Source organism: Castor canadensis, chromosome 13 (genome assembly GCF_047511655.1).
Source record: "Castor canadensis chromosome 13, mCasCan1.hap1v2, whole genome shotgun sequence".
In the NCBI taxonomy this organism is placed as follows: Eukaryota; Metazoa; Chordata; class Mammalia; order Rodentia; family Castoridae; genus Castor; species Castor canadensis.
This window is the reverse complement of record NC_133398.1, coordinates 105,210,349-105,282,437: the sequence shown is the minus strand read 5'-3', so window position 1 is coordinate 105,282,437 and position 72,089 is coordinate 105,210,349. Positions and strand designations below refer to the sequence as shown.

The 72,089-nt window shown below is 41.4% G+C and overlaps 2 protein-coding genes across 2 annotated transcripts; one reads left to right on the top strand and one right to left on the bottom strand.

Moving 5' to 3' along the window:
* Positions 1–6,579: 6,579 nt before the first annotated feature.
* LOC109675959 (cyclin-dependent kinase 20) lies at positions 6,580–19,249 on the top strand. Its single transcript, XM_020152532.2, is given in 8 exon segments — positions 6,580–6,585; positions 13,611–13,712; positions 13,891–13,965; positions 13,967–14,013; positions 14,166–14,228; positions 14,762–14,885; positions 15,304–15,456; positions 16,520–19,249. Coding segments are annotated over 8 exon segments (768 nt in total). The 3' UTR covers positions 16,718–19,249.
* A 10,313-nt stretch (positions 19,250–29,562) lies between these two features.
* On the bottom strand, positions 29,563–71,223 carry LOC141415701 (uncharacterized). Its single transcript, XM_074052669.1, has 6 exons — positions 70,923–71,223; positions 60,740–60,954; positions 58,980–59,155; positions 47,729–47,838; positions 45,819–45,948; positions 29,563–30,079 (listed from the first exon to the last, which is right to left on the bottom strand). The coding sequence occupies exons 5-6, from the start codon at positions 45,833–45,835 to the stop codon at positions 29,809–29,811; spliced, it is 288 nt and encodes a 95-aa protein (XP_073908770.1). The 5' UTR covers positions 45,836–45,948; positions 47,729–47,838; positions 58,980–59,155; positions 60,740–60,954; positions 70,923–71,223; the 3' UTR covers positions 29,563–29,808.
* Positions 71,224–72,089: the final 866 nt, after the last annotated feature.

The following is a 72,089-nucleotide window of genomic DNA, read 5'->3' as shown; positions in this document are numbered from 1 at the left end:
GCAGCATTTCCTTTTATAAGGCCAAACTGTATTCATAATGTGTGTATGGCACGTTTTCAGTGTATTTGTGGAGAAATGCTTAGGTGGCTTCCATGCATTGCCATTGTCCAGAATGTTGCAATGAAACGTGAGTGCCTGCACTTGAGATAGTGATTTTTATTTTCTTTGGTCAAAGACTTGTAAGTGGGATTTCTGGATCATATGGTAGTTCTACTTGTAAGTTTTTTAAAGAAACTGCCTAACAGGTGTTAGGTAATACAGATGGCTATGGTCTTTATTTGCATTTCCTGATAATTGGAAATAGAGTATCTTTTCATGTACTGATTGACCATCCTCATGTCTTTGTGGGGAAATATTTAAACAGGTGTGGTGTGCATGTGTGTGTGCGTGTGTGTGTGTGCATGTGTGTGCGTGTGTGTGTGTGTGTGTGTGCGTGTGTGTGTGTGTTTGTGTGTTGCCAGGGATGCAACCCAGTGCCTTGAGCATGCTAGGCAAGCATTCTACCACTGAGCCACAGCCCCAACCGTTTTCTCGCTGTTAAAACCGCTTTTTTGTTGAATGGGATGTGTGCCTTTTGATATTGCTCCTTCATCAGATACATGGCTTGAAACATTCTTCTTACTCTTTGTTTTGCTTTTTCGCTTTTTTTTTCCTTTGGTGGGGTTCAATTTTGCTTCTGTTGCTTGTGCTTTTGGTGTCACATCCAGACATCACTGCTAAGACCCATGTCATGGAATTTTCCCATTTTTAGGAGATTTATGGGTAAGCCTTTAGTCCATTTTTAATTGATTCCCACGTAATGTGTCAAACAAGGGTCGTGGATTTCCAGTTTTCCTGCCTCAGATGAAATCTCCCTGGTGGAGTGTACTTGGCAGCCCCCAGTGTGTCCAGCTGGCCACGTGTGTCTCCTGCGGAACCCCATGGCCCCGAAACTGCCATATCCTGCCCTCAGCAGAAGCCAGCTGTGCCCTCTCCTGCCATTGTGGGAATCAATTCTCAACTCTGAGCAGTTGTTACTTATATTTTGATCTATTACTATGCTTTATGCTATCTATGTATCTTCTATCTGTGTGGTGGAAATACCATAAAAAAGGAGAGAGACTGTGTGTCTCTTTCCAGCCCTGGGCTTGGTAACATCCCATTGATAGTTTTGATTTTGGTCATAGTGGAAATACTTACACTATGGAAAAATAGAAAATTCTAGAAATCAGGGCTTTTACTCTAAGAGCCTGTTGTCACACATTTAGTAGCACACCTCTGTGAAAACTGAGTTTTGCTACAAGTTCTAGCATTTTCCTGCTTTTTAATAAAAAGAATGGAGAGAAGAAAGAGGAGCTTCTGTCAATGTGCTTAACTACACATGGTGTGATTTTCTCTGCAGACAACTGTGATGCTCCTGGTCTCTGCCTTGCCTTGGGGGTACTTCAGCAGCTACTCAGAGCTGACCAGCAGCCATGGCCCTGGGTTTGCAAGTCTAGATCTGAGAGATGGTGAGTTTGCTGTTGTCCTGATAATCTGTCATGAACTCCTTCAGAGATTTATACTCTTACTTTCCATTCCTATAGCTATATTTTCTTTTTATTAAATCTGTCTTTTATTTTTATGGCTTTCTCCATATTGATTGAGTCATTGCTCATAATGCAAACATAGACTTATTCCAGGTTATCAATTTCCAATTATTCCAACTCTTCATAGTTTTAGACAGATTTATAACACTCACTAGTCTAATGAGCTGATCATGAGTAACTAAAACAAATAAAATACATGAGCCAATGTTAGGGCTACTGGGGGGAAATTAACCAAGTCACTGCATGACAACTATGTGACCTGAAGATGCCATGGCTAATTGTGGGGAAATGACCTTGTCGGAGGACTGTGGTGGGAGGAGACCAGAAGGCTCCTGTTGCAAGTAACATTCCCATCAATCGGGTCACTGAAGAAAGCTAAGGGCTTACTTTTGGGAGATGTATTGATCCATTCATGCTACTTGGGAATCATTGAATGAAATATTTTTTGTATTGTAATAAGTAAGTTAATACATTTGATATGCAAGTTTTTTCTCTATCTTTAAAGGGACAGATTATTTTTTCTATGAAAGGTGAACCAGTTCAGGCAGTACAACTTAAAGGGTATGTTATCCCATTTGAATGGAATGTCATAAATAATGGCATTGTACCTACAAAATTGAATATTTTCCTTTCATTTTCTTATTTTGGCATTACTGTGGTTTGAGCTCAGGACTTCTTCCTTGCTAGATAGGCACTTTTCTGCTTGAGCTATGCCTCCAGCCCTTCTTTGGTTACTTTTGAGATACAGTCTTTATACAATACTGCTCCGAACCATGATCCTTCTCTTTTATGGTTCCTTCTATTGCTGGGATGACCTGTGCACACCACCACAACCAAGCTTTTTTCTGTTGAGATGGAGTCTAAAAATCATTTTTTTCCTCTTTGCAGTTCTGGGGTCCTGATCCTCCTATCCCAGCCTCCAAAGTATCTAGGATTACAAGCTTGATCTACCAGTCTGTCTTTTATCCCGTATTTTAGCACTTCAAAGATCGGGGTTAATTATAGCTTGTGTTCTTGTGTCCCTTCAAAGTCAAATGCAGGCACTTAGCAATAATCAAGTATATCTGTTTGAAGGAGCCAGAGTAGAAGTGAAAATTTCAGTGAGTTCAGGTTGGAGAGCATGCCCACAATCGTGCCCTGCCATGGACTTTTACCATGAAGAAGCATTTTGGTGTGAGATTTATGCTGAAAGCAGTTTCTATCACTGCAGGAGAAAAATGGTTATTAAAATCAGATTTCAACTATAAAAATTACATTATCAAATTAATCATTGTTATTCTGGTAGTTACTCTTCATCTGTGTTTAACAACTCAATGATTTTCAAAAAAAATTATAATAACTAAGTAAATACTGAATTTAATTAGTTTAAAGAGGTATAAGAGTTTAACTGTTGTGTTCTGATTTTCTGAGGCAGAAACCCTCATGATTCTGGGTCCATAACTGTGAGTCCTGAGTACTTCATGGGTTATAAGCATTGGGAGGAAAAATTTCAAAGTAAAAGATCAACTTTTTTTCAATGTGCTTAAGTGAAAGAACTCAGAAGATCATTATAAAATGACAGCACAAAGGTCATCTTCAATTTAGGGGCTACTTTCCTTGCGTAATTTAAATAGGTTAATTACAAGAGTAGCATTCAGCTGTTGAGGTTTAATTTTTATGGATGCAACTGCATCATAATGTGTGTTTCAACAACTATTCCTTGACTCTTGTCAGATTTCACATTCATTTCTTAACATGATCTAGTAATGAAAATTCTGATGGATACATGACACATATGGTTAAAATATCCTTGGTCTATGTTGTGGTATTTGTAGATTTAAAAACATCCTCTCTAACCACATAGTTTCATTCTTTCTGTGACTGAATAAAACTCCATTGTGTGTGTGTGTGTATGTGTGTGTATCACATTTTCTTAGTCCATTCATCAGTTGTAAGGCATCTGGGTTGTTTCTATTACTTGGCTGTCATGAACAGTGCTGCAATAAACATTGGTGTGCAACGTCTTTATTGTATCTTCACTTACATTTCTATGGGTATATTCCTAGGAAGGGTATGATTGGCTCATACAGCAGTTCTGTTTTTAGTTTTAGTTTTTTGAGAAGCCTACCTACTGTTTTCCCTGTTAATTGTACTAATTTACATTCCCACCAACAGTGTATGAGGGTTCATTTTTCCCAATATCCTTGCCAATGTTTGTTGTTTGTGTTCTTGAGGATAGCCATTGTAACAGGAGTGAGGTGGAATCTTAACATGGATTTGATTTGCATTTTTTTTATGGTCAGGGATGTTGTACATTTTGTCATGTGTTTTTTTGGCCATTTGGAATTCTTCCTTTGGGAAACCTTGGGTCAGTTCATTTGCCCATCTCTTTACTATGTCATTGATTTTGGGGGGGGAGGGGCTAGTGTTTTGAACTCCCTGTATATTCTGATTATTAATCTCTTGTCAGATGGATAGCTGGCAATGATTTTCTCTCATTCTGTGAGCTGCCTTTTCCATCTGGTGACCATTTATTTTGTTGTACAGACGTTTTTTCAGTTTCATACATTTCCATTTGTCAATCCTGTCCCTTAATTGCTGAGCCATTTGTGTTCTATTTAGGAAACTCGCGCTTATACCTTGGAGATCAGAAAGCCAAAGGCCTTATGTTTTCTCTCATGTGGAATATAGACTTAATACAAATTACAGTCAATATTATGAGAAACAGATCATGTGAACAGAGGTCACATATGAGAGAGGGGATGAAAGAGGAAGTTATGAAGGTAAATATGGTTGATACACTCTCTGTACAAGAATGAATATAGAATTTTTAAACCTGTTGAAATCACCCTAAGAAGGGGAGTAGAGCAGAAAGGAGAAAAATAGAGGGACTAAACCAATTCAAGTTACAATACATACATAAGTGGAAATGTCACAAGGAAATTCCCTGTAGTGCTATCTTAAACAATCAAAAATGATAGAGAACAGGAAGATAAAACAGGTCCTATCTACGGTTGGTACCAGTTCAAGTGGGGATAATATAAGGAAAGTGTGAAGGAAGCTGAATATAGTGGAAATTCTATGTACTCATGTATGAAATGGAACAATGAGACATGCTGAAACTATTCCAGGAATGGGGGGAGAGAAATAAAGGAGAATGATGGAGGGGTTGAAGTCAACTATTGTAAAAACTTTTGTGAAAGTTACAATGTACCCCTAGCACAACAACAACATAATAAAAATTAGAAGAAAAATGTAGCAGCCTCCCTGATTCCCCTAACTTCTTGTCTTTTAGAAATCATTGAGCTTCCAGAATTTTTATTAAGAATTTGGATTGTCTCAAATTTTATACACAATAGCTGATTGCTGCCTCATACTTCGTGCATGCAGCTGGCAAGAGAGTATTTTCAGTTTCGTGAATTTAGTGACTTTCTAACCACTCTGATGCCCAAATAAAATTTAATGTGTTTTATAAGGTTTTTTACTGTCCTTTCTGCATCTCCTGTCACCCCCCAGTTAGGTCAGTAGAGCAAGAGCTCGAGAAAGCTCTTGCGAGGGCTGGGTAGATTCATCTGGGCAGTTCCGGCATTTCCAGGTAACTGAAGTAGCTGACCATCCTGATCTCTGACCCTACCATGATACTCTTTGTTTCGGAGGGTCTCTCAAGTGAAAGAGCTGGCTATTGCGGAGGTAGTAGTGGGTTAATATTGTAACTCAACATAGAATTAAATGCTCCTAGAGTTTATTTTTGAAATCTCTGCTTATGGTTCTTCTCGATTTCCCCTTTAATGTCTTGGGTTGGCTTCCAGATATGAGTTTAACAAGATGATTATGATATAGTACACCTTACTTTATTTGACAAGAAACAAATTGGTGGAAGGATAGCATTACAAAATGCCCAAACAAAATTTTCACAACTGATAGATTTTAAGAGTTAAAATCTGTAATTACAATCTGCAATTGGATTTGAGTGTTCAAGTAGCCTTTACTGTCATTTCCTACAATTAAAAGATGGTTTATGTTTCTTATAAGAAATCAAGATTGCTGTAATATGCATTCCAAGTAAGAACATAGTGTAATACCAATCTTTACTTTTCTTCTCAGAAATCTAATATTTAAGGAACTTTGTATTCCAGAGAGCAGGTGTGGTGCTGCATGCTTACAACTTCAGTACTGCAAAGCTGAGGTAGGAGGATTATAAATTTGAGGCCAGCCTGGGCTGCACAGTGAGACCCTGTTTCAGATTTTTGATCCCTATGGGACTTTGTTTCTGAGCAAGAAGTGTGGATTTTACTGTGCCACTACCTGATTAAGCCCATTATCATTACACCCACAGGTCAAAGGTGTCATCTACAGCAAAGTCACTAGGATAGGAATAGCATATGGCTCAGCTTTGTGACCTCAGAATTATTGATTTTGTAGTCAACTAAAAGTAGGTAACTGTGAGAAGGAGTGTGGGGTCTCAGAGTCGAAGAAGTAAATAATACAATGGGCAGGTTAGTGAATATGAGATTTGTCCATCAATGTTTATTGTCTGGTAATGATCAAAGTTTCGACTCTGGCCTTCCCTGGGCTCTTGGAGACTGAGGTCTTATTCTCATGATGGTTACCTTCCTGGGAATGGCTCTTGCAGAGTAGCTTCTGCTGCAGGAGATATACTTACTGTAATCCCTTTTAGTGAGTGAGTACCCAGCAGATGGCTTGGTCCATCCAGGAAGGGCTTGGTTTTAAATGTACTTTCTTTCCTCAACATTACTGTCATTTAAAGAGAATATCAGACTGGTCAATATAAATTGATTTGTTTTTTATATTTCATCTTGCAAAGCTACTACAAAGTGTATCAGCATTTCACTAAGGAATTGTCTTAAAGTTAGACCAATGAGGGCAAGTTTTTCTTACGGATGTACTTTTTGAGAAACTGCTTAGACCTCTAGATAGTTGCAGGAGGTATAAAGAAGGCAGTAAGGGAACACCTCCACCAATGCATTTGAGGATTCTGCATTTTCTATACCCTCACAGATAGAAATGCTGCATGGAGGTAACTGGAATTGTTGCTTAATGAATCAGAACTGATCCAAATGCTTAAATTTCCCCCTGTAAAGTAGGCAGGGTGACTGAAAAGCTTTAATGTGTGAAGCACAGACCTCTGAGCAGTTGGTCAGGGAGTACTCACAGAGATGACAACCTCTTCCCTGTGGACACCTGTGGTCAGTCAGAAGAGTCTCCAGCTTCCCTCACCCTCTCACCGGGTGAAGAAGGCCTGTACAGTTTTCCACCTTTAATCTCTGAGTAATGCCCCTCTGCACAAAGTTGATAAATTTTAGAGCAGTGTGTTCATGGGGTACCAGGAGTAGTGGTCATTGCTATTCACCACTGGCCAGAGTAATGAGGGTCCAGCTGTGAGTTTCCTTCAACCTTTCATCTCCTCGGGGACAAATCATGCCTGTGTCTGACACCTGGCAGTGTATCTTCCCTTATAAAAATCTCATTTAGGCAGGTTACTGATAAGCACACAGTACTGAAAATCTGAGCAACCCCAGAGATACAGTATTAGAACGGAAACAAAATGAGAAGTCAGTCAGCCTTTAGTAATAGCCTCAAACAAACTAAAATGATTGTTTTAGGGATTTTTTTTTCTTATCTGGAAATGTGTTTTCTCATTTGTGAAAGAGACTGCTCACAGGCAGACTGTAAGTGGAGAGTTTATTTTGTTTTCTCTTTCATTTCTTATTTTCCTCTCTAAGATACTCAGAAAAAGTTGAGTCACTTCGTGATGATTCTATAGTATAAATTGTCACATGACTACCAAGCAATTCCTTAAATGCCTGCAGATTACAGCACTTGATGTGGACCTGGCTGGAACTGAATTGGCAATAATGTCTTTCCAAGGTGAAAGAGAGTGGAGGAAAGTCACTCCGTGTTTTGTACAACTTCTTCCCGAATCCTCAACCTAGTCAAAAAGCTAACTTATCTGTTTTATGTATGGGAAGAATGTTTCTGTGGTAGGTGCTTTTCTGGCTTTTTAGACTTTGGTTCTGTGCAAATGGGGTCCTCAGAACATGCATTTTTAATTGTATAAATCATAAAATTGTTTTCAGCTCAAGCGTCTTTGGTGTGGCTGAGGTTGGGGCTTGAGAGGAAGTGTGCAGTGGAGAAACAGCCTAAGGGGTCAACAGTGGGGAGCTGGTGTGATGAGCACTTTCTTTGGTGTTAAACAATAGCGACCAAGTAAGAATAATTACAAATGCAGGCTCCGTTGGGTTTTTATTTTATTTTATTTAGTGGGGGGTAGGTTCTCCTTATTTAGCCAACACTGGCCTGGAACTCACCATGCCCCTGCCTCAGCCTCTTAAGTGCTGGAATTGCAGGCATGTTTCTGCACACCCTACGTGGTCTTTACAGATTTGCAGAATTTGACAGTGTGGGCTGATCAGTTTAAGAACTGTTGATCTACACCTTTACTTAGTAGGGGTCTGCCCTGAAGCCTACCCCTGCTAAGTGCATTATTGGTTCTGTTTTGATTTTTGTTAAGTGAGTGTGGTGTCCCTTACTGCCTTGGGCTTTCTAATATTCCTCAGTCGGGTGCTTGTATAGTTTTCCCTCTCTTCCTTTGGCATGTTATTAAATTTTAAGTAAGCCATCACTTAAAATAACATTGCTCCAGCACATGTGAATCCTATGACCCAGTCAGTGCACAGCAGCTCCTCCCTGCCTGCAGTTTATCTGTGACTGCATTTTCCTGCTGACATGGATCACCTCATGGCATAGGGGATTCTGAAATTCCTCACTTTATCAGGGTACCCAGTTAATCAAGTACCTTATATGGGGATAGGACTTACTCCTGTTGGTCAGGGATGTGAAAAGTTTAAGGTTGACTTACTGCAGATGTTACCAGAGGGATTGCAGGATGTACTGTACTTGTGGAGAAGCTGGTCCCAGGGCTACCCACTGGGAATATTCTCGTCCTTTCATTCCATTGCATTTCTCCACAGGTGTCTCATGTTAGGTATATTTCCTGGCTTCCAGAGAGAATGAAAATGACCGCTATATGGTGAAATGCAAGAGAGAGAAGTATGCCATCAATGTGTTCTTTAGACTTACTACAAACAAGTGTGGGCAAGAATACAAGACATTTAACTGTTTCTCAGAATTTCAAACTGAGTGATCAAAATTTCAAATGTACACTTTCCAAGCCTCATTTCTCCTCTTTTTCCTGTGCTGTGGATTGAACCTATAGAGTCAAGAGCAGTACCACTGAGCTATATCTCCAGTCCTAATTTCTGACTGTAAAAACTAGTAATTATAAAATTGCATCAGAAATGTTACTGAGGAACATTACTAACTCTCAGTCAGAACCAGAAGATTTTCCATTAACCAGACATTAGACTGTGTGTTTGGACAGACAATAGGACTAGGCAGGAAGATGATGGATGGTGACCAATCTTGCTGTGTTGACCAGCAGAGACTGAGGACCTGTCACAAAGTGTAGAACACTAAGAAGACCCAATTCCTAAATGTAGTGTGGGCTCCTAGATTTGATTCTGGGCCAGGAAAAGAGTATGTGTGGAAAACTAAATGAAAATAAAAAATGCAGTCTTGTTAATTACATTGTCCCACAGATCTCTAGAAGTTATGCCATCATGGTGACTCTACTTTGTAACAGTATCCTACACTTGGAAGTTGTAAGACAGTAGATTTTAAGTGTCCCCACCAAAAAAGGACAGTTAAGTTTGTAATACATGTGCTAATTAGTTTGATTTATCCTTTTTACTATATGTATATCGCAAAACATAGATTTGTGTAGCATAAATATATAGTTATCACTTGTCAGTTCAAAATAATAACATTGCCCCAATGTTAATATGTAAGTTTTGATCAAAGTACCATGGGGAAGATAGGTAAAAAGCATATGGAAATTCCCTATTACTTCATTGCAATTCTTCTGTCATTCAGAAGTTGTTTCAAAATAAAGTTTTTTTGTTTTGTTTTGTTTTGTTTTTGCTATTTCACAGATATAATTTGGGAGTGAAAGAAGTAAGTTTCACAAAAATACATACAGTGTGGTTAAAATTATTTAAAATTCCAAATAGGTAAAAGTAGAAATAATTTTTTTAGATTATATAGCTATATAGTTAAAAGGAAAGAAAGAAAAATGATGATTGCTCAGAGTTGTAGTTCTTCCCTCTGGGTGGGGTAGGAAGAAGAAGGGGGATGGAGTTGGGGAGAGATCTCCTGGAGCTTCTCGTACTGTTTGAAATGTCATGAGTCATTCATTCAGTCCTTCCTCCAAATGGGATGTGAAGAGTCCCTGTACTGGATACCATGGAACTGCAATCCAGTCTTTATGTGATGTTTCTCTATTTAAAAAGGACAAGAAGCTGGGGGACAGTGGCTAATGCCTATAATCCTAGCTACTCAGGAGGCAGAGATCAGGAGGATCAAGGTTCAGAGCCAGCCTGGGCAAATAACTCATGAGCCCTATCTCGAAAAACCCTCCACAAAAATAGGGCTGCCTGTGTGGCTCAAGGTGCAGGCCCTGAGTTCAAACCCCAGTACTGCAAAAAAAAAAAAAAAGAGAGAGAGAAGAAAACAGAAGTTACAGACCAGGAGAAATATAGCTGCCAGAAAATTAATATCCAGTATGAAAAAAAATTCTCTATAAATCATTAAGAGGCACAAAATGAAACAATAATGAGATACTATCTTACTTCTACCAGATTGGCAAAAATGGAAAAGTCTGGTGAAACCACTGTTGGTGAGACTGTGTAGAGATGTTGCCCGTCAGTGCTTCTGTATGTGCAGATTGGTAGACCTGCTTCAAGAGCACAACCTGGCATCTTTGGGCATGTACTCTCTGGCCCAGCACAAAATAAAGTTTAAAAAAAACCTCAGTAAACAACCACAATAACAGCCTATTTAAGATTCTGGTTTGTTTAAGGCAGCACACTTGGCTGTCAGTTCTCCTGAGTTGCTGGCACTTTAGCCATTCACCAATACACCTGGCCCTATTTAAGATCCGAATCATAGACTAAGGCATTGCACTTAGGAAAATTTCACATATTTAAATAAAAATTTATTGCACCAAATAAGCAAATCTTTCCATCTGGGGTCAAATGGACCTAAAAGCTTTATATTGTACTAAACATCCTGCAGTACATGCATTTAATTCTGTAAATGGAAGAGGTTATCAAGAAAGAGTGTCAGTGCTCCTCACCAACACTGATGTAGGTGCCAGGTAACCATTTCGTTCCTCCCTGTGGGGAAACCTGTTCAAAGTTAAAAGTCTTCTTTTTACTTAGAAAACAGTGAAGTGACATTGGTGCTAACAGTTCACGACAGGATTCCCATCTAAGCTAACACATTACTCAGTAATAGGAGTTGACCAAAATGCCAGGCCTTATTACTTCACTATCAGAAACTCAAGTTAGGTATCAGAACAGTGGGGAAAAGGTTTTAAAAAATGCTGGTTTGTTGTATAAGGAATTATTTTATAGCATACTTGTTTTCTAGCTATTGTTTACTAATGAAATATCAGAGTGGCTTTCAAAGTTACTAGTAAGTTTTTATAATTACTATTAATTTAAAATCAGAAAATTCCACATGAAAAATACAAATTAAATGTATTCAGCCATCAGTATTCATGAGTTTCAGAAGTATAGATTTATCCAAGTTCAAACTGAAAATAATTTGAAAAAGTATATGTACTTGCTCTTCTATTGCCATTATTCTGTCAACAATATAGTATAGCATCTCTTTTTCATGGTACTGGAATTTGATCTCAAATTCTACACAAGCCCAACCACCTGAGTCATGCTCACAGGCCTTTTTCCTTTAGGTATGTTTTGAATAGGGCCTCACCTTTATGCCAGGGCCATCTTGCACCAAATCCTCCTTTATATCCTTCATGAGTAGCTGCAATGACAGGTATGTGCCACCACACCCATCTTTTTATTGGTTGAGATGGGATCTCTTGAAAATTTCTTTTTTGCCAGGACTGGCCTCTGACCACTGTTGTCCTCATCTCTACCTCCTGAGTAACTAAGATTACAGGTTTGAGTCACCATGCTCAGTCCCATAATGTAAACTCTTTATGTGTTGCATTGTATTGGATGTTACAGGTAATCCAGATATGATTTAAAACATACAAGAAGATGTGGGTAATTTATATATGCAAAGACTATGCCACAGATTAAGGAATCAAAGAGGGTCCCAGGAAGAGTTCCCTGAGGATGGTGAGGGACAATTGTACCTAAGTCACATTTCTATTAAACTGGAAGATCGAGTACATCCATAGTACATCCTTGTGCACCCCTAATTCTTCTGCAAACTGGCCCAAGGGGACACAACACAGCACAGTGATTTCTGCTCTGCATCTGTTGTTTTTACTGCCTTTCCTTATCATTCCAGACAGTGAGGCAGCACTCACTGGTTTGGGCTCTCCCTAAGTTCCTAATTGCTGTCTCAGATCTCTCTTTTCCACACAGAAATCATCTCCTTTCTTGCCCCTTCCTCTGTCACACTTCATTGCCTTTGAAATATCTACTCTTCTTCTGAGTTTGTTATTACCTGAGTGTGGACTACGCTGTAACCATCTTACTTATCCCAAACTTCAACACTGTGGCCTCTTAATATTGGGAGTTCATATTCATTGTTTTCTAACTTTTCCATGATGTATTTCTTTTCCATCCAACAAAGGGAAATCATGCACAAAAGCCAGTAAAGACATGGGCTCCAGGTGCAGATGTGCTGGTTAAGTGATATTTCCAAAAGATAGTGAACATTTAAAAATACATGTGATGGAAGATGTCACAGTGGAGGATGAGTGCAGGGACATAGGTACTACCCTGATTTGAACACTTTTACTGTGTGTCCCTTGTCATCCATGCTGTTTAGGTCACATTAAGATTCTTTGCAATCATAACTGCTTCAAATTATTCTAAATTATTGGTGGCTTATTTTCTACTTCTAGGTACCCGTTCATACTACTTTTAGAAGATTTAAATTTTGTTAGCTTAAGTGGTTGAATATTAAAATGCATGGTGGTAGACACAAGGAACCTCATGTGGATGCCTCAAGAGTCTGGTATCAGGGAGGAAAATTTCACTTCTCCCCATCATTTGAGCTGTTCTCTGTAATGACAGAGAACGGAAAACAGAAAGAGGCCCTCTGCTCTGGACTAGAAGAGTTCAAAGTGGCTGGGGGGCAGCTTGGAGTTTTTAAGAGTAAGGTTTATCTCATTGGAGGAATGGGATAAGGGATGAGCCAGGATGGAGCTTCCTGTTTCTGAAAGGTCCTGCATGTCATGTGAGCATTTCTTTTACTTTGTGACCTAAAATGGAGCCATAACAGCCTCTCAGAGTAGATGGGTGGAAAGAAACATCCATCCTGGAGGAGAAGGGGCTAGAATTCTCATAAACCGATAGCAATTAATTTATGTTTACACTCAGCAAATTATGAACTTCAAAAAGCACATCAACAACATTTATAAATTATGAAGTTTTGTTCTGCAGAGCTGGGGATGGAACCCAGTGCCTGCTTAACAGATGCTCTAGTGTAAGCTACACTCACCAACCCCAGATATATACACTTAGAAAATTCTACTAAATACAAAGGGATCAAATACTCAGACTCACTACTTCCTAATTATTTGACTAAGCATTAGAGATCACACAGATCACTGAAATAGTTGACGTTCTCTCATGCTAGAAGGTACCTGCAAGTTGTAGAACCTGGCACCTGGAGTTACAGGTTCACCCAAAGGCCCTGCCTCCGCCCCAGCGTTCCTCATCACTCAACCACTTCTTCCTGCCTTCTATTCACCCACACCCACTCTGCTCATTCATCTGTCTCCTTACCCCTTATTTATGCCTTCCTTTTGTGTGTGTGTGTGGTACTGGGGTTTGGGGTTTGAACTCAGGGCCTCACAGTTGCTAGGCAGGCCATTCTACCTTGAGTAACTCCATCAGCTCCTTTTTGTGGTGGATATTTTTGACAGAAGGCCTTGCTTTTTTGTGCTGGGGCTGACTCTGCAATTCTTCTGATCTTTGCCTTCCAGCTAACTAGAAATGCAGGTGTGAGCCACTGGACCCAGCACAGGTCAAGAGTTACCTGCAGATGCTGCCCAAGGGTGTTGCCTTCTGCCATGCCAACAACATCGTGCATTGGGTCAGTTCCAGCATGGGTCAGGTGGGGGACGGGACGGGACTAGCCCTTGAACAAGGTATGGTGGGGCATTTGAAGAGACAGGTCTGGGCTGCTCTGGGTGGTCAACCTGCCAATCCCTCCTGTCTCAAAGTCCTGTGGGGGGATATTGTGGGACTGATGGCTCCCTTTGTACCCCCAGGACCTGAAACCTGCCAACCTACTTATCAGTGTCTCAGGCCAGCTCAAGACAGCTGACTTTGGCCTGGCCCGGGTCATTTTTTCCAGATGGCAGCCGGCTCTGTACACACCAGGTGGCTACCAGGTAGTGGGGGCTGGATCTCCTCTAACCCTCTCACTGGGAAAGAGATGCTGCTGTGCCTTCTGTCCAGGCACGGCTTGTGGGACTGGAGTGAATTTCTGGGGCAGCTTCTGGCAGATCAGCCTGGCTGTGACAGCAAACTCTCTTCTCCCTAGGTCGTACCGAGCTCCGGGGCTCCTGTATGGTGCCGGCCAGTATGAGCAGGGCGTTGACCTATGGTGAGACTTGGAGTCTTCTAGGGTATTCTGAGTACCTTGGGGTTGGTGTTCCTCATGGTGAAGATTCTGAGCTGAATGGGAACAAGAGGAGAGTGTTGTCTCCAGTGGAAAGCAGCTGGGCTTTTGGGGAAGTTGTCTGAAGCTCAAGACATAGACTGTCCAAGCTGGCTTGTGCGGGGGTCAGACTGAAGGATAAGACATCTCTAAGCTAGTCCCTGGGTGTGAGCTTGTGTTTCTGGGCGTGAAGGCTCAGCCTCTTTTGGGGGGAGGAGTCTGAGATTGGGGGTTGTTTTGTAGCTGTGCCCCAGAAAAAGGAGGTGGAGCTGCATGTCCTAGGTGTGAGGCTCTGAGATGTGTTGGAGCTGTTGGGGGTTTCTCCATGTTCTAGAGCAGAGGTCTTTAATTGCTGGAGGTCTGTATATCTGGACTTAATGATCTGGGCCTTGATCTTGGTGAGAGGTGTTGGTATTGGTATGGGTGGGTCTGTGTCCATGGGGTGAGATCTCAGCCTTTTTGGGGTTTTGTATCCACAGGGCTGTGGGCTGCATCATGGGGGAGCTGCTGAATGGCTCTCCCCTTTTCCCAGGAGAGAATGACATTGAGCAGCTTTGCTGTGTGCTTCGCATCTTGGGCACCCCCAGCCCTCAAGTCTGGCCGGTTTGTAGAGGCCCTTGGTAGGGAGTGTGTGTAGCAGGTTTGCTCATTCCCCAGCAGGAAGTGACTGCCCCTTCTGTGCACCTTCTCTCATGGCCCCAGCCTCTCTTGACCAACAGAGACTACTGTTCTGGCCCAGCAGCAGCTTCCTTCCTCCTGGAGGCTAGGGCCAGGGTCTGTCCCCTGCCTTTCCCTACCCCAGCACACGCACACACACATGTCATCTCCAACTTGGGCACAGAGCAGTCACCGGAGAGGGTGAGGGGTGAATATAGGCACAAAGGAGTGGGTGGGTGAGTGGAGATGGGACGCTTGGATAGAATAACTGTGAATACACTTGGGAGTGTGAGGTGCCGAGAGCTGGTGTCAGGGAGCAGCAAGTGTGGAGCCACCTCTCACATGCCCGTTCTTCTTTGCCCAGGAGATCACAGAGCTGCCTGACTACAAGATCTCCTTTAAGGAACGGGCACCGATACCCCTGGAGGAGGTGCTTCCTGATGCCTCTCCTCAGGCCTTGGACCTGCTGGGTCAGTTCCTCCTCTACCCTTCTCGCCAGCGCATTGCAGCCTCCCAGGTAAGGCAAAAGCCTGTGGTCACTGTCCCTTCAGCACTGCCCTGATGCCCTGCACTCTGTGGCTCTGGGACCCAACAAGTCAGCAACCTTCAGAACCCATGATGGGCCAGGAGCTTGAGAGATGGGGGCCTTGGGGCAGGTGTGCTGTTTCTGAGTGGACCCCACTCGGTATCCTCAGTGTTCCGGGCAGGGGTAGGGGAGGAGTCTTCAGAAGAGCAGACATTGTGATAGACAGAGCAGGGGACTCTCCGGGGACCTCGGCTTCATCCTTTTAGCAGTATATATTCAGCATGCAGTATGTACTGGGCATTGCCCTGGGCCCTGGCACAGACAGTGAACAACAAACTTGCCTCCTGAGGGGAGGCAGCTGTTACCCATAGGGTCACAAGAGTATGGCGGCAGCTCCCAGAGGGTGGGCAGAGCCTCCTGGTGCAGGACAGGTTTAATGAAGCACAAGGTAGCAGAGGAGTTGCCGTTGGAACAGTCAAGTGATGAACAGTGGCCCGGAGGAGAGAGGACCAGGAAGGCTGGTCATGGCTGGAAGGCAGGCAAGGGTCTGTGGACACCAGAGCATGGGCTGGTGGGTGTCAGGGCCTGACTTCCATGGAACCTATCCCTCTACACTGGGCGTCAGCAGCCTGTGTTGGTATCCATTGTCAGTGGTTTCCATGGGCTTTGGCTGGCCTCTTTTGTCCTGCACCACTTCCCAGAACCTGTGTCTTCCCTGTTCTCATCTGATCTCTTCTCCACCTGGTAGTGATTTTGTCCAAATGGAATAGGCCACGTCGAATCTCTGCCAGGGCTCTCCTGTGGCTCCTCACTGAGAGGAAGGCCAGGATCCTCCTGATTCTGCCTGCTCTTGTTCCCCATGCTCACTCTTGTCTAGCCCAGGACCTCCTCTGGGCCTTGTCAACAAAGCAGAGCTTGGTCTGTTTTGTCCAGCACTGTGTCCTCAGCCTCTAGAAAGTGTTTCAGACATGGGAATCAACTTCAGCTAAGTGCATGTGTTTGTCTGAGGCTGTGGAGGGGGTAGTGACTGGGCTTTCTTATTTGCTACCTGCAGGCCCTCTTGCATCAGTACTTCTTCACAGCTCCTCTGCCTGCCCACCCATCTGAGCTGCCAATTCCCCAGCGCCCAGGGGGGCCTGCCCCCAAGGCCCCCCCAGGGCCCCCCCATGTCCATGACTTCCATGTGGACCGGCCTCTTGAGGAGTCACTGTTGAACCCAGAGCTCATTCGGCCCTTCATCCCAGAGGGGTGAGACACTGGCCCACATCCTTCCTGCTTGCCCCCAGGAATAAACACCCTGGCTGTTCGTCTACCTCCTGCCTGACTCAACCCTTCAAGGTCTCCCTGTGGCCCACTCCACACCTCATCCTGCTCCCTCCATGTCCTGCTCCTTAGTGCCCTGGAGGGCTCATCTCGGAAGCAGAGGTCACACTCTAGCCAAAGTGATGAGGATGCCCAGATTGCAGCCTGCACCTGCAGCTTGCTGATTTAGCCATCAGAAATAGGCACTGCCTACCCTGGAGCTGGTTCTCCAAGCACTGCCTGCTGCTCAAGGCCATTCCTGCCAGCACCATCAGGGGGAAGTGCAGAGAGTATGGTGTCCTTGCTTTGGAGGTCAGCTGGGAAGGCGGGTTTGCTTGGGTTTGGTTCTCAGAGATAGGGAGGACTCTAGTTCAGCATTTGGAATTTATTTAAAAGCCCCACGTGGTTCTGCCTGTCTGTGCTCCTCCTGTGTTCCTATCAAGGGAAATGGCATAGGTGGCACTGTCTCATGGCCCTGTTTTAGGGATCACTTAGAAGGTGACTACAGTCATAGCCACGTTTGCCCTGAGAGGTTCCTGTGTACTTCACGTGATGAAGTGTCCACCTGGAATTGATGTGGACAAAAGTCTAGGCCCAGGGATGGGCAGGCTGGAGATCTAGCAGTGGACCCAGTGCCCATTAGGCTGTTACTAACACCACTCTCCAGGGTACCCATACAAATAAGCAAACTGGAATTCCTGGAATTTATTTACTCAATAAATCTCAGTACAACCGCAGCCAGCTTGCTAATTCTTACTTCATAGTAACCTGATGTTTCTTAAAAAAAAAAAAAAGTGGAAATGCAAAGTACGAAAAGGAGGAAGCAGAAGAGATGATGGAAGCCTTATATATCAGACATCAAGGCTTACTCCAAGGTTACATAATGACTAAGACAGTGTAATGGTTCAGAAATAGATCACACTGGAAAAGCTTGACCTTAGCAATCCTTTATTCTTAAAAAAATGCACAAATTGTTGTCATTATTGAAGATATAGATGTGACTAACAACTATGACCTCTGGCCTCCAAATGCTTGCAGGGAAGAGAAGACACAATAAACCCCAGATGTAGCTTTTCAGGAAATTCTGAGGTTTTTCAAGATAGGCTCTGTTTATTTTTCTGGCCACATCTTCTGCAGACTCTAAGCTACAGTCATGCTCAGTTTCTTGTAGCTCTCACATCTGCACAAGATGGAGCTTGGGCCCAGACTCTGTGTTTGGAAACAGTTTAAGATACAGTCAATTGATGAAAAGCTAGCTCATTTGGTGATTATAAACTGGAACCTGAAATTATTTCTCAAAACCTTTTCTAATTGTACTTCATACACTGATGACCAGGCATGTGTGGAGACAAGGATATAAATAAGCCGCACAGACAATAGAACCAGCTATAGAACTTACAGATGGTTTTCCAGACAGAGACTGTACAACTATACTCTGTATGCTCAGGACATTTAGTACTTAACTAATTAGAATAAAGAAGCGTGTACTATCCAAAACTGCAAGGAAAAATGAATAATAAAAAACAAAACAAGTTATGGACATAGCGAAAAAAAATTTTTTTTTTCTGGTAGCAGTGGAGTTTGAACTCAGGGCCTCTCACCTGTTAGGCAGGTACTCTTACCACTTGAGCAACTCTGCCAGCCCTTTTTTGTGATAGTTTTTTTCAAGATAGGGTCTCACAAACTATTAGCTGGGGCTGGCTTCAAACTGCAGTTCTCCTGATCTCTGCCCCCTGAGTAGCTAGGATTATAGGTGTGAGCCACTGGTGCCAGCTTAGTGATAGGTTTAAAACATTTCACTGGCTTCTTAAAAAATTAAACATAGATCTGCCATATGATCCAGCAATCCTACTCCTAGAGATATACCCAAAGGAATGAGACACAGGTTACTGCAGAGGCACCTGCACACCCATGTTTATTGCAGCACTATTCACAATAGCCAAGTTATGGACACAACCAAGATGCCCCACTACTGAAGAAAGGATCAAGAAAATGTGGTATTTATACACAATGGAATTTTCTTTGAGCCACAAAGAAGAATGAAAGTTTGTCACTAGTAAGTAAATGGATGGAACTGGAGAACATCATCTTAAGTGAAGTTAGCCAGGCTCAGAAGGCCAAAAATTGTATGTTCTCCCTCATATGCAGATTATAGACCTAAAACAAATGCAGTAATATTATTGGACATGGGTCACAGGCTAGGAGGAGAACACGTACATGAGGAATAGGGAAAAGTAGGAAATCCCAAAACTTGAAAGTGTTTGAAAGTGTCCACTGTAGAGGAGTTAATATAGTAACCTTAAAACGACAGAGGTCAATATGGGAAGGTGACCAGGAAATAGTGAAGAGGTCTGGTAGAGATGAACCAGTTCGGGTTATAATACACACGTGCATAGAAGCAATGCTGGGAATCTCTCTGTATAGCTATCCTTATCTCAACTAGCAAAAATGCTTTGTCTTTCTTATTATTGCTTATGTCTTCTCTTCAACAAAACTGGAGAAGAGAGCAAGCGAGGGGGGGTGGGGGGAAAGAGGGAGGAGGTGGGGGTCGGGGGAGAAGTGGCACGATATATGGATATATGAATAAATTTTAAAAAACCATTTCACTAAGAAATGTAAAGAGAATAAATGTTCTGGCTGAGACAGATTGTTGCCTCAATTAAAAAGGAAGCAAAACTAGTATTTTATTTTGAAGGGGAGGGGTTGAGACAGGGTTTCACCAGGTGACTCAAACTGGCCTTGAATTCATGCTCCTCCTGCCTAGTCTTCCTAATTGTGGAATTACAGGCCACCACACCCCACCGTGTTTTCAAAAGAGAAATCTAAATTGTAAATTTCAAACATTTGCAAACAAAAGGACAAAAAACAAAATGTGTGGTTACTTGATATCAACAAATTTTAAAGCAAAGAGAATTACTGTGGGTAAATAATTTTAATGGTAAGATATTCAGTTAACTGGCAAATTTGTTTACATTTGTATACAGGTAATATTCTTTTTCCTGGAAGAGGTAACTTTAAAAAAAATATTTACAGTGGGATACAACAAAATGTAGCAAGCATGAAATGTTCATTTCAGTGAGCTTTGACAATTGTATAAATATGTATAACTATAATCCAAACAAGATACAGAACATTTCTACCATTCTAGAAAGTTCCCTGTACTTCCTTCTAGCTAACCCTCCACAGGTAATCCATCCCTCATTTGTATTGTCATCGCTTAGTTTTGACTGTTCTAAATTTTGTACAGGTAGTCATACAATATGTATTTTTGTTTTCTAACCTTCTTTACAAACATGCATTTGAGATTCACCCATGTTGTGTTTTATGAGTGGTTCATTCTTCCTTTTTTTTTTTTAAATTTTTTGAGACAGAGTCTCACCGTGTTGCTCAGGCAGGCCTCAAACTCATGATCTTCCTCCCTTAGCCTGCCTCCCAAGTAAGTGTTATTACAGATACGCACCATTGTGCTTGGCTTTAAATTTTGAAATAAATATGAACTAAATAGTAAAAGAACTAAAAAGTAGACAAATCCACTTCCAAAGTAGTTGGTTTAAATTAGCCATGCAAGAAAAGGACAGGAAGACAAAATAATTCAGAAAGTAGGGAATTTGACCTTCAAGAAGGTGAACAGATTCACCTAATGGTTGTATATTCTTAAAAACAAATGTAGACTTTAGAAACCACTGGAAAAGCCTATTTCAGTAAGGAAAACACTCCAACCTCAGGATCGGTGAGCATCTCAAAATAAGTGGAAAAGGCTTTTTGAGGGGAAAGGTAAGCAGAGCTAGTGGAAAGTTTTTGGAAGGAAGAGGCAAGTGCTAAGAGTGAGCAGACAGCGTGAGCAAGATGGTTTTACGGGAATGTGTATTTCCTGTCTCTAGATCCTTGGGATGAGCTCTAAAGGGAGTACATCTCAGTACTTGCCTAAACTTAGGGGTGGGCCACCATTAGGGGTTTGAGCATGGAGAGAAGACTGACTAAAGTTTGGCCAAATCAGTGAGTGGTTACCAGGCAGTCAGGTAATTGTGAACACTTGGTCAGTGTAGCACACAACCAGATGGTGCAGGATGCATGTGTCAGGCACAGAACAATACATTGACCACCCAGGGCCAATAACAAATCTCAAACAATCCAAAGAATGCGAGATAAATGCTTTTTAAATGTAATTAAAACCAGTAAGAAAATAACATCTTTTCCCCATATGTTTGAAATTTAAGGTCTGCATTTCTAAAACAACAGAACAAACAGGCCCCAAAGAGTTTTGTATGCTGTTGGCCAGACAGCTTCCCACTCGCTCCAGAGTGCTTCTCTCCCATCCCCGCCAGTTTGTGCACCCAGAATAGGAAGTGTCCAAGCCTATGGGTGTTCCTGGAGTACGTCAGAGACTTGGGGAAGCCAACTGCACTTACGTCTCACCGGTGGGGGAGAACCCAGGCACCTGGGACTCTGCCTGCCAGTCTCAGTGCCTTAAGTCCAGCCCAGGAGTAAATAATAAGTAGTGAGATGCAGAAGGCTGGGAAATCCAGCAATCCACCAGGCTCAGACCTCTCAGCCCCACCCAGCAGAAAGTGCTTGCAGCAGGGAGGCAGCCTCAGAAGCTCAGCGATCCTCTGGCTAGGAGCTTCGGCTTAGAGCGCTTAGCCTCTGTGTGATCCACCGGCTGGAGGGCTTGCTCCTCACCACAGAGGGCATGGTTACTGACCTCAGTGTCCTGCATAGCCTGACCTCCCTACCAAGCAAGTTGTGACCCATCCTCTCCTTCTCCACAACTGCTCCTCATGGCCATCTCCCATTCAGATGGGAGGGTGGTTCCCAAGTCCTCACAGTAGTTCTGTCTTAAACAATAGCCTCCCCCGCCACCCACCAAAATGGCACCTGGCTGTAGCTCACTTGGATATGGGGAGCAACAAAATGTGCTTCTTTTCCAGTACTGATCTGCCACAAGAGGTCAGTGTCAGACAAAGTCCCTGGACTGTATTTAGGGCTTTCCAGAACTGTGCGGTTATCCTAGTGCTAGAACTGAAAATCTGGTGTCACCAGGGCTGCCTGGCTTACATTGAGTGTGAGAATCTGGCTTGTCTTTCCCCAGGAGCTGAGTTTGGAGCTGTGAACTGTTTCCTACTTTTCTCTGCATAGCCTTTCTGTTTCTCTGTGCTTTTCAGCTGTCCTGTCACCTTTTTTTTGTGATTCCCAATGCTCTTCCTCTCTCTCTTTGGAATATAGTCTCTCCTTTGTTACCCTGACCCTTCTCATTCACAGGGTCATCTTATTCTGGAATTTTACGAATTTTTATAAAGTTCCCAATTTTAATTTCTTCAGCATCAGTATTTTCATTAAAGCTTAGGGCTACTTATTCATTTTGTACTATATTACAATTTTACATCATTTTTCTCCTAAAATTGAGATGAAATTCATATAAAATAACGTAAGATGAACCACTTTCGTGGCATTTGACATATTTACAGTGTTGTGTCAACCTATCTTTACCTAGTTTTGATTACCCTAAAAGGAAATTCCATATCCACTGATGAGTTACCTTCTGTTCTCCACCCAGCCTCATCCCCCCAGTCCCTGGCAACCACTAAATGTCTTTCTATCTCTATGAATTTGCCAACTCTTGATATTTCTTATAAATGGAACCACACAATATATAATCCTTTGTGTCTAGCTAAAAAGAGGTCCATTTCTATCCAGGCTTCCAAATTCACTTAGATAGGAGAGAGGGAATGTGGCAAACTGAACACAGTTTCCTAAAACTTCTACCTGGAAGTGATACATACCACCTGCATCTGCTTAACTTCTGGTGAGCGCTCATGGTCAGAGGCATAAAGTTACGGGAGTGAGTGCAAGAGTGAGCAGAGTCACCATATGAGAGAGGAGGCGAGAGAGTGAGACGAGGAAGCTGAGCTCTCCTCACTGCAATTTGTTCTCAAGGTAAAAAAAATCTGCCCCATGAGAGCAGCCTAAGACACAGTTCAGCTTCTAAGGGTGGTAACCCCAATGACCTAGGCTCTGCCCCTTAAAGGTTCCCCTGCTTCTCAATACCATTACACTGAGTACCAAACCTCCAGGACATAATCTTTGAGAGACAAACCATATCCAAACTCTATTAAAGTTCTCTAGCAGAACTTCCAATAGTATAATTAATAGAAACATCAAAAGGGAATCCTTGTCTTGTTCCAGTTTTTTGGGGAAAGCTCCCAGTCTGTTACAGAGAGAGAAATATTGCATATTCTCTCTCATATATGGACACTGACCTGAAAGCAGAATAGTGATTCCTAGGAACTAGAAGTGTGCAGGTATAGGGACAAGCATGGGACAAGGATGGTTACACATAGTCAATGTATGAAAATATCACATGGAATCCCATTAATATGTAAATCAATGTTAATTATAAAATTAATGTAAATAACAAGAACATTAAAAAAATGTCCTAGTCCTTGCAGTTACCTCTTGGTCACTCATTACTTAGCCAGGCCTTTTATGACTGGAAAAAGAATTTAAGGAAACCAAGAGCAGACAGGAGGTGTGGCTCAAGTGGTAGAGCACTTGCCTACCAAGTGCAAAGCCCTCAGTTCAAGCCCCTATACTTCTAAAAAAAAAATACTAACAAAGGAAACCAAGAGAGTAACATCTCAGAACTCAGAGATTAAGTTTTGGGGTTTGAGACAGTTGCCTGGTATGGTCAGCCCCCTTGTGTGTTCCCCACTAGGCAGGAAGTGGCCATTGTAAGATCTGTGGGCTTGAACAGAAAAAAAAGGAGTGTATTCCTGTGGAGTGAGCATTGACTATCCATTTACCCCATAACTATATACAACAGGAGGATCTTCCTGTAAAAGGTACTCTGAGATGAGAGGATGTCCTCATCCCTGGGGAATGCCATGGTAGGTAAAGGAGCTGGTAAAATAGAAGGGGCAGGCTGATCCAATCTCCTTAGCATGATTAGAGGAGACCCTTTGCAAGCAGCTAGCATGCCTCTGCTATCATGACAATTGTGCTATTATGGATGTGATCATCCTAGCACTGCCCCAGAAAGATATCCCAGTCCTTGGGTTGGGCTGGCTAAAACATTACTTCAAGTGATTAGAGGCAAGGAAGTTTTTATCCCAGCACTTCCCAGAACCATGAAGAGTGTTTGCATCTTGCTGAACTAGTGCTTCAAACCCCAGGATGCATGCTGGAGCTGCTGCTTCTCACCAAACTTGTGGGGAGAAGGACCCTGGGGAGGCTGACTGGTGCCCTCTAGAGGAAATGACAGCACAGTGTCTTCCTATGTGATAAGGATAATTTACTCACTGTTCTGCTGGTGTTTCGATTGGGATAATTTACCCACGGCTCTGCTGGTAAGCACCAGCAAAGTAATAATACAAAAGACAAGTGAGAAAGGTCAAAGAAGGGCCTTTTCTTATTTGGAAGAAGAGATACGTTCTTTCTCTTGCCATGAGGCCCAGTCTATCCTTAATGCCCAAGAACCAAATGAAAAAGGACTGACTAGCTACCTGGATTGTATCTGATTGGGAGCAGGCACTACTAAACTAAGGCTGCTAGGATATAAAAATGGGATCTCTACTGAAAAATCCAGTAAAATTAGCATGGAAGGTGGGAAAATAACTAAAATAACTAGAGCAAACAGACTGGAGGTGTGGAGGTGTGGCTAAAGTGGTAGAGCACCTGCTTTGCAAGCACAAAGCCCTGAGTTCAAATCCCAGTTCCACCAAAAAGTCACTGTTTTTATCTAATTGAGGTTCTGCTTTATAGCACCATCTTTGCAAAGAAAATGGAGAACAGCTGGGTACCAGCAGCTCACACCTATAATCCTAGATAACTGGGAGGATGAGATCGGGAGGATCTCAGTTTGAGGTGAGTCAAGGTAAATAGCCCACGAGATCCCATCGCCAAAATAACCAGAGAAAAATGGACTTATAGGTATGGCTCAAATGGTAGAATGCCTGCTTTGTAAGGATGAAGATCTGAGTTCAAACCCCAGTCCCAGCAAAAATAAAAAATAATAAAAACCCTAAAGCCCTTACACTGGAGTAGAACCAGTATATTCTATGAACCAAGATTCCTACCATAGTCTGAGTAATGGAAACAGTTGATTGTAAAATTGGATCAGCAAGAGACTTCATTAAAATGGAAATGGTATCTATAGGATCAAAGTACACTCAGTCCTACTGGAGTGTCACACCCATGAGGAAATAGCCACAAACCCTGCTACTTAGTTTAACTTGCCAAACTCCTCCCTCAAATGTCTGCTTCTTGTTTAGTGGGGACTGGGAGGAAGATGGTCAGCACTGAAAACGAGAAAACCAGTGAGTAGTCTTTCTTTACTGGTGGAATTAGTTCAGGGGGTGAGAGGCAAACAATGGACACTTAACAGCCTATTTGTGTGATACTCCTAGCAATAGGGTACGCCATGGCAAACATTTTTTAAGGTTTATATTTTCATGGACTCCTAATAGACGAGTTACTTGGTTGGGACTTAGGCAAAATCAGGGCTGAAAGCTGGGCATAGTGGCGCAGACCTGTAATCCTAACACTTGGGAAGCTGAGGCAGGAGGATCACAAGTTCAAGGCTAGCAAGATCTACATAATGAAACCCTACCTCAAAAAAAGCGGGGCAGGGGGTGCTGAGGATGTAAGCATGATAGTGCTTACCCAGAATGCAAGGCCTGGGGTCTGATCTCTAGAACCACCAAAAAAAAAAAATCAGGACTAGAAGGCTAGCAGAGTGGCTCAAGTGGTAAAACACCTGCCTAGCAAGTGCAAGGCCCTGAGTTCAAACCCTAGCCCTGTAAAAACAAGATTAGGGCTAGAAAATACAAGGCTATGGCATTTGGGGGGAAAATTGCCATAATGGCTTCATCTTGCCCACCACGGGACACCAGAACTCACCTCCTGAGAGAAGACACAATAGAAACATGTACAGCCCCAAAGCTGACGCAGTAACCAAGACATCAAAGCAAGTAGACTTTTTGAAGGAGCAGAGGCTCAGAGTTAACTTCCTGGAGTTGAATCTGTGTTTCAGAGGATAACTCCCCATCTATCACCATTCTTCTTTTGGAGTAACATTCATTTTTGTTCATTGTGCTGTATTTTGTTCTGTTCTGAAACCAACATCGTTAGAACATTGCTTGTCTGACTATGTGTTCAAATCCTAGAAATAGTGTGTTTCACAGGACTGTACCCCAGCTGTCACTGTTATTAATATTGAGAAACTCATTTTTGTTCATTGAGCTAAAATTAATGCTTCACCATAAAAAAATCACGGTGATAGATGGGATAATCTTACAATACACACCCAACACTACAATTTCAAAATATAGGGAGGCATTCAACATTCAAACTGAGTTGATTTTAGAATGTGATTTCCACGCTTTTATAAATTCAGCATCTACAGCATTATGAATTATAATGAATGATTCTCCCAATGAAAAATGGTGACAGAAAGGAGGAAGCCTGTGGAATACAGACGCATTTCCAGGAGGTGAATTTACTACCAAATTGTAACTAAGGTGTTGTTTGAACTGCAGTTACAGGTTTGTATGCAACTGAGAATACAGCAGCTCAACATATGATAAAATGAATGTTTCTGCCAATTAAAAACTGTGACATAGGACATGGTAATCCTGTGAAATATAGACTCAATTTCAGAAGGTGAACTTATGCCAGACACTTAACCTATAGGCAGACATTCAGTGTTTCAACTCAGTTGATTTTAAGATGGGAGTTACTGTTTCTATCAAATAGTAAATCTCCAAGCTGAAATACATGTTTCCCCACATTAAGAACAGAAATAGACCGGGAGTTATGTGAAATATACACTCTATTCTAGCAAGAGAACACATAGGCAGACATTCAATGTTCTAATTATTTTGGTTTCAGAAAGGGAGTCACATGTTTCTATCAAATTCAGAGTAATATAGCATCAGGAGCTAAAATCAATGCCACTCCCAGTGAAACTCAGAGAAGGGTGGAGAGTAATCCTGTGAAATCCAGACTCAACTCCAGGAAGTAAACATGCTGCTGTACAGTCAACCTTACAACTAAGGTGATTTTTAAATTGGAGTTACACATTTCTGTAAAATTGAGCATAATACAGCAGTGTAAGTTAATACGAGTATTTCTCTCAATGAAAAATGGTGATAAATAGGAAATAATCCTGTGAAATCCACTCAATTCCAGGAATGGAATTGAATTTACTGCCAGTCAATCTTTTAAGTTGGTTTTAGAACGGGAGTCACATTTTTCTGTCAGTTTTTGCATAGTACAGCATAAGGAGATGAAATGAATGTTCTCCCAAAGCTTCTCATTTTGTCATCTATTCTCCAGACTTTCCCCCACTAAGTGGGCCAAGAACTAAGAAAAGGCTTTGAAATCCTGGTTTGTGCCCTTGCAGAGTCATAGGTCTTCAGAATGTTTTATGTGCCTGGCTTCAAACTCAGATGTTACAAAGTAACATACAACTCAGATTGTAATACAATGTGGAGCCAGGAGATGGGTTACTATATAAATAAGTCTGTAATGGCCCCTGAGTATTGGCCCTGATGTTGTTTATTTTTATTAGCAGGCTGAGATTCTTAGGCCAAAGCCTTATGAACATCAAACAAAAATGTTCACATCTCCTTAACTGTTCCTTATTTGTATATCCCATGAAACTGCTAGAAATAGGTAAGATAAACCCTAGGGCTATTCATGTCCCAAACTGCTGGGCTGTTCTTCAGAGCTCTCTCACCCACTTCCTGTGCTGGGCTGAACTGGGGCCCCCTAAAATTAATATACTAAAGTTCCCACCCACAGAATCTCAGAATATGTTTGTACTTGAAGATAGGGTCTTTAAAGAGATAATTAAGTTAAAATGAGGTTGTTAAGTGTTAAGTGTTAATACGACTAGTGTCCTTATAAGAGGAAATGAGGACACAGACGCACACAGAGGGCCACCATGTGAGGACACTGGGAAAAGAAGAGCAGTCTCAGGAGAAACCTACTCTGCCAACACCTTGACCTTGGACTCCCACCCTCTGTAACTGCGAAGGAATGTTAGTGTGTAAGTCCCCAGTGTGTGGAACTTTGTTACAGCAGCCTGAGCTAATATACTTGCCAATCTTGCTGCTGAGCTAAGTCACTTAGACATGTAAGTCTCCCCCCTACACATAGGCACACCTGTTTTTTTGGGGGGTTTTGTTTTTGGCAGCACTGGAGTTTGAACTCAGGGCCTCAGACTTGCTAGGCAGGCACTGTACCACTTGGGCTGTTCCACCAGCCCTAAGCCCTCTCTCTTGATACCCTTTTGTCCAGCGTTCTGTTGCCCTGTACCCCATCTGGGAAGTGGTCTCCATTGTGAGGGAATTCCTTTCTCTGCCAACCAATAAAGTGCCACTCTTACAATGCTTGCCTGTGCTACAACCTTTAGTCATATCTGGTCAGCCTGGAAATCCTCACTGACCACATTACATATGTGTCTATATTTATGTAAATTTGTATCTATCTATATCATTTCTGGAGGGATAGACACACATTTTTGTTTAGATCTAGTGCAAAAGGTATTTCTGAAAATCAAAAGTAATGACTAACACTGACTCACTTATTAACCCAGAAGCTCTACCTGTTGTGTTTCCAGAAATAATAACCACAGCAATTGTACACAGTGAGTGCTTAGGGTGTGTGATATATTGTGCTAACAGATTTATGTGTGATATCACAGGAAAACATGGCAGCAATCTTTTAAGTTAAATACTATTGCATGCATTTCATAGTTGGAAGATAAAAGCAACTGGCCAGCCCAGGCAAACAGGTGACGAGACCCTATCAAAAAAAACCCATCACAAAAAAAAAAAAAAAAAGGGTTGGTGGAGCGGCTCAAAAAAGGGTTGGTGGGCCCTATGTTCAAGCCCCAGTACGACAAAAGAAAAGTTAAGTACATAAATGTTAGGTACCTTGCCTAGAATCAAATAGCAATTTCCAGAAGAATGTGATTTGGAATCCAGATCTATTTAACTACAGAGCCTAAACAAGTAATAAAGACATGCAGTTGAATTCTGAGGGCTTTCAAGAAATGCGTTGCTTTTGCTCATCAAGTCCTATCATGAGAAGCTGGCTCAGAATGTAGTTTGCTTGAAAGACAAGTATGTTAAACATGGAAGTAGTCTAGATAAGTCAGGCTACATACAATTGTATATCACAGCCCCTCATCTGAAATTTTTGTACTATTTGGGGAGGGCCCTTGGAGATTGTTTAGTCGAGCTCTCATATTACAGCCTTGGAAAAAACTAATACATGTGATTAAAGAAGGATTCTCCTAGTGATCATGGGATGTTAACAGAAGAGCTAGGAACAGAACCTGGGTTCTGTTACATAGTGATGGAATAATGATGAAAACAGCAGAGATTACAGTTTTTATTGTTTTTATTCAGCACTGTTGTAGATCAAAACCAGGACCTTAAAGCAATCTTTTATTACAGACATTACATATTATTACTATAGATATTATAATATCCATCTTGACAGAGTTTGTAAGCCCAGAATCACCCAGGCAATTCATGAAAAAACTTAAGATTTGAACCGATTCTTTTTATAGATTCAAGATTTTATGCCTTTCCTGACATTAAATAATTTTTGTATTAATTTTAGCATCAAATGTTATTTATTCATACTATTCAAGCTATTGAAAAATAACTGAAATATATACATGAAAAAAGAACAGGATTAAAGTAAACATAAAATGTATTTCATGATCAATATCAGTCATCTTAAAATATTAAGCTTTATTCTTGCCTCAAGGAAAACTTGCAAGAAAATAATGTATGCATATTACTACTTCAACTTGTAAAGAAAGAGGACAATCTGGAGAAAACAATGCTTATTTTCATTTGTAGGAAATATCAGTTGAGTTTTTGGAAGACATTGCATGGTGTCTTCAATTATATAGTCTTTTTTTTTTCTTTTTTTTGACTTGGTCTAGTTGCTTATACTGCTTTCTTATAGAGATAACAGGAGATTCAGATGTTTTCTGAATTGAAACTTAAGAGATCAGTCTCTCACCTATACTGGAATCAGTGACAAGAATTGGGTTCGAGGAAAATAACCAGTTGTTTTGTGAAGCTTTATCAAAAACTTCTTCAGTGCTGCTTTTTCTTTGTCGATCTCCCTCAGTCGGAGACTTAAAGCTTTCTGGAGTTTCTGAATATGAATCTTGGTCCTCTTTTCCTCTCCAATGTTGTTCACCAAGGCCCGTCGCAGGTACATGGGGTCTCCACTTTTTAATCCCGTCTTTTTCAGTATGCAACTCATTCCACCCATCTTCAAACTGTGGCTGAGGAGGTTCAAAACAAGACAATGAAGCTGCCCAAAAGTGTCTCTGGAAAATGATTTTCTGTGGTTTGGAAATCACAGTCACAGCACCATGGGAACAGAGCCTCACAGAATCTCAGACCTGAGAGACATCAGAGAACCTGAAACCCTTGAAACCCTTAAGTTTACTGTCCTGAATTTTTTCCCGAGCCCTGGATTTTAACTTGCTTTTGTTCTCATGCCATCTGTCCCCGTTATCCTGCCTCAGAAGGAGTGACCTGGAAGATCTATGGAATGCCTTAAGGGCCTTTCTCCCATTGTCATGATTATCCCTTCTATCTGTATTAATCACTTCAGCAAACAGTCCCCAGACCACACTTCTTTTTCACTTTTTACATAGCTGGGCTGCAAATTTTCCAGATCACTCACTTCTGCTCACTTTTAAATTATAAATTCTGTCTTTAGGTCATTTCTTTCCTATCATATCTCATCAAATATAGTTCAAAGTAATCACACAGCAGCCTTGCTGCTTTGCTTTTTCTTCTTTTTGTTTTGTGGTACGAAGGATTGAACCCAGAGCCTCATACATGCTAGGTAAGTGTTCTACCACTACTACTGAGCTGCACCCCAGCCCCTGCCTAGCTATTTCTTCCACCACATATCCAAGTCCATCCCTCTTAAATGCTGCATTCCACAAAGTCCTAACACGGACACAATTATGACAAGTTCTCTGTGATAATATAACCGTTTCTAATTGTTTGTTCCTCATTTCTGTCTGAGGCCTCATCAAAATTGCCTTTACTCTCAATATGTCTACTAACATTCTGATCACATTCATGTAAGTAATATCTAAGAAGATTCAGACCTTCCCTATAGTTCTCCTGAGCCCTCACAAGATTCATCCTTAATGTTCTATTCATGGTAATACAGGCTCCTTTTAGCCTGTTCCTCCAAATTCTGCCAGTTTCAAAACCATTTCCACATTGTCGGGCATTTGTTACAGCAACAGCTTCACTCTTGGTACCAATTTACAGCTTTCATAGAATAACACAGACTATTGTAAATAACAGATGTATTTCGCTAACAATTCTGGAGGCTGGGAAGTGCAAGTTGGAGGGGCTATAGCTGGTGAGGGTCTTTTTGCTGTGTCATAGCATGGCAGAAGATATCACATGGAAAAAGAACATAGAGAAGGATGAGGGCCAAACAGCCTTTTATTAGGAGCCCACTCCTACAGTAACCCACTGGTGTGTGATAAGGGCATTAATCCATCCATCAAAAAGGAACTCTCATGACTTCTTAAAGGTCCCAGCTTTTAACAACGTCACAATGGCAATTAAATTTCAACATGAGTTTTGGAAGGGACATTCAAACCACAGCAGCCATTTTTGCCCTGTATTCTCTTGGCCTTTCCTCCATGTGTGCACATCCTCATGTCTCTTTCTCTGTATGTACAAATTTCCTTCTTCTATATGGACACTGGGCATATTATATTAGGGCCCACTTCAACAATTTGATTTTCACTAAATCCCCTCTGTAAAGACCCAATCCTAAAATACAGTCACATGCTGAGTTACTAGGGTTACGGCTTCAACATATGAAATTTTGGGAGGGACACAAACTATCACATAGTAGCTGGATATCCTCACAAGACAAGTGTTGTGTTTCAAGACCACAACCTTACCTCTGGGTTGGAGAGCTAGGTTGAAAGCTTCTCAAGAGAAAAGGTTAGATGAAAAAGAATTAACCTAGAAGGTACCACACACACACAGGAAATTAATGTGAGTCAATGCCCTGTATAGCTATCCTTATCTCAACTAGCAAAAACATTTGTTCCTTTCTATTATTGCTTTTACTCTCTCTTCAACAAAATTAGAGATAAGGGCAAAATAGTTTCTGCCGGGTAGCGAGGGGGTGGGGGGGAGAGGGAGGGGGCGGAGTGGGTGGTAAGGGAGGGGGTGGAGGTAGAGGGGAGAAATGACCCAAGCCTTGTATGCACATATGAATAATGAAACAAACAAACAAAAAAAAAAACAAATGTGCAATCTCCAGTCTCTTAGTCCTTAGGAAATAAAAACCTGACCAGAAAATGGGCCTATGTCATGCATAATATTGATCCTCTCCCACATGACATTTTAGACTATTTGGAGTAGGAAGCTAAAAAGCAACCTGTCCATCTGAAAAGGGATAGATCTCAGTGTTTCAAATTAACTGATGATAAGTACTGTCATTTGGATCCCAAATGAATTAGAAGCCCATGTGTTAAAGCGTGGTCCACAAGGTGGTGCTATTGTGAGATGAAGACTTTATGTGGCAGGGCCTCAGGGGAACATTTAGGTCTCTGAAGGTATAACCTTGGGGAGGGGGGTGGGGGGGCCCTGCCCACTTCCACTTTCTCTCTTTACTTCTTGACCACCATGTAGTGATCAGGCTTCCCCTGCCACAGACTTCTGTCATAATATACTATGCTGCCAAGCAGCAAATCAGAGTTAAGCAACCATACACTGAAACCTCTGCAACCATGAGCCAATGTAAACCTGTCCTCCTTATAAAGTTGATTATCTCAAGTATTTTGTTATAGTAACAGAAAGCTGACTATCACTATCACAATAGGAAATAAGGCCATGCTCTCAATCAAAAGAGGGATATCCTGCCTTTTGCCAGTGGCTGACACCTGTATGATCCTAGCTACTTGGGAGGTTGATAGTTCAAGGCCAGCCCAGGCAAATAGTTCATGAGATCCCTACCTCCAAAAGAGGTGTTGCTCAAATGGTAGAGCACCTGCTTTTGAGAGTGCCTGCTTTGTAAATAAGAAGTCTTGAGTTCAAACCCCAGTTCTGCCAAAAAAAAAAAAAAAAAAAGAGGGATATCCCTAAGAAAGGGAATGAACTACAAAAGAATTGGGTCTTATTTACTATAATCCAGCTCCAACTCAATCCATGGTTCAGATGATCAGCCACTCAGAAATAAATAGCAAAGGAAAAAAAGATGTTTTCCACAATGCGGGTGTATACATATACACAACAAAAACCATACACTCATCTATTCATCTGCACAAAAATAAACAAGAATTATAAACTAAGAACTGGTGAGATTTTAGAAAGAGGAAGAGGCAAGGTAGATAGATTGGGGAATGGACATTGGGTAGAAGGAACAGAAATAACACCTTTTTTGATTTCCAAGCAAGTACTGTAATTAGACTATGATTCATATGTTTAGTAAAATCAGAAAGTGGTAGATAAGACATTTTGAAAGGACAGAGAATTTCAACAGTGGATTGTATTAAAATAATGAAATGAATATTGTAGTTACAAAATTACAATATTCAAATTAAGATATCAATGAATTGATGTAACGGCAGTTTGGAGACAGCACAGCCCAGGACTAATAAATTGGAAGACAGGACAATAGAAAGTATCTATACTGAGGTACAGAGTGGAAAGGCTGGGAAGAAAACAAAGCTTAGGAGAGATGCGAGAGTCTCAAAAGGTTCTCAGAAGGAGGACATAACATAGGAAGAAAAGCAGCATTCAAAAAAATAATGGCCAAGAGTTTTTCAAAGTTGATTAACGGTATCAACCTAAAGATTCAATAATCTTAATGAGTGACAGATAAGGACATTAAAATAGTTATTACACTATATTCCATGTGTTCAACAAGGTAGAAATTAAACATGTTAAATACAGATATCTATAACATAGAAAGACCCAAACTAAATTACTAGAATAAGATTAAAAGGCCTAAAGTGATAAATACACAGAAGGGAATTACCAAATGAGACATGTTGAAGACATAAATTTGACAACAAAGCAATAGAAACTGTTCAAAGTAAAACAACAACAAAATGACTAAAAATAAAGAGTAGAGCATAAGTAACCTGTGGTAAACTTCAAGCGGCCTCAATACAAGTAATGAAAGTTCCTAAAGAAGAGAGGAGGGTGGGAAGTGAAAAATATTTGAGGAAATGAGTTGGCACCCAGTGCATGAATTTTTAACATGATTAGCATCATGTGCAAATGAGCATACCATGGTATTGCCAGTAGTATTAACCCTTCAAACATAGACATGGGAGTTTGTGCATATAGCATTAATAAGTGCATTCTTGTCAGAAAAAACTACTTTTTTGTTTTTGTTTTTGAAAAACTACTTTTTTGATGAGACAGAGAGAAGAACCAAATAATACAGCTTACACATTTACATATATGGTGATCTGATTTTTTGATAAATTTTCCCCAAATTTTTGGCCTCTTAGATTTCAAACAACTTTTGCCTTTACACCAATACCTTTTCAGTGCCTGAAAAAAGTTTTCATTGTTCTATTTCTTATATATATACATATATATATATATACATATATATATATATATATGTATATATATATATGTATGAAGCCCATAAGCCATACTCCCTTTCATTCATCTCCTCCATTCACCTACCCCCGTCCTTCAAGTATCCCCATTGTACATATTTTATAGTACTGTCTTTTGTTATTGATTTCAAAGTCAATGTATCCCCACTATCTGTTGCTCTCCCTTACCCTCCATTACTCAACAACTATCAACATATACCATTATATCCTCTACCTGCACCCTGCACAGATGTTATTTCTTCAATACTGTTGATTCTCTATCATTGAGAGGTCGAAAGTTTTTTTTGCGGGGGGGGGGTGGCACTAGGGTTTGAACTCAAGGCCTTACATGTGTCGGGCAGGCGCTCTTACCACTGAGCCACTCTGCCAACCCATGTGGTGGAATCTTAATGTAGTTTTCATTTTCATTTCCTTTATTGCCAGGGATGTTGAGCATTTCTTCATGTGTTTTTTTGGCCATTTGTACTTCTTCCTTTGAAAAATTTCTATTCAATTTATTTGGCCATTTCTACATTGGGCCATTGATTCTTTGAGAATTTAATTTTTTGAGTTCCCTGTAAATTCTGGTTATTAATCCCTAGTCAGATGTATAGCTGGCAAAAATTTTTCTTCCAGTCTATTGGCTGCCTTTTCAGTCTGGTGACTATTTCCTTTGCTGTACAGAACCTTTTTAGTTTCATGTAATCCCATTTGTCAATCTTTTCTCTTAATTGCTGAGGTTTTGGAGTTCTATTTAGGAAGTTGTTGCCTATGCTCATATGTTCCAGGGAATTTCCTATTCTTTCCTACACTAGTTTCAAAGTTTCAGACCTTACATTACGGTCTTTGATCCACTTTGACTTGACATTTTATAGGATGAAATACAGGAATATGCTTTCCGTCTCCTCCATGCAGATGTCCAGTGTTCCCAGCAACATCTGTCGAACAGATCTCTTTTCTCTATCGTATTTTTTGGGTCCCTTTGCAAAAGTCAGGTGAAAATAGCAGCATGGATTTGTATGGTCTTATATTCTCGTTCCTTTGGTCTTCATGTCTGTTTTTTGTGCCAGTACCATGCTGCTTTTTTTTTTTTTTTTTGCTCTGTCTCTGCAGTATAGTTTGAAGGATTATAGTTTGAAGGTATTTTGATACCTCCAGCATTTTTCTTTTTGCTCAGTATTGCCTTGGCTATTTGTGCTTTTGTATGAACTTAGGGTTGCATTCCAAAACTATGTTCAGTAAGAGTGGGGAAAGTGAATAACCTTGTCATTCCTGACTTTAGAGGAAATTGTTTCAGTTTTTCCTCATTTTGTATGATATTGGCTACAGGCTTGTCATATACAGCCTCAATTATGTTGAGGTACATTCCTTCTATTCCTAGTCTCATCATGAAAGGATGTTAAATTTTGTTGAAGGCTTTTTCTGTATCTATTGAGATGATCATGTGATTTTTTTCTTTGCTTCTGTTTATATGCTGTATTTCATTCATTGGTTTGCATATATTGAACTATTCCTGCATCGCTGGAATGAAACCAACTTGATCATGGTATGATCCTTTTGATATGTTGTTGAATGTGGTTTCTCAGTAATTTATTGAGAAATTTTGCATCTAAGTTCATTAAAGAGATTTGTCTATTCTCAGTTTTTTGTTGTTGTTGTATCCTTGACTGGTGTTGGGATGAGTGTAAAACTGGCTTCATAGAATGAATTTGGCAGTGTTCCTTCCCTTTCTATTTCGTGGAAAAGCTTGAGGAGAGTTGGTATTAGTTCTTCTTTAGAGCCCTGGTAAATTCAGCAATGAATCCATCAGGTCCTGGGCTTTTATTTTTTGGGAGACTATTTATTGATGCTTCTATTTAGTTGTTTGCAATCTATTTTTTAGATTGCAATCTATTTTTTAGATGTGTTTTATATCATCTTTGTCCAGTTTTTGTTGGTCATATATGTCTAGAAATTTACCCATTTCTTCTAGATTTTCTGATTTATTTGCGTATAGGTTTTTTAAGTATTCCCTAATGATCCTCTGAATTTCACCGGTACTTGTTGTGACATCAGATTTTTCATCTTTAATTTTATTACTCAAAGAAATTCATATCTTTCTTATATCTAATCACAACATGAATCTTTATTCTCCCTTTCTGTGTGACAAGCAGGAAATGTTTCTCCATATTCTCCCATGTCACCCTGCTTTATCCTATTATCTTAAAATAAAACCTTGCTAAAGCTTCAAACAAAATCACAACACAAGTATTTATGCTCAATAGGATTCCATAAGTTTGTAAAGAACTACACAAAACAGTGGTTCTTGTGAAAATTTGGAGCACCTTATTCTGAGCCTCCAGCCAAGGGCGCCCAAACCCTTGCCTTGGAACTTTCATCTTCTGATCACTGAAGGTGAATCCAGGTGGTTCTTTGTTCCCTGGTACAGGGCTTTCTCTTTGCTATGCAGATGCTTTACCACATTAGCCACATGAGTCCAGTTTTGTGCCTCCACTGTCCACCCCTGCTGCCTGCTAAACCTCTGTTCTGTGCATGAATTCTGATTAAATGGAGGCTCCATGTAGAGGCTGAGTTCTGATTCCCTGCTATCCTTCCTGTTAACAGGAATGGAGAGTAAATTGAAGCATGGGGTAGCCAGGAGGGATAAAGAGGGGAAACTTGCACCTCCTACTGCCCTCATACCTTGGATTGAATCCAGAGGAACACTAAGCCAAATGAGACATGCCCCCAGCCCATGTAGGATTTTTAAGTTTTGGTCTTGAGATAAGAGTCTCGTTAACTTTGTCCAAGCTGGCCTGGAACTCAGGATCCTCCCTGTGCTCCTTGAGTGCTGAGATTATAGGCATGATCCGCCCCTTGCGACAAGATGCTTTTATTGAGCACTTACTGTTTGCAGGCCCATGCCATGCCCTAAACACACATCACCTCATTTGTTCCTCCAGTCCCCTCAGCTGGTATACATCACTGTCCTCATTGAGAGGCAAACTATGGCTCTTGCCTCAGGTACCCTCACAGCACTCCAGACCCTGGGTACTCAGCAGCAGCCATCATACAAGAGCCTCTTATTTAGCGTCCCCTAGCCTAGGTAAGGTCCTGTTTGCCCATAGACTCTTAATCCTGACCCAGGACAGAGTAACCAATGGGATGTGGGGTGGGACATAGGAGGTGGAAGGTTTGAAAGGATTTTGTGTGGATGGAGTTTGGAAATTTAAAGGGGAGCTTGAGCTCCCCTCCCTGGTCTGGTCAAGGGTGCTTTCAATGGAATCAGCTGAGCAAGGTGTAAAAGGAGAGTGAGAACTCGTAAGTCTGTGTGGTGTCTGTGTGTACATCTGCCTCCATGGTGGGAATCTCTTCCACTCCAATTGGCCAAATTTAAGAGGAAAAGTTTGTAGAAGTCTCAGCCAAGGCTGTTTTATTGTTATCTGTGGTGAAATCAAATTATCAAAAGACACAGGACAGAATTGAAAAGTTAAGATCCCTCAAGCCCACCATCAAATCTTTGATATAGTAAATTCTTCAGCACAGGAGATAAATATTTGTTCATGTATTAGAGGACTTGTGCGAAGGGTCCAGGCCAGTGCTTGGGAGATCCGAAGAACTGGCCACTGAAATGTGCCTTATACCTTTTTGGGTTTTTTTTGGTAGTATTGTGGTTTGAACTCTGGGCCACATGCTTGCTAGGCAGGCACTCTATCTCAAGTCACTCTGCCAGCACTTTTGTGTTGGGTATTTCAGAGATAGGGTCTATAGAACTATGTGCCCGGGCTTGCTTTGAACTGCAATCCTCCTCCTGATCTTAGCCTCCAGAGCAGCTATGATTACAAACCTGAGCCACTGGCACTTAGTCCTATTTTTTTTTTTTTCGGTACTAGGGCTTGAACTCAGGCCTACACCTTGAACTACTCCACCAGCCCTTTCTTGTGGTGGGCATATTCGAGATACAGTCTTGTGAATTATTTTCCTGGGCTGGCTTTGAACTGTGATCCTCTTGATCTCTGTCTCCTTAGTAGCTAGGATTACAGGCATGAGACACTGGAACCTGGCCAGTCCAATTTTCTCTTCATGCATTTTACCCTTCACATTTTCCCAGCCTCCTTGGATGTGCCTATGGTCTCCCATAGCCTGAGCATCCTGGATTCCCATCCCCTCCATGACAAATTGACTTTGTCCTTTAGAGTGGGTCAGAGGCACTCACTTCAGCTGGCAACCTTGTGAGCATTACTAACCACTGACCAGCCACACACACAAGACGTCACAGATGCTCAGAGAGAAAGAAGACTGGGAGTGAACAGCATGGCTCCAACTGTTGATGCCATGAGTTCTTGGTGTTCAGCCTGACCAATGAGACAGCTTAGTGCCTTTGCCTTCCTGGAAAGCAAAGGACTTTCCTACCCTTTATGCTGCAAGCAAGTTGATTGGCCATGAAGATGAAGAGGATTTGCATCAAAGTTCAAGGTTCCCTTCATTTCTGACCATTTCATGTGTGGAACACCCATGAAAAGGTGACACCCTCATGTACCTCTCCAGCCTGAAGCCAAGTCTATACATTCTGAATCAGATTTCTGACTGCACAAGATGCATGTCCCAAGATCTCATCTCTCTGTCCTACACAAATCTTTACATTTACTTTTCCCAGTTCCATTGGAAAGACACTACGTGTTCTGTGTTCCCTTAACCAGATCCCCGGGCATTGGTCTTCACTTCCCAGTACTCAAAAGAAAGCTTTTGATATTTGTAGTGAACTAGGCAGGCATCCAACAGCAACACAGATTCCCTTCCATGTTATAGACGCTTCTGTTGTAACAGTGAAGACAGGAGTCAATATTGAACAACACCATCTTGGGTTGTATTATGGCCCTCAGTGTATCGACGAGCTCAGCACAATGCTGGAAAACTCTCCCTAAGAGCACAGCCTCCAGCCCACCATAGCTCTCCAGAGGGGCAGGCTACAGCTCCTGGCTCAACTGGCTCAGCCTGGCAATGGGCATAGCAGGTCCTTCAGGACAGACATGGACATGTGGTTCCCATAGAGTCTGAACCTGGTGATCTGGGAGCAGTATCTCAGGGCAGGCAGGAGGACAGTGAGTTAGGGGTCCCTGATCACATAGTCCTCCAAATCCAGGGTCTTTGGTGTGTCTGCAACACTTTCTAGCAGAACTTGGAGTGGCTCAGGACACACATATCTCAGTCAGACTTCTCTTAGATCCAGATGTTTCAGCTGGTGGATGCTCAGGCACTGGAACAGATGTTTCAAGTCTCATTCTGCAAGCTGGCACTGAGCTATTGACAGGGATTCCAAGAGTCTTCAGGACTGGTATAGGTGGCACCTGGTATAAGGTGGCCATGCAGGAAATAGGCACTGTTCATAGAGAGCTCTTGGGAGCAGCTGAGTTTGCCAAACTGAGAAGTGAAGGCGGTGACAAGCTGCTTGTGCTGCTCTGGATATGTATTCTGACACGCAGGTTTGAGAGATGTGGAGTTTGAGCAGGTTTCTCATCTGGCCCACTAAGAAGCAAACATGGCCAGGGTGCACAGGGCCCAGGGACAATGCATGATCACTTTCTCCATCCAGTCCTGCTCCAACATGCCCAGGACCCTGTGGGTGGGCCATACTCTGTGCTGAATGTGCACAGTCCCCAAATCTGCATCTTCCTACAGCACAGATGTATCAAACTGTTCCTCTGCTAGAACCACTCAGAGAAGTACATATGGAAAATGTACAGCGAACTGATTTTTGACAAAGGAGACCAAAACATATGGTGGAGAAAAGACAGCCTCTTCAACAAATATTACTGAGAAAACAGTATATTCACATGTAGAAGACTGAGATCCCTGTTTTCTTACCCTGTACCAACACAACATCAACTCAAAAAATGGATGAAAGACCTCAATATAAGGCCTGAAACTCTGAAACTATTATAAGAAGTAGTAGGAAATACACTGGAACATATAGGCATAGGTAACAACTTCCTAAATAGAACTCCAAAGGCTCAGAATTAACAGAAAGGATAAACAAGTGGAACTATATCAAACTAAAAGCTTCTGTACAGCAAAAGGAAAAGTCACTAGACTTTATAGACTCCCCACAGGATGGGTGAAAATTTTTGCCAGTATTCATCTGAAAAAGGACTAATATCCAGAATCTGCAGGATATCTCAACCCCCAAAGAATCAACATCCCAATGAAGAAATGGGCAAATGAATTGAGGATATGCAATTTTCAAAGGAAAAGGTACAAATAACCAGTAAATAGATGAAGAAGTATTCAATTTCCTGCCTATAAAAGAGATACGAATCAAAACGACACTAAGATTTCACCTCACTCCAGTTAGAACGGCAATCTTCAAAAAGAACACAACAACAAATGTAAGCAAGGATGCAGTGAAACAGGAACCCTTATGCACTGTTGATGGAAATGTAAATTAGTACAACTATTGTGGAAAGCAGTGTGGAGATTCCTTAAAAACCTAAAAATAGAACTGGCATATGATCCAGTGATATCACTCCTGGGCAATACAATAGAGACATTTGTGCACTGATGAATATTGTAGCACTGTTCAAAATAATCAAGTTATGGAAACAACTCAAGATGTCCTACAACTGATAAATAGATTAAAAAATGTGATACACACACACACACACACACACACAAAATGGTGTTTTATTCAGCCATCTGGTTTGAAGGTAAAATGGATGGAATTGGTGGACAACATGTTAAGTAAAGTAAGTCAGGTTCAGAAAGACAAAGACAGCATGTTTTTTCTCATATGTGGACGATCTATCATATGTGGAAGAAAAACATATACACAAACACGATCATATACAAACTTATATGTAGAACATGTTTGTAACAGTGGAATTACTCTATGGAACGCCAGTGGATGAGAGAAAGGAAAAAAGAATGATGGTCAATAATATCAAAATATATTACATCTCTGCAGGAAGAGGCTATAATGATAGGTCTTAAAAGCTGTAGAATAAGGGAGATGGGAGGGAAGGGGAACTGGAGAGTAATGGAAGGGGTTGAATAACCAAAGTAAAGTATTTTCACAGCAGGGATACATCAAGAAACCCCTTTGAACACTGACTTTGGAATTAATAATGAAAGGACTATAAAACAAGTACAGAGTGCGGGGAGTACTTGTAAGAGGCTGGAGAGTGAATGGAGGAGATGAAGGTGAGGGAATATGGTTGATGGGCTCCATATACATATATGAGCTACAATGATAAAACCTCTTGCAATCACTTTAAGTGGGGCTGGGAGGAACTTCTGAGGTTGGGAGATGATGGGGGCGATCTAATCAATGTACAATGTAAGGCTATTCGGAATTGTCACAATGAATCCCCCCCGTACAACAAATATATACTAATAAAAATGAAGAAAAAGAATCAGTCATGCACAAATATAAAACACAAATATACCACAAACCTAGCAAAACAACACACTCTAGTATTTAATATAAAAACACATACTCCCAACCACCTTCAATTGAATACTTAAAATGTACAATCCTCATCTTCATGAAACTACCCACCACCCTGTAAAACCCAAAATTCATTTGCAAAAACTTCCACCTTTAACTGAATACGTTCAGAACAAACTCATATTGTTCTTAATATATGACGTAATTCTCCATTCCCAAATATAACTCACACAACTACCTGGGCATGCACATACACACAATGTCTCAGAAGCGAAAGAGAAACACAGCAACACCTTTCAAACAGACACACATGGACTCACTGCCTCATTCCAAACTCACAAGATGTGCCTCCATTCCCCAAAACACACAAACTCCCTCACAGCTCCCAGCAGGAACAAATGTCCATATTGGGAAACTATAAACAGTGTCTGTCACATAGCCATGCTACCTATATACAACAGTAATACCCAAATATGCCTAACAACCCCGTTCTCCCAACATCTCTCTACACCAAAAAACATGCCTCCAAAATTCTTATCCAGATACCACACTATACAAATAAAACCTATGGTCTGAATATAAACAAATCCAACACCCAGAAGGCATACACACATATTCATAGCAGCACACAATGCCTTCAAATCACACAAAGCCATCTCTATTAGATAACACACGTGGACTGCCATATCAGATCTGTACTCACCTTCTAAAGGCACTCAACCTACTCATGCACAAATCCTACAATATGGTAATCAAACATGTACACACAAGGTAATTCACTGTGTGAATTCTATATCGTATTCTATCCTTCCATCCTACACATGAAATATACTGGAACACATTGTCCTGGATAAATGAATACACTCACACACAAAGGAAGCCCCCAACCCCCACACAAACACATACTGTGGATTTTGGAGATACCAGTTAGCAACCTGATTAACGACTATTCATCTCCTGAACTCTACACATAGAAGGAGAAGGTGTTTGAAAGTGTAACAGAATATAAAAAGGCAAAGAAAGTGTGCATTCCCTTGTATGGAACTGTTTCCACTGTTGTAGCTGCCTCCTCAAGGGGACTCCTAGCCTTAACATGAGGTGCATGCTCATTTTCTGATCTATCAGATATGTACTGTGGTAAGACTGTAGATAAAGGAACAACAGGAAAATAAATTCAGTGGGTAAAAACAACACTCTTTTACTCCAGTTAGCAAATGAGGGTCAGTGGTTAGAGGTCGCTCTGATGGATGGCCCTCCTACCCACTCCAGTGTCACTCTCTGATGGGGACATGTAGCTCTCCAGGGCCACAGCCTCCAGGAGGCAACTTCACCAAGTCTGCTGTTGATGACAGAAGAGGAAGAGCAAGACCCCACAACGAAGAGGAAGACTTCAAGAAGGAAGGTCGCACAGCTGAGGCCAGAATGAGAGGGAGGCTGTGATGGGTCCATGGTACAGGGCAGAGATGCCATGACTTGAAATTAATTCATATTACTGTCACCACATGTCCCGTCCTGCAGGACACATCAGCGTGGGTAGCGAACCTAGAAGGGGAAGAATGAAGGGACAAGAGACACGAAGGAGACAGCAAGACAGGAGTTCTGATCAAGCTGCAAAATTTTATTGTTCACACAGGGGTATTTATGTGCTGAGGGAGTGAGGGGTATGAGGAGGTGCAGGCTGGTTGGCTGGTTCTGCTATAGGGTGCCCGTTCGCGCCGGCGGCAAGGTAAACTCCTGGAAGAGAAGCAGGGACGGCGCCATCTTGTGCTGGAGATGGAGAAGTTGGGACAAACAACCGCAAAATGTTCCAGGGCAAGGTCAAGACAGAATGGCTCACAAAGGGAGCCTTGTCTCCGACAACCACACCTCAAGTAAGTGTAGACACTGGGGAGTGGATGTTTTTCCAAAAGCATGTCACTGTTGCAACAGTAAGAAGGCAAAAACCTGTCCTCCTATATCCATTCTTCATTCTTGGTTGCCTCCTTCATGCACACGCTGTAATGTCTATTCTGCAGCATTTGAAGTTGAAACACCTGCTCTCATCCTTGAGGCCTAAGTACTTCAGGAGACACAGGTTAAAGCCCTCATGTTGCTGTGAGGCAGACACTGAGGCTGAGGTTTAAGGAGCAAGAACAGGGGTCACAAGTTCCCTTGGGGCATCAGAAGACATGTTGCTTCTCTGAATGTGGAAGAAGAGGGGAACGTAGCGGGAAATGGGCACTTATGTATGTTTGCACAAGGAGGGAGAATACCCTAACATTCATACCTAACAATTACGATAGCTACTTATATCATGCCATTGGCTGCTCCAAGCACTTTCCACATATTAACTCTGATCTTTCCAACCCTGTAGAGTTAACACTGATATCCAAAACTTACAGAGAAATAAGAGGCTCAGAGAGGTTAACAATGCTTGCCCAGAGTCAGTGACCCTGACACATGTGGGATTTGAAGCAGTAGCCTGCCTTCTATCCTGTATCCTCACCTGGACCAGGCTGCACTTTAAGGAACCTGGAACCCACTGAGAAGAAAATACTTCACATTTCTCTTCTGGGGAAGAACTTACTGTGGGGCACTAAGAGGAGAACAAGGGGAAGATCATCCCAATAGTCCCTTTCCAGTATATTCTGTCAACTCAGCACTATCTCCTCCTCGCTAGGAGGGCACACATTTCCCACTTCATTTCTCTGAGCTCAACCTGAAATTATTCACCTGGGCTCCCTCCACCTACATCCGCCTCCACAGCTAATAGGGTTCTGGAGTTTTCTCACAGAAGAGGCCCTGAGTTTCCCTGCATGATCCAATTCTAATCCTGAAGAACTGTGGACATATTATTTTCCAAAGGATGGGTGAGTGAAGTCTTGGGCAATGGGATTGATTGAGACCACTGAGCCCCAGGCTGACATCCCTCAGTGATCCCTGCTACTTGTATCCACAGGAGGTGAGTTTGGCAGAGGGTGGGGCTGGGGGCTTCCCGTGTTGTTGATGGTGCTGTTAGCTTTCTGTCACTGTGATAAAAATACCTCCAATGAGTAACTTAAAAGAGGACTCATTTGTTTTTGCCTACAGTTTCACAGGTTTCAGCCCATGTTCAGTTGGCCCTGTTACTTGTGAGCCTATGGCAAGGCAGTACATCATGATGGAGAGCAATGTGTAGGGGAGGATACTCCTGACCTCACAGAGGCCAGGAAACACAGAGGAAAGAGGCCAGAGTACCAATATCCCTTTAAAGGGAATGCCCCCATTGACCTAATTTCCTCCCACTATGCCATACCTCTGAAAAGGTTCCACCAGTTTCCAACAGGATCATTAGTTATGGACCAAGCCATTAAGAAGCATGAGGCTTTGGGAGACACTTAAGATCCAAACAAAAATATTCTGCCCCAACTCTCAAAGGCTTAAGTCCATCTCACGATTCAAAACATATTCAGATCATCTCTAGGAGTCCTCAATTTGACAGCTCCAGCACTGTCCAAGTCAAAAGTCCAAGTCCAAAATCTCCACTGAGATTCAAGGCAAATAGTGAAGCTCTACCCTGAGTCCAAGGTTTTTCTCCTGTCTTTCTTCTTTTTGATTTACAACTATGGCTTTATTTTATCCCTGTACCCTGCTCCATATTATGACGACAAAATGTGAAGTCAGTTAGAAGCACTAACTCTTTCCCTGCACACTCCTCCTTTCTAGGGTATGAGAAGGTACCAACTAAAAGGGAGCTATAAAAGTCTAGAATGGGATGGGCTGTGAAACATCCAGATGCACAGAACTTCAAGTAGCAAACCTCCAAACTGTGTTTTCTCAGATTCACAGCACCAGGATATCGTGGTGACCTCAAGACTGAGATAAGATGCTATCTCAACCCATGTTCTAGAACCGGCCATTTTTCAAGAGAAATGAACTAATCTGACCCCCTGTTTGAAACAGGTGCCATTCTATAAAAGATGCTACATAAACTTCATATAAGTAGTTTAAGCAAGATGACCCCAGGCTTACCCTTCATCTTCTGACATGTCACCTTCTTGATAAAATCGTTTCTGGTCTCTCCACTTCCTCTCTTCAGTTACTTGGTCCTCTTAGGTGGCAGTAGAACTGAAACTTTGGCTGTTACATTAGCTGTGGGCCCCTACGAAAATCAAAAAGAAAGTTGTATTGCATACTTCTAAGATACAATGTTCCCATTCTAAAGGAGAAAAACAGGAAAACAGTGAGGAAGAATCAAACCAAGCAAGACCAAAATCTATCAGGGCAAACATAACCTGTAGCTCCAATCCATGGTGGTGGAATATTGTCCCTCTAGTTCTTGGGCAGTCTTGCCCCTATGGCCTTGTTGCCTACTGAACACAAGGCTGCACTCTTGGTTCTTCTTGCTAACTTGGCTCCTCCCAGCAGGCAGTCCACATTCCTGGCATCTTTAACTTCCTAGGTTTCCATGGAAGCTTCAGGTTCTGTCTTCCAGCTTCACACAGATCTGTCTGGTACTGCTTGCAGAGACTCTGACTGGGGCACACACTGCCTCGCCTCCCAGGCTCTCCTCTGAAATTTCAGTAGAACCTCCAGAACCCACAACTCTTGCATTCTGCAAGCCTGCAACACTACTTGGGTATGCCAAGCTCTGATGTCAGCATGAAGAGTAGTCAGGACTATTTGGACCATAGCTATTTAGGCCTTCGAGTGCCCTGACAGTAGGATAGGGAAACGATTCTCTGGGTGACCCTGTGCAAGCAGGGGGTCCCAAGGTTCCTTTCTCAAAAAAAGAGGTTTCTCATCCTCCAGTGGGTGATTAGAGATTCTGATTTCTGAGATGCCCTCCAGGCATTTTCTAACCAGTACATAGACCTTGGCTTCTTAATTACACTAATCCCATTGACAACCATGCCCTTCAAGGCCTCAACTTCACATCACTACTTTCTGGCCAAAGGTTAAATTTTCAAATCTTTGCACTTTGCCTTTAGTGCCCACATGTCACGATAAATCTGCAACCAGGAATACTCATCACACTTTTAAACTCTGATGCCTTGTAATTAGTCCTGCAGATGAATTCATCCTCAGATAAAATCTCAGGGAATGGGCAAAATGAGGACAAGATTTTTGCCAGAATGTAATATGAATCACCTCTAGTCTAAATTCCCAATATCATCCTTACTTCTATTTGAGGACTTATGAGTACAACCTTTACTGTCCCCTTCATATCAGCATTCTTCTCCTCAGAGCTCCCACTAGAATCAGCTGTAAAGCTTTGCTTCTAGCACTGCAGACTTTGTCTCACCAGCTTCTCCAAACTTTCACAACTGTCTCAAACAAACCAGCTACCAAGGCTTCTGATCCACATAGTCTGGCATAGCCACAGCTATAGCAACAACTCCATTCTGTTTGCTAGTTTTCTGTTATCCAGCTTTCCATCACTATGACAAAATACCCAGGATAAATATCTTAAAAGGAAAAAAACCCAATTATTTTGAACTTCAAAGAACTTCAAAGGTTTCATTCCATAGTCACTTGGCTCTGATGCATGTCAGCCTGTTGTGATGATGCATTTGAGCCTGTGGTGGGGCAGTCCATTGTGGTGGAGTACACATGGTGAGAAATACACCCTACCTTATGGTAGCTACAAAGCAAAGGAACAGAAAGCAGGACTATGCTTACAATACACTCTTAAAAGACACACTTTTGATGACTTATTTTCCTTGCATTAGGCCCCACCTCTGAAAAGGATCCACAAGCTCCCAGTAGGACCATTAAGCTAGGGATTTAACCATTATTGGCACATGATCTTTTAGGTGATAATTTAGATCCAAACCATAACAGACGATTTATATCCCACATTTTGCTCCCTCTACCTCTTTCTGCAAAGGCCAAGTCTGCCTCCTGCTGTTTCACAGACTCCAGGCCTGAAGGAGACTCACCATAAAGAGCCATGCTCAGAAACCCTGGGGTTCATCCCAGTGAGGCTGGAGGCACGGTGGGTCAGCTGGTAGCAACCTTGAACATTCTTGACCCTCTCGCAGGTCAGTAACTACATGGAATAGAGAAAATGAAGAAAATTGGACTTCTTTATCTGAGAAACACAAAGCTGGTATGGACTTCCTAGAGCTGCAGATACCTCAAGTCTTCAGAAAAGAAAAGACAATGTTTCTTTAACACTAGATTATGGTTTCCCAAATAGAAACCAGAACATCTCAGCACTGGGGACTCTCAGATGTCATACATAGTTGCGAAGCATCACATTAACAAGGGTTCAGGTTGATTCAGAGTGACATGACTGACTTACTTGATACCCAGCAGTCTTACCACCTCAGAGGGGGGAAGATGGGAGTTAGCGCACAGGTTCTGCAAGCTTTTAACAGCCTGTGGAGAAGGTGTCCCTTCCCATTGGTGTATCAGAGGGTGGACAGTTGACTGTCAGAGGGGTTTGCAGAAGAGAGTACTTGTCTCATCTGATCTCCAAGCATCGTCACATTATTAAGACTGCAGTTCATCGCATGGAGAACGCACTGCTGAAAGTTCTGTTTCCCACACTTCCAAATAGAAGAAATAACTCCTTCATTTTTCATTTGTAGAATCATACAAACTCCACACCATAACTGCAAATATTCATTCTATCTTTCCCCAGTTGGTCACAGACCCACCCTCACATACTAAAAACACATGTAAAAATCCTGAAAAACAGAGAAACACCACCATCCACCAATCCTGAATGCACAGACAATCCTCCTACATTTCTTAACAATACAAGTTGGTTTGAAATTCCATGCAAAAATCCACAAACACTGCCTTAACATTGCCCTTAGACATGTTTCTTCCAACTTTGCCACGATACACTCACAAATAGCATTTGTTGGGGGGAAAACACAGGTAAAATATTCTAAAATCCAAACTGCACACACTTAAGCCCAGTTGTGAGTTTACAAACGTTACATCTTACATCCTCCAAATACACTCGATCTTGCACGACACAAGTACCATCATGGATTCCTTATATCTAAATTATATACAGATGCCATCACCCACACACGTGAAGGTATGTATTTGTACACAACACCCAACTTACAACTAAACCTCAAACTATGAATTCACGCACCATAGTCCCCATAGATACCCAAAACACATAGAGTAAACCATCCATGCCCTCTGAATTCCTACCATCCCTGAGAGGCCAAGCATAGCATCACATTTTCACAGAACAACCACTCTACAATTTCAAGACCTGTAAAATCAAAACAACACTTCCTCACATGATCAAATACACACACTGACTCCAGATATCCAATCAACATAAACACATATGAGCATTAATAAATTTAACACATCTATTAGATGTGTATAATTCAGTAAGTTATACACACCTCCATTGTAAATCCCTTTTATTCATTTGATTCCCACATAATGTTTTTGCTGATTTTTGCCAGACTCTGACATGCACAGCAAGTCCATCATGACATGACAACATCAGACTGAAAAAACCCCTACTATTAAATTCTGCAAGTCGCTAACATCATTAATCAGATCATGAATACCAGATGATGTTTTTGCTGATGCTGAAAAGTCTCAAATGTGACAAGAGGAGAAGGTGTGTGACAACACGAGTTATTTCTCAATGACATGATCTATTTCTTGGTTGAGCTGAAAAATGCTTTTCCAATACTTAAGAAGTTTCCCTCAAGCCTTTGCTTATTGTGTATGAGGGACACAGCAGTGCCATGTTTAATTTCACCCCACAATATTAACTATATTCTCACACTTCAAAGGCCAGAAGTCAACAGAACAATGAGAGGAGTTCAGGTTGGGTTGGCCTTGGACCATGATCCTCTTCTGTCACTAGAACCCAGCACTTATCCTACTATAACCCATGCACATGGTAAGACCAAAGCCAGCTAAGGACTTGGGCTGCTTTGCAACCTGTCTCTTCAAGGTAGCATAAAGAAACTCCCTTAAATAAGGCCATCTCCAGGCTCTATTTCAAGCAGTAGGAGGATAGAGGGAAGGGTATAGTGTTTCTGGGTTAATGGTCCAGAGGACTCAGAATGGAGTGCCTTGCCACCACTAACGGTGTTAATGCTCCTGGTGCCCTGCCTGCTGCAGGACACTGAGTCATACAGGGGTTATTGCTTTGTGGGACATACGGACACTAAGAACCCAAGGGTGGGAGCCCTGGGTGAGGTGCAGGACCGTCATTAGAAGGAGACTTGGAGTTCCCATTGCCTTTGTATTTTTGTAATTGACTTTGGAGACTGTCATGGGAGCCTTGAACGTTGGGACCATGACCTCAGAGCTTGCGCTCAGATGATGTCAATGGTGCACTACAGCACCTCCCCAGGCCCCCCCCAACTCCAGGGTGTACACATGCAGGGAATGTGTCAGCCCTGGAGGACAGGAGGAAACCGCAGGTCTGAGAGACCCTCACACTGTTCCCAAGGTGACGGCTGCTCAAGGCACCTTTGTGGCCATCCCCACTTAACACCACTGTGTTAGACATGGCCACTAGGATTTCCAACATTACAAGCCTGCCACCATGAGCTTAAACACCACCCCACGGCCTCAGAAGAGAAGGTGTGAGTCATCAGGCATCAGGCACCAAGAAGAGAAAGAAGAGGCATTGGGGCCCATAGGTGGTGGGTGGTCTTTAGGGTGCTTATGCTCAAGGTGTGGCCTGAGCCGGATTTCACCCTGGTCACATCCTATACCCTAGCAGCCAAAGGCTATTCATCACTTAGCTGGTCCAGGTGGTCCTCAAGGTCCTCAAGGTAGGAAGGGAAGAGTGAGGGCAGGGGGATCATAGGGTGGGGGGAGAGTTGCATGGGGGATTGTATTCTGTAGTAAACAAAGGTAGTTTTGTTGGAGAATGCATTCAGGGGAGCTGCTTCTTTCCTGGCCTCTGTGCAGCTCCATGGAGTGAGGATGGCAAGGAGGGGAGGATCTGGAGATGACAGGCTCTCCAGATGCCCAGCCCAGGTCTCCCTTCCAGATCTGTCCACTGCTCCTGGGAGTAGGCACACTGGAAGCTTCTGGGGATCCTGGTCATAATTCTTCTTCTCACAAGGTCTCACTTGGTTTAGTGAGCTTTGTCTGCTCTTCTCATCATTATCTCTGTCCCTTAAAAATGTTTGGAAGGAGAGTTACTTTCCATTTTGAGTCCTCTGGACCATTAACCCAGAAACACTATACCGTCCCCTCTATCCTCCTACTGCTTGAAATAGAGCCTGGAGATGGCCTTTTTTAAGGGAGTTTCTTTATGCTACCTTGAAGAGACAGGTTGCAAAGCAGCCCAAGTCCTTAGCTGGCTTTGGTCTTACCATGTGCATGGGTTATAGTAGGATAAGTGCTGGGTTCTAGTGACAGAAGAGGGTCATGGTCCAAGGCCAACCCAGGAAAACATAAGATTTTATTTAAAAAATAACCGAAAACAAAGGACTGGAGCTATAGGTTCAAGTGGTAGCAAAGACAAGCCTCTGAGTTCAAAACCCCAGAAACACCAAAATACTAATGCTCATAAAAACACACAAATTTTAAAAAAGAAATATCACTAGCATATTTTGTAGATGACAAATGTAGAAAATTCTAAGGTAATCTATAAGAAATCTCTTAATAAATGACAACAAATACTTGAGCAAAGTTTCAGAATGTAAGATCAAAACATAAACATTAAATTGTATTTCCATACACTGACCATGAACAAATGAAACCAAAATGAAAAATGTGAACTTTAGGGTTGGGGCTATAGCTTATTGGTAAAGTGTATGCTCACCCATACGAGGCCCTATGTTTAATCCCCAGCAAACCCCAAAATGTATAAAATCATTCTCCAAAAAATGATGTATTTGATATCTAAACACTAGGAAAAGTCTAAAAAATATAAAAGATCTTTAGAGTATGAGAGCTTAAAAAGCTCTTGGCAAAAGCAGCCCACTCAAACCCTGGCACTAAGAGACTTGATCGAACTTTCATATGGCTTCCAGCAGCCTACGGTGTTGTTCTGAGACAACCCAGCCCACCTTTGTGCTCCAGTCTGGAAAGCTCAAGGCTGTCCAAAGGACTTATTCTTTGCTTCAACCAACACCTGTCAGAGACCCTTGATGTTCCTTTCTTAGGTCATTTATAAAAGGGCTTACCCCTGTGACTCTTTCCTCTATCCTCTGAGACGTCTTTGCGACTCCTAAAAGTCAGGAGTGTCTTTCTTAAGGATCCACTCAGAAGCCCTTCCTTTGAAACGGCTCATCAGGAGGATGAGGCCCTTCCTCTCCCAGGAGAGAGGCTGTAATCCTAGGTTCCATTACTGCCAGCTCACAAACTGACTGCATTCATAGTGACAAACCCGTTAGAACTGTTTACTTTAGCTGTATTGAAACTATTGAATATTTATTAGCCAAAAAAGTGGACCTCCACCTAACCTTTATAACTTTTAGAAAAATTAATTTAACATGGGTAATAGATCTAAATAGAAAACAGTGAATCTTCTTTCTTTCTTTTTTTTTTTCAGCATGGGGATTTAAAACAACAAGGCAAGTGCTCTACCACTTTAGGTATGACCCCAACCCCAACCATAAGTCTTTTAAGAGAAAGCATAGGGCAAAATCTTCATGACTGACAGTGCCTTAGTCATGACACCAGAAACATGACATATTAAGTTAATTGACAAATTGAACTTCATCAAAATTTAAAACTTGTTCTGCAGAAGACTTTATCACATAAGACAAATTTATATATTGCAACTGTCCACAGAACTCATTCACATTTCACCAGTTTTAGATGCATTCATTTATGTTTGTACAGTTCTATGAAATTCTGTAATATGTAGAATCTTATAACCACCACAATAAAGAAGCAGAATCATATCACCATGAGCAGATCTAATACTACTCTTTATACTTGCATGGACTGCAATATCCTCCCTGAACCCTGGCAACCACAAATTTGTTTTCCACCTCAATAATATTGCTATTTTGAGAATATTTTGTAATAGAATCATATAAATGTTATATAAATGATTTTTTTCACTGAGAAAGACATAGCTGATAGTGTGAAAGGTTTTGGATTTCCTGAAGTGTTTCTCTCCCCATGGATAAGGTAAATGAAGACATGATGGGAGGATGCTGTGGGTATGAAATATGTTTATTTCCCACTAGCAAATTAGTAGATAGTTTGCCTCCAGCTTTGTTTAATACATTTTCCCTATAATGGGCCACATCAACTTTTAAAATGGCCCTCGTTGATCTAAGAAAGAACTAAACTCCTATGTAAACCTGTTTTACTTATCATATGCTTAGCTATAATAATACCTTTTCCTGATAAATGTTCTCCTTTCCTCTCAGCAATTTCTACTGCTGCCTTTATGCGTTAAGTGGCTTGTTGACAGACCATTATCATACTGTGAAGTGAACAGTCACAGGACCTATGAACTCTCATCACACAGTTAATTATTCCCAAACTTTTCTGTGCTCTGGGAACATATTCTGTTTATTGAACGGTTCCTTCAGAGCTCCAGGTACCTTTGTCCCTGAGACGTGGCAATTGTTTTAAAACCTCTGCATCTGTCAGTCTTCTCTAAGTGGAAAATAATTGCTTGATTTCCATTTGAATGTGCAGTCCTGATATTAAAGCCACACAGACCTACCAGTGGTAACTAACAGTGGTCTCCAGACACCTTCAAGGGGGCCGGGGTAGGGGGCACAATGCAGGAATAAACATGTATCTCAAATGAATGCTTGGATTCACAGGAACTAGATTCTTGGGAACCTTGGTTTTGTTTTTTTAGACAGACTCTTGTTAAAAGAGTCTGTCCAAAAAATCCTCTTGTAATGCAGGATTTTGATCGTGTGATACTCCTGCATCAGTCTTCCATGCATTCTACCTTGGTTTTTCATTAGCTTTTTGTTTGATTCTCTTTCATGTTCTTTGACACATCTCAGAAATCATCCCTTATGAGTATATAAAATGTCTCTTCCTTTTTTGGTCTTGTTTTACAGTTACATAATATTCTATTGTGTAGGTGTAGGATACCAATATTCTGATACATACATTTTTGGTACTCTGATATATACCTTTTAAACATGTTGAACAATATTCCACAAATTCAACAGGGCTCTACATTTTCTTGATGATTCTAACCATTGAACTGTGCTTAAGAATAACCTGGCTTCTTATTAACTATTTCTGTATTGGTTCCTCTATGCAGAGATTTTGAATCACTAGGTATAAGGTGAAACTGAGAAACCTATATTTGACCAACTACTCCCTCCCTTGCACTGGTTCTGGCATAGGAAGTTCACAAAGTCCCCTTTTACAGTAACCAGAGTGCAAGTCTGTGACTGGCTTTGCTACTGTGATGAAGAGAAATAGAGGTGACAGGATGAATTCACAGAGTCCTCCAAGTTTCTGCTTCTAGGAGCCTTCAAGTGGAATTATCATTGGTACTAACTCACCAAACTAGAGCATGAACTTTGCAATCCAAAAGCCTTCCCAACTGCAGTAAAAGTGCAGAACTGATTTCTCACACTTAAAAAGTAAAGTAATCCTAGGGCATCAGAGAAGAGGGAAGAATCAGAACTCACAACCTGCAACATTAAGTGTTGAAGACTCAGATTCTTAGGAAGTTGTTATGAGATTTTGGCAAGAATTCATTCATACCATGGTCTGTAGCCACATGGAAGGAACTGTTTTGGATGAGAAGATGAGGATGAATTTACTTATGATCTCAATGACCATCAATCATTATAACACAGTGTGTTATTCCTATGGCTGGAAAAGGACTTGTCTCCATGAACTCATGCAGGACTTTAACCCCAAGATCCTAAGTTCATGGTATTAAGATGGTGAAGGTTTATCCCAACTATTGTGTTTACAGTTGGGTTTACTAAGTCATTGGCTAGTGCCCCAAGAGTGTATCCTGGTGGCTTTAAAGGAAAGGGAGAGAGACCGCACAGTAATAGAGCTACGCGAGCCATGCACGCCACCTGCCTCCTGTATTGAGATGCTCTGGACCACCTCAGGACTAAGCCAACAAATGGCTCTAACCAGATCCAAGTCAGTGGGGCCCTGCAAGAATCATGACAAAAATAAACATCACTTCTTTTTAAATTTATCCTACCTTAGTAGTACATTAGAGTAACTGAAGCTAATTAATACAGTTACTTATAACAATGAGCAAATGTTGGAAGTGCTTATCGGAGAAGATAAATAACTTCTGAATAGGTTTCACAGAGGTGGTTAATGACACAGGCCTGAAAGGTGGGATGGAAATTACAAAGAGGCCTCCTCCAAGTATTGTCTTTGTACCCTTTATTGCTCTTGAAATTTCAATTAAATGTAGTTAAAACCTCTTCTGTAGACCTAGTTTTTATCATTATACCATGGAAGCAAAAGGGGTTAAATGAAATGACAATCAGAGTCTTGAAAACATCATAAACGGATTACATCTAAAATGTTTACAAAGGCTGTATGTCATCATTTGGGGCTGTATATACAAAAAAATAAAGAAAAACAGCTCATAGCCTCACCATAATCTCACTGACTACAAATATGCATTCTAACTTGACAAGCTTCTTACTGGCAAAAAGTACCCTTAGTTTTGGCTCTGTGGTTGAACCCAGAGTTGTTTTATGAGTAATGTATTATTTTTACATATTTAATAATAGGCCCAAATTCTTGCTTAAAATTTTTTTGAAAACGTGAGAATTATTTTTGTGAAACCGCCACTATGTACGACATACTTTGCTTACAGGAAGTGTTAAGTAAACAATATTTGATTGCATTTTTACCTGAATATGACTCCCTTAAGTATTCTGTTCCTTCTTGATGAAAGTATTTTAATTTGGACTGTACCTATGAGGGTGCCTGAGAAAGCTTTACGACCTATGGGAAATCTGTATAGCTTTATATAAGATGCTGGAGCCTCTTCCCAGCCAGATCTTGCTGAAACCTAACAGGGGTGGGTAGCACGAACAGGGAGCTTCACAAGCATGTGTGGAGCAGGAGCTGACCTGCTATGCCCCTTCTTCAAAAAAACAATAAACCATAATACTCATAATTATCAACTTGCAAGGATTGCTACTTCAAATGTTAGTTGTCTTTAGAGGCAGTCTCAGAGTAAAAAATTAATTCACAGAAGTCGTGATGGTTGCCTTAGTTCATTCCTGCTGCTATAACAAAATACCACAGAATGAGCAATATATAAATAATAGAAAGTTACTTCTTACAGTTCTGGCAATCTGTCATTCCAAGACCAGGTCACCTACGTATTCAGTATCTGCTGAGGCCTCTTGCTCACCAACAGCATATGGTTGTTGGGTGCTCACTTGGTAGAAGAACTGGAAGGCCAAAGGGCCACGCTGGTTCCTTTGAGCCCTTATCAAAAGCACTAATCCCATTCATAAGGGTGGAGCAAGCATAACTTAATCACCTCCTAAAGGTTCCTCTTCTTAACACCATTGTGAGCTCTAACTCCCAGCAGGCAATTTTAGAGACCATCACCTATGTTGAGGGAAAGGAGTAGCTCCTACCCCTTTATTAGACTACTAACATTCTTCAAAGTTTGATTTGTTTGTTTCTGATAATGTCATGTAAAAAATCCCACCATGCAATAGCCAAAAACACTGAGTCACTCTGACACTCTTCAGGTGACCTACAGTACAATCTCCTCATTATCTTTCTATATTCTCCATACAGGAGACTTCCTGTATGGCATTTTTTTGAGCAGGTGTTATATGACCTCAGAGTGAGCATGCTCAGGAAAGAGTCAGCCTCTAAATGTGATACAAACCTTTCCTGTGTGAATAGGTGTAAGTTTCCCCAATAAAAGCCCCTTTCTTCCTTTGTTCTGGGAGGTACTGCAGTGAGAGCTGTCTCTGGTGTTCTCCTCACATGCTGAAAGCAATAAACAGGTTTATACTCTTTTATTTACTAGATGTGCCTATTGCCTGTGATATTCAGGTTCCAACATTGGTATCTGGGGGTAGGGAAGATGCATACAATCAAAAAATAGCAGAAACAGACACAGAAGTTGCATGAAGGGAACATCTTTCCTAAAGAAGCTCAAAGTACAGGAGAGGAAAAACACTGCATTGATTACTGAGCTTTCAGGACAATGAGCTGAGACAAAGGACTGGAGAAAGGAAAAGATGGAGGGTCCACTTGGGATTCAGGGATCAAGAATAGTAGGCTTTATCATCTAGCCAACATTTCAGTACCAAGCACCAAGCAGTTCTGGGGATGCAGAGAGAAGTCAGGCTCTCCTCAAGCCAGCTCACTGGGAGCTGAAGGAAGGCAGCCTAGGACTATGCTGTTTACGGTTCAGCGTATACACGCAGCCTGCTGACAGGATGGAGTGGCCATCATCTGTTCTCACTCACACAGTCCAGGATTAACATTATCACTGTTCCTGACAGTGTTTCCCCTTGGGAACTTAAACTGAAACGGAAGTGGACAATGATGGTGCTTGGATATAGCTTCCCCCCAAGAAACAGGTTTAAAGTGTCAAACAACGTTCACTGTTTTCCAGTCATTTCAGGGGGTCAGGTATAAGCATGCATTAGCTATTATTTACATATTTTTAAAATATTTAATTTGGATTGAAAGGTCTGTCGATAAATAGATGCCTCCTTAAGGTTAATTTTTTTGCATTCTACATAAGTAATCCACTACTGATAAAATTTTATTAATTTTTAATTGAAGATTACCCTAATCCTGGTGTAGGTGTGATTTTATTTGAATCAACTCAACTTTAACATCTCCTTCTGACCACATACCTGGCACCTGTTTGATTAGAGCCAACCCTAAAAACTCTTGCAAATACCCTCTTGCTTAGTTCTTTCATCTACTCATAGAGAACTAGTTCTTGACTTCACTAACATCAATGTTTACTGCCAAACTAATAAGAGCTTCAGAGATTAAAAAAAATTAAATAGATCACAAGCCACTAACTTACAATGACTAACATTCTAATGACATTCAAACGAAAACCATCTCCTATCCCACAAACAATATTTTTTTGCCTTTTTAGCCTAGTCCATAACCTATGTGCTGAGAAGTAATGTTTTAGCTAACACCTTTTCTTCTGCTATGGCAATTAAAGAAAAAGAGAAAGTTATCCAACATCTTGAGCCAAAAGTAAATGAAATCAAACTATATTATGTTCTTTTGTGTTAAAAGTCATGATGTAAACTGTACCAATTTAACTATTTTTAAGACGGTAGATTGGTGGCATTAAGATATCCATATCTCTATGCAGCCATTACCACCATCCATTTCCAGAACAATTTCATCTTCCCAACCTGAAACTCTGTGTCCATTAAATCCTAACTCTCCATTCTCCACTTCCCTCACCCCCTTGAAGCCATATGAATGCTGTTATTAATAACAAAGTGATTTCTTCTGCTAGTAACAAAGACTCTTCAGGTCACACACCCAACATTTGCTCTAAAAGCCTGTCACAAATACTGTGCAGACTGTTCCAATATTCTCCTTTTATAGCCTCTTTTTCAGAGCACAACATGACTTACAAATATTACATACTAAATCTGTAATGCACTTACATGATTTTTAATACTTAAAATTTAAGCAAACAAAACTTTAATCTTCTAAAAGAAGTATGAACTTATACCTAGAGGTAGTAAGTAAGGTAATTTAAAATAATTTGAAGCAGTTATGATTCCAAAGAACTTTAAGCGACCAACAGAGCATAAGCGACAAAGGCCACACAGTAAAAGTGTTCATGTCAGAGCAGGACCTATGACACATCCTCCATTGAAACATTTTCCAATACATGTACAGTATCTTTTAGAAATCTTACTTAATCTCCATCTCCTGGAGGTCACAGGAGAGTGAATTTATTTGATTAGATGATGGCAAGGCAATGCAAACCACTGTGTAATTGAACAAAATAAGTTAATAGCACTAATTTATAATTTAGACTTCACAGTCTTTAAGGGAAGAGTGAGAAGACAGTTCCAGCATTTCACTACATTATAAACTTATTCTACTTATCTCATAGATCAAACATGGGAAATGTGTTTCAAATTCAACTGGTATCTTGCATGCACTTAAAAGCATGTTAAAGTGCTTGTGGAAGCTCTGTTTCTAGGTTGGTCTGAGTGATGGCAGTGACATGCAGTAGCTGGCCTAATTCATACTCTGACAAACCCTGTTTCTCAACAGACAACTTACCCAGATGCTTTCTTCTCGTTGACATTGCTTCTAGTTCTTCCCACTGTCACTGAACATCAGGAGATAGCTGATCAGAGGAGGCCAAATCTGTGATGTTCATTCTCTGTCCAAGGTCAATTTCCAACCACTGGCATTTATTTTATAGAAGTGCAGTGCAGCCACTAACTCCATTTTTTCTGAAAATAAAAATAAGAAAAATGGTATCATTAAAATCTTGCATCATTCATTACATCCCTGAAAGCAAGATGGGTCACCAATATTTTTATGGGAGGCACAACCAACAATCTACCTGGGGTTCTCATTCTTGTCATATCTACTCAAGCTTTAGAAATGTGGCCTTAATATATGCTGCCATTTCTATTGTACACAAAGGAGACCGGTCTCACTAGTGATTTCCTTGAACAGATTATCCTTAGACATTTACTCAAAGAAGAAATCGTGCTAGCGCTTACACATAAAATCTTTAAAAGTTCCAGAAAACTTACTACTCTATTAAGAATGTGTATATAAATAAAAATTTATGAAGGTCATATCTTTAAATTATAAAATGTGTAAACTCTCATAATTACACACATGCAAAAAAGATTTAGGAATGGCAAATGGACAAAGACTACATCAATTGCTCTGATACATAGCTCATAACCTCTGGCTTTCTGGTGTTCTTTCAGGGTCCCCCTAACTAGAAGTATTTTATTTAAGGCAGTCATCTCAACACCAGGACAGCACATCTTTACCTGGAGGGCATGTCGTTACTGCTTTGTGCATGATTTTCCTTTTGTTGGAGAGAAAGGAAACTATTCACATCATTGAAAATCTAGAGAACATTAAATATGGATTGCCAAAAGTAGGAGGCACAGTATTGAAGGTTGGGATAAGTAAAATGGTTATAGCACAGTCTGATAATCAGGTAATTACAGACTCATAACAGAAGTAGACATTTCAAAAACAAATACAGAGGAAGGGGTGAGATAGGAGGTGATTTCTGAGAGATAGGGAGCGTTCTGAGAGAGCAGATGGGAAGTTAGAAAAAGCCCCATCCAGCAAGTGATGCCTCACTGTCTGGAATGGTAATGAGCATCCCAGGAAGTGAAGACAACAGATATAGAGCAGAAATCACTGTGTTGTGTTGTGTCCAGGGCCTGTCTCCCACTGAAGAACAACGAGGTGCACAGGGATGTGCTGTAGTTGTACTTTACTTCCAGTTTAACAGAAACTTCAATTATGTACAATTGTCCTTCAGCATCCACAGGGATTGGGTCCCAGGACCCGCTTACCCATAACATTACTTGTAATACCCCAAAGGAACTGCTATGTAATGGTTTGTTAGTGTAGGACAATGGCCAGTGAATCACAGGGAATATCAGAGCAGGCAGCACCCAGAAAAGGTAGGGGGATGCAATTGGCCTCACAGCCTTGCCACATGTGGGGCACATTGGTGGTGAGGTGAGGAGACCTGCATGTGGTATGGTCAAGTGAATGGGTGGGACAGATCAGCAGGTTCGGGAACACAAATGGGAGTCAGGTTTGCGCACAGTACACTCCCATCATTCGCTCGCTCAGGAGCTAGCCATGCACATGTCATGCACCGCCCCCCCCCCACCTTGTGGACTCCACAGGCCAGGTCAAACCTCCTCCCAGGTGAGCAGGGCCTTCCACCAGGACTGCACACTAGAGATGGGCATGGGCAAGGGTGTGGGCCAAGCTTCATCCCCGTCTCCACAGCCACCCCTCCAAAGGAGAGAAAAGGCCAGGCCTCTCACCTTGCAGTCCCCCAAGACCACTCTCAGGTTGTGCCCTTGCTCTTGGATGCCTGGCTCCAGCCTTCTGCCCGGGGCTTCATCAGGACCCACCTAACAGGGCACTGGCCCAAGGTGAGGCTGAGCTTCACTGGCTCCCACCTGGTGCACCCAGCTGACTTCCTCCATGAGGAGCTCAATGGGGCACAGCCTGCCCATGAGGAGAGGAGGACCAAGACCTGAAGCGAAAAGAAAATGGGCTGGAAAGGCACGCAGAACAGAGCTTCTTCAAGTGGGAAAAGGGCACAGCATCAGCGAGATCTCTGTCTTGGCAGAAGACTCCTGGGGGACCCTGTGGATAGCACCTGCTCTGGAAGGCAGTGGGCAGGATTTGTGATACTGAAAGAACAGTGAACTCACACTCATCCCTTCTCCTCTTGCACCTGTCAGGTCAGCCCAGCTCAGGCTCACCAGTGGCCTCCAGAGCTAGGGCTGGATCCAGCTTCAGCCCCAGCCCACACCAATGCCTTGCCCACCTGCTGCACAAGTGGAGCTCCATGTGGCTCCTCAGCCTGCTCCAGCAGCTGAGCCCCACTGCCCTGGGCCAGCCTGCCCCGTGCCTGCCCCACCACCCTAATGCTCTCCCTCCTCCTCTCCTTCTTGGCTTACTTCTATGTGATCCCATAAATTTATTCTTGGGAACACTCCAGGTTTTCCTCTCTTAAAATGTTCACTTCAGCGACAGGAAGGCATTGTCCAGGTTGGCCAGCCACATCTGCCCCACCGTCCACTTGGGGACAATTTACTCAATTCTCAACACCTGAGCACTTCCTCCACGTGGCCTCCTCCTCCATTCTGCCAGACAGGAAAATAAATTTCTTTTTCTTGTGTGTGGGGGTGGTGAGGGAGTATTGGGTTTTGGACTAGGGATTACAAAATGAGCTACTCCACCAGTCTCCCCCCCCCCTTTTTTTTAATGTGGTGTGTTTTGTGAAGACAGGGTTGAGAACTATTGCAAAGAAAATGTGGTATTTATATAGAATGGAATTTTATTCAGCTATATAAAGAAGAATGAATTTTTGTCATTTACAGTTAAATGGATGGAGCTGGAAAATATCTTAAGTGATTTTAGTCATGTTTGCAAAGACAAAGTCCAGTTGTTTTCTCTCACAGATGGACTAAAGATCCAACATAAATACAGACAAACTTATATGTACTTAGAAATACATACAAAGCATGCATCCAAAACTGAGACTGTTAGAGGAGAACAAAGGAGAATGAAAGGAAGGAAAGAAAGATAGTGAGTAATAGTGAAATACATCACATCTGTGTAGGACCAAGATATAGGGAAATGTGCTGAAATCTGTTAAACAACAAAGGATAGGGGGAAAGGGGCAAGGGAGTGCAATGGAGGAGGGCTACATTGACTTAAGCACAATGCATGTACAGGCATAATACCAAGGCAAAATCCCACTGGACAATTAACAGACACCTAAACTATGAAGGACAAGAATAAAAGACAGGTCACCCTAAGGGGAGGGCACTAGTTTGAAGGGGAGGGTAAAAGAAGGAAACAAAGAAGGCGAACATGGTTAGTATACTTTCTATACAAGAATAAATATAGAATATGTAAGCCTACTGAAGTTACTATAAGATGGAAACTAAGGCAGAAAGGTGAACAATGGAGGGGATTAACCAATTCGGAATATAATACCTATATACACGGAAATGTCATAATGAAACACCTTGTGTAGCTACCTTAAACAAATTCAAAGGCATTTTTCTATAAAAATAAATGAGTGGGAAAAGGGGTAAACATAAGAAATGGGTGAAAGAGGTTGAATATGATGGAAATAATATGTACTAATGAATGAAAATGGAATAATGAGATTTGGGAATGTATTCTAAGATGGGGGAGTGAGGAAAAAGATAATGATGGAGGGGGACAATCGAACTAAAATATATTTTAAGTGCTTTTCTAAATGGCACAATGTATTCTCAGAAGCAAATGTGAAATTTCTTGAATGTTCAAATTGTTCCCTAACGTATGGACAGTACTGGAGTAAGTTTGGCTTAGGAAAAGCCCAAATGGCTAGATATTGGGAGATAAAGATGTCTTGGGCAACTGCTGTGTCCAGCTTGAACAAATGGTGATATCATGATAACCTACTCCAAAGGAACAGGCATGTGGTCATCGGTTCATTCTCACACCTGGTGAGGTTTTGGTGTAGTTGATTCCCAACAAAGCTAACACTTCCAAATTAGGGTTAAGGCTGTAATGGTTGTTCTGCTTGTAAGTATTAACTGAAGGAGGAGTGTTAACTGGAGAATCTGGATTACTGGATTTAAAAGTAAAACCAGCATGCATGCATTTCTAGATCATGATTTTGGGGAAGATCTGTAAGCACAGGTGACTTTAAAGTTGTGTGCCAATATTAGGGCCCATGAGGACTGATACTGACTTTTCATCCAAACACAAAGTTGCAGTTGAATATTGCTGAACAGAATTATTGAAAGTGGAATGCATTCCCACAGACAGGAGTTGATCTAAGATAAGACACTCAAAGAACAATTTCTCCTGTTTATGTTGCAATTTAAAGCCCAAGCTGGGGCAGAAGAAGAGAGAGCTGGGGCAGAAGAGCAGGGTGTCCCTTTTATGATTGACAGCTTCATTTGCCAGGAGAATACTACATGACTTATTTTTGAATGTGCATATCCCTACCCATGATGCATCTGTGACAATTGCATGCACCACATGCAGTCAGTATTTATGAAGCTTTAAGTAAGGTGATGTCTCAAAAGGTCATATGAGGCCAGGTTCTCTAACCCACAGTACATGTGCTGCTTTCAGAGCATTCCATTCTGTAAAAACATCCCCATTTGTCATGCCATAGTGGCCAGTAGGCTGACTACAAACTGGGGGTTCCAAGGACATTTTCAAACACTTGTATCTTTCACTAGGCAAGATATTTATGAAGTTTTATTCAGGTAGTCTATGCCCTACCTTGACCAACCTGTATTCCTCTATTCTTGTGTCTTACTGTGACATTAAGAACAGTTAGGTACTCAAAATTTGGATCAGAAGAAAAGAGTATATATGGGATAATCAAAAAGGGACATCATCCCAGCTATAACAAATCTATTCGATGTTAACATCAAAGTATCAGGCACATTCCAATAACAAGAGACTTGTTCCACACACCTGCCATTTGGGTTTTGGCTGAAACAAAGTCGCTACATATTAGAGACAATCATTGCATCCCATTTTAGCAGTTCCTGTAGTGCTTCCTATGAACCCACAATGCCAGATTTTCCCAGTAGACAACATTCTTTCACTTGCAACTGTGCAATCAACAGTGTTAGGTCCTGGTTCACTGCCCAGTAGTTAGGAAAACATCCAGTGGCCATGGCTCATGAGGTAACACAAAGACATGTATCATTTTGCCCATTGACTGCTCTGATTTTCTCCTGTCTCAATCCAGAAAGTTTTGGAGGCGACTATACCATGACAGCAGGTCAGACACTTAGGATCTCCTGGTGGACCCATCCATATAACAAGCATTTTCAGGTATGGAGTCACCCTCTCTTGAGCTTTTGAGATCATTTGCACTGCGTTCATCACCTGGGATGGAGAGCCAGTTTCATGGTAAATGGGCCCAACGTCATTTACAACATGAAAATCAATAAGCAATTGGTGAGGCCTTTTCCTTGTTGGAAATCCACGTGTCACACATAGAGAGTAGGGGTCTGCTACAGCAGATTGTGACTGGTAAATAGGCCATCCACACAGCCCTTTGCAGGTAGGTCAGTGTGTACTAAGTTCAGTAAGTCTTGGATAGTGGTTCCACTTGCAGTAACCATTGCACACTGCCAGAGACTGCCATTGTCAAGTAGAGCTGTGGCCAAAATTCTAAAGGTATTTTTGCTTTTCTTATTCTTGGCAGAGCGCCCAGAATTACAACATCCTTAATCTTTCTATTAGGCCAGCCTTATAATAATGCCAAAATCAGACAAAAATATTATAGGAACAGAAAACTACAGTCCAATCCCTTTCATGAACAGAAACGTGAAACAAACAACTGAATACTAGCAAACAATCCAATCAATTAAAAACATAATGACATACCCAAATAGGATTGATCAGTGGACTGAAAGGCTGGCTAAACACTCATAAATCAGTTAATATACTCTCCCATGCCACCAGTCAGAAGAAAAAAATAAACAGGTAGGAGGTGTGGCTCATGGGGTAAAACACTAGCCAAGCAAATAAGAAGCCGTACAACCAAAAATAAACAAGAAGAATCACACACTTATGCATAGGTCAGGAAATAAGTATACGAAAAAATGTAATACCTATCCATAATTTTAAAAACATACTCACATAGCAGCCTCTTCAACAAAAACTGCTGTGAAAACTGGTTAGCAGTCTGCAAAACTGAAACTAGATCCATGTATATCAGCCTATACCAAGATTAACTCAAAATGGATCAAGGATCTTAATATCAGACCACAAACTCTAAAGTTGATACAGGAAAGAATAGGAAATACTCTGGAGTTAGTAGGTATAAGTAAGAACATTCTCAACGAAACCCCAGCAGCACAGCAACTAAGAGATAGCATAGATAAATGGGACCTCATAAAACTAAAAAGCTTCTGTTCATCAAAAGAAATGGTCTCTAAACTGAAGAGAACACCCACAGAGTGGAAGAAAATATTTGCCAGCTACACATCAGACAAAGGACTGATAACCAGAATATATAGGGAACTTAAAAAACTAAATTCTCCCAAAACTAATGAACCAATAAAGAAATGGGCACGTGAACTAAACAGAACTTTCTCAAAAGAAGAAATTCAAATGGCCAAAAAACACATGAAAAAATGCTCACCATCTTTAGCAATAAAGGAAATGCAAATTAAAACCACACTAAGATTCCACCTCACCCCTGTTAGAATAGCCATCATTAGCAACACCACCAACAACAGGTGTTGGCGAGGATGCGGGGAAAAAGAACCCTCTTACACTGTTGGTGGGAATGTAAACTAGTACAACCACTCTGGAAAAAAATTTGGAGGCTACCTAAAAAGCTAAACATTGACCTACCATATGAGCCAGCAACACCACTCTTGGGGATAAACCCAAAAGACTGTGACACAGGTTACTCCAGAGGCACCTGTACACCCATGTTTATTGCGGCACTATTGACAATAGCCAAGTTATAGAAACAGCCAAGATGCCCCACCACTGACGAATGGATTAAGAAAACGTGGTATCTATACACAATGGAATTTTATGTAGCCATGAAGAAGAACGAAATGTTATCATTCGCTGGTAAATGGATGGAATTGGAGAACATCATTCTGAGTGAGGTTAGCCTGGCCCAAAAGACCAAAAATCATCTGTTCTCCCTCATATGTGGACATTAGATCAAGGGCAAACACAACAAGGGGATTGGACTTTGAGCACGTGATAAAAGTGAGAGCACACAACGGAGGGGTGAGGATAGGTAAGACACCTAAAAAATTAGCTAGCATTTGTTGCCCTTAATGCAGAGAAACTAAAGCAGATACCTTAAAAGCAACTGAGGCCAATAGGAACAGGGGACCAGGAACTAGAGAAAAGGTTAGATCAAAAAGAATTAACCTAGAAGGTAACACCCACACACAGAAAATCAATGTGAGTCAACTCCCTATAAAGCTATCCTTATCTCAACCAGCAAAAACACTTGTTCCCTCCTATTATTCTTATACTCTCTCTTCAACAAAATTAGAAATAAGGGCAAAATATTTTCTGCCGGGTATTGAGGGGATGGGGGAGAGAGAGAGAGGGGGCGGAGTGGGTGGTAAGGGAGGGGGTGGGGGCAGGGGGGAGAAATCACCCAAGTCTTGTATGCACATATGAATGATAAAACAATAAAACAATAAAAATAAAATAAAATAAATACTCACGTTTCCTCTTACAGGTTGAAGCTAAAGATTAAATGATAAATATACCTATAAATACATAGATGATTAAATATATATTCATATAGAGAGAGACACAGAGGAGAGAATGATTGTATTATTGGTTCTGCCTATGGACAACATGGATGAGGGAGAGGGAAACAGAATTTTAGAGAGTGAAAAACATTGAAACACACTGCATCTGTGTATGAAAAGATAATATAACATAATGCATTGTAAGCTTTGAACAACAGGGGGACAGGGCAATAGAAAAAGAGTAAGTAATATAAGGGGTTAATCTGATTAAAGCATGATATAAACATGTCTGACATACCAAGGCAAAATCCTCTTAAGTCATAAACATACACTTTAAAAGTGATGGTCAAGAACACAGAACATGTCCTGTCTGGGACAGGGTACCAGTAGGAGGCAAGTCGGCATAAGGAAAGGTGAGCAGGAATTAGAGAAAAGGATAGATCAAAAAGAATTAACCTAGAGGAAAGGTGAGCAGGAATTAGAGAAAAGGATAGATCAAAAAGAATTAACCTAGAAGGCAGCACACACGTACAGGAAATTAATGTGAGTCAACTCCTTGTATAGCTATCCTTATCTCAACCAGGAACACTCGTTCCTTCTTATTATAGCCTATACTCTCTCTTCAACAAAATTAGAGATAAGGGCAAAATAGTTTCTGCCGGGTATTGAGGGGGTGGGGGGGAGAGGGAGAGGGTGGAGTGGGTGGTAAGGGAGGGGGTGGGGGCAGGGGGGAGAAATGACCCAAGCCTTGTATGCACATATGAATAATAAAACAATTAAAAAAATAAGGAAAGGTGAGTAAGGATAAATATGGCAGATGCATTTTATATTCATGTATGAACACAGAAAAATAAAACCTGTTGTAATTATTTGAAGAAGGGGGAGTGGAGAAGGAGGGAGAAGTAACTTAGGGGTGACTCTAATAAAGATATATTATAGTAAGGACATATATAAATGTCACAATGTGTTCTCCATGTACAACAATTATATAGAATACAAATACACATCACAGTGAAAAAATGCTTTCAGCACACTAGAAATAAAGGCAAGGATCTTCAATTTGCTAAACATCTATAAGACAATGACAGATAACATCATTGTTAGTGGGGAGAAACTCAAAGCTTTTTGGCCAAGCTCATAAACAAGACAAATAACTTGCTTCTCATCATTTTTTCTAGCATCACACAGGAAGTCAAAGTCAAACCATTAAGGCACAAAGAAAAAATGAAGATGCAGGTATTTGTGAAAAATAAAGTTGTCTTTCCTTGGCAGGAGTGTCTACTAAGAAAATTCAACAAAATCAAGAATAACTACATAGTGAAAGAATAGGTGATTCTAGCAAATTTGGATGGCATAATGTTGATATACCAATATCCTATCTAGTTTTTACGTAACAACAATGAACAAGCGGAATATGAAATTTAGAAGATAGTATCATGACTTTTAGACCCCCAAGTGAATATTCAGATTAAGGCTCTCAAATTTGTATATCTGTATGAAGAAACTATAAAACTATGCTAAATGAAATCATAGAATTAAATAAGTAAGAAGATAGTTCATGTTCACATGACTAGGAAGACTGGATAAACTTAAGATGACAGTGCTCTCCCAATCATCCTAGTGATTCAATGAAATCATAACAAAATTCCAGAAAATTAATTCGTACTCACTGAAAAACTTTTTAAAGTTCATAGGGATATGGGAAAGACCTGGAAGAGTCAAAACTATTTTGCAGAAGAAAAAAGTTGTGTAGGAGGCACAGGGATGACATTATCTCACTTCAAGATGACTATAAAGCAACAGTAATCAAGACAATGTGACCTTGGAGAAAGAACAGGCAACATATAAATGGAACAGAATAGAGAGACCAGAAGTTGCAGCCACAGGAATATAGCCAAATTCAGTAAATAGGACCCCAAATTCAGGACATGCGTTATCAAGCATCCAAACATGGGTCGAATGAGTTTGAGAAGCAAAGAAAAAAAGGGGAGTGGATAAGAAAAAAGCATTTGTAGAAATAATGAGTGAAGTTTTACCAAATTTCATGTCAACACTGACTTATACATTGAATGACTGCTACAAACAGAACAAGAGTGAACGTATCCATTCTTAGATATATCACAAATTCAACATGAGGAAACATGAAGAGAATCTAAGAAGCAGCAGAGGCACACTTCTCTTCTTATACAACAGAACAGCAAGATCAACAGCTGACCTTCAATCAGATCAATGGAAACAGGACAGTAAAGTGGCATAAATGAAGTGACAAAAAAAGGAATAAACAAAAATATTGTCAGTCAATATTTCCATGTTGAATAAATCCTTTAAAACAGAAGGAAAAATATATTTCCAGAGAAGCAAAGGCTGAAAAATTTGCTGCTAAAAGAGGAATTTCAAATGGCAAGAAATACTTCATTCTCAGATTTTAATATATAGGATTTATTTGTCAAAGGTTGTGTGTGTTTGTGTGTATGTTTGTGTAACGTTTCAAAGTTTCTTCTGCACTTTTTCATTGATTTGGGAAACAAAGCGCTAGAAATTTTCAAAAGTATCCTGTGAAGGTTTGTTTTAATTTTTAAACTTAGTTATATGAATTAACAATGTGGTGTGAAATTTCTGTTTAAGACACTAGAGCTGAAGATAATATTTTTTTCAAATTTTGTGGGCTGGTGGAGTGTCAAGTTTTACTCAAATTTCACAAAGCTAAATAAATGTAAAAGAAATTAACTTTTCATGTTTGAGTTGATGCTAGGAATGAACTTCACATTATCTTTGGAAAATTGGAGATAGACAGAGATCATGAAAATACAAAACCATGTGAAAGAACAAATTTCCAGAGACAAGTCCAAAACATGAAAACTATGAAGGAGATGGACTTCAAGCAGAAATCTGCAAGGATATATATAATGTCTGGACTCGAGGGGGATAGAACAGAAAATGGACTAATGTCATCTCTGACAAGTTAGCAGGTGCACTAGGAGGTAGGTCAAATGTGCTGGACTGGAGGCTGGGAAATGGACTGTGGTGCAGCGTCTTCCTCACATCACCCACCCTCCTCCCAGGAAACCCTTTATGATGGGGAAGCCAACTTTCTTCCTAGTCCGCACACACCTGTTTGTGATGAAGAAGCCACAGCTTTGTGATGCAAGCCTGGAACCTACTGCCTACTCCCAAGGGGAGCTCCCTGAGCTCAGTTGCCTGAGAGCAACAGCGCGATTCAGATGATGGAGAATTCTCTCTTTCCTCTGAATAGCATTAGTGCCACATGGCTGAATCCCAGCACCACCACCTGGGCAATGGATATGATCCTTGCCTTTGTGTGTGGACTGGGAATCTTTTTATTATTAATCCCTTACCTTCAGAGAAAGCCACCCTCACCACCAGCTGGGAAAAAGAAAAACCAGAGGAAGGTAAGAAACTCTCAGATCATAACCCATGAACAGTGGTCCTCTCTCTTTTTTATACTGTGTTCACATTCCCAAATCAACTAGAGACATGTCAGAGGGGAAATCTAGGAACAGAGCATCCTTCTCCTAAGCACTGGCAGATCAGGGCAGAGGTGAAAATGGACAATGGGTTGTCCACCTTAGCTCTGAAACTATCTGTGTGATATGATGCAGTGTAGTCAATCACTATTCTGTTACTCAATGGTCACAAACGGGACTCCTAAAAGTTGGCAGCATCTGGGGAAGAATAGGCCCTTAGCACTGGTTCATTAGTCCCCTTCTCATAGCAGGGACCTGAAGGCTATACCTTTCCTCTGTGTTGGGCTGATCTGAAGAGCTGTGCTGTGGCCCTGAGAATCATCCACCAGAGAGTGGAGTGGCCTCTAGCCACAGGGATCAGACCCCAATAGGAGGCTGAGGGTCACCTGCAAGGCTGAATCTGTGGTGTTGAGGAAAGGGACAGTGACTGAGGAAATCTGTGCTGCATCTCATGGAGAAATCCCACTTGTGTTTTCCAAGGAAGAGAGAAAATATTTTACCTACATAAAAAAAGGGTAAAATGAAAGGAAAGACACAGTACTCCCTTAGGTAAATGTAGAATGTCATATTATCCAGGTCAAAGAATGCCTGAAGTTGTTTAGGGAGAGAAGGAGAATAGGACCCCAGTCTCTTTCTCTCTTGTCTTTCAGCAACATATAAAGTGGGGCCCAAACAAAAAGAGGAAGAAAACTGGCAACCTGAAAGGTAGGTTCTGTTCTTCCTTCCCAGAGGTGACTTGATCTTACCTGATCCTTAGCAACCTAGGAGACCTAGGATGTCAGTTGCAGAGCCCTGAGGAGACATCTGAGAAGGAAATCAGAATCATGATACTTTCCAGGTTCTGTTAGTGGCAAAGTTGTGATGGGCCAGGTTGTGTCCTAGTGGTGGGTGGGATTGGAGGTTGTGGAGCAGTATTGCCTTGATTTTCGGGTGAGATCTCCAGGTCCTCCTGGTAACACTGTCTCTTATATCCTTAAGACCCGTTCTTCTTTCAGATGACCCATCTTTTCTTCCTCACAAGGAGCTTATGAAGGTAGAGGTGGAGGTGGGAACACCTTGTAAATGATAAAATGTGGTCAGTTCATGTGCCTCTATAACGTGGTCACTGTCATTACTTGCTAGCACTGTCATTATTCTGTGGCCTTGGGCACTAATGTTTGAGATTCAGAGTCTAGTCTCATGATCTCAAAGGGACATTCCACTCATCCTCCTGGAATAGCCTATCTTTTTTTTTTTTTTTTTGCCATAACCCAATGTCCATTTTCAGTAACTAGAGATGACGTGAAGAATCTAGAGGAGATTAAGAAGTTGATTTCAACTTTGCAAAGGTAAGCAATTTCCCACTTCTTTGTGCCCTAATCCCTACTGGAAACTATAGTGTGAATGCAGGGCCCAGGGCTGACCTTAGGGCAGATTCAACGTTTCAGTGAGATGAGACTTTAGCTCTGCGGTGTTAGAGAGAAGGACCCTCTGGTGTGAATGTGCTGGGCCGTGGAGGGACTTGGGCTGCTGGGGCTCACTCTGCCCAACTGACTATAGCTTGTGCCTCCTGTCCCTTGTAGCACCCTAGGGAAACTCTGTAACAAAGAAGACTTTCGTCATCCATTCCCTGGACATGCCACAACTGAGGTGTTAAAACCAGGGCCTGTTATCATCCACAGGCCACCTAGGCAGAGTGTATCTCCAAACACCTTATCACCATTGTCTTCTCTGGATCCTCTGACTCAGGACCCCCGGCCTCTGGCCTCACCCCTATCAATAGAAAATCAAGAATACCAGTCTGACTTGAAAAGAATTCCAAAGAGGACTGTCCCCTGGAGGTCCCTTCTAGGTACTTCCTGTCTGACATCTATAGTCAGGACAATCTCAGGCCTTTACTGCTGCAACTATCGAATTTCATTCCTTTCCTGCTG